Raw genomic sequence first — 70,485 nt, 5'->3', positions numbered from 1 at the left:
CTTTCCTTCAGAGATATAGCATAATATCCTAAACCCAAAAGCAGAACTCAGAAAGAAGTGGTCAAAATAATCGCAATTCTGTACAATGTCTTTAATCAGGCATACCAAAGCCTTTGGTTTATCTCTTATTTTAGCAACAGCGACAGTGTGCAATTCCAGACTTACTCAGACGGACCTTGCCCTGCATATATGCCGACTCAATCTTGCACCGTATCTTGTTCTGATATTTGCCGCACAGCAAAATTGGAAGCACAGGAATGTAAATGGGAGAAAAGTGAAAGGGAGCAAGGACAAGCTGGTGGATGAACGCTCCAGCTTCAGCCCTTGAGAGACACAATACTGGGAAGACTCCTGTATGTGTTTAAGGGACCCCACAACAGCAACTCTGGTACATCCTTATGTTGGCTCCTCTTGTCTCACTCTCCCTCAGCCATTTGTGCTTCTTAGAATCACTTCCTGGGTAAACTATTTGAACACAATTCTTTCTCTAAGGCTCTGCTTTTGGAAAAACCCAAGTCGCAGTGTTCATCATTTATTTACTGAGAGTCAACTGTATTTTTAAAAGCTTCTCCTTCCCTTGGAAAAGGTATTTATATTTAATCAAATGAAAGATACATTATCTACATCTATCTATCTCTCCATATCATTTATTTATATATATCCACACACACATTTGTCATCATCTTTATTGTGGCAGTGGTGAATTATTAGGCATTTGATTTATAAGAACTTACGAGAATTTTCATTTTTATCCCATAACAATAGATGACTATGGGAGTTTTTCTAATGAATTATTTTGCTTTTGATTTCTTTTTTTTTTTTTTTTTTGAGAGAGAGAGAGGTAAAAAAAAAAAGACTAAAAAGATATCTGCCCATTTTAATCATCTTCTATTTCTAGAGTCACTTCTACCTGTGTGCCGGAATCCACAGCAATAACAAATGTAATAATAAGAGAAAAACATCATGCTAAAAATGGGAGTTAAGGTGAGAGATTAAAGAACAAAATCAATATATCAAATATTGAAAGTTGATATTCCTGGTAGACACTAAACCCCTATAAAGATGAACAGTGTGTGGTGACAAATCTAATTAACACATATGGAAACACATCCTATTCATTTCAGTGCTGTTGTGATATCCAAGGTGAGAATGTTGTCAAAAGGGAGTTGTTTTCAAGTTTGTATTTCTCTATTAGATTTTTTGCAGAACACAACATGAATTTTCGCAAAAAATAGATCAGCTTCCCTTTCAATTCATATTCCTGGAGTGTCTTAGCAGGAATGGTGTCTGTTTTCATAGCAAGACCAATTTCTACTTTATGAATCACTTGTCTACGTTGTGAACCCTGCTAAACTGTGAAAGAAGAATTACTTGTGGACAGAAAATGTTGAACTGTAAATTATTTTGCTTTCCGTTTACCTAAATTCAGAGTTCCAAATCCTTAGTTTTACATCTTATTGTACTATTCCTGTCTCTATTTTGACAAATGATACAAACTATAACTGTGTTACAGTAACACTAAATTAGCAGCTGTGGACAAATACAAATGTGTGCACGCACACACACATACACTCAAATATTTGTAAATCAGTAGTCACTGGCTTTGCTTTATCTTAGAAGCATTAGGTAGTATAACACAAAATAATGAAAACATCTATACTCTTGAAAAAACTAAAAAATGTTTAGAAGCAGGCAAATTAACTAGGACATCTACCAAATTCTTAAATGCTCATGCTTTTGCACCAATATTGCACTTAGCTGTCTTTATAGTCTAAATCTAAAATTATCCTACAATGATATACTTTCTACAAAATCCTGTAATCCATCAACAGTCCTAAAACTGCATATTGCATTAACAATTACTATTCAATATTTTAAATGTTCGTTTCAGTACTATACGTTCAAGCAAGCATATGAGTGAGAGGAGTAACAGCTTTACATTCATGCTGAATGTGAACGAGTTTGCTAAATGGACTTTCTGAGGCAGGTGTTCCTGAACAAGGAATATCTTTCAGAGACTTTCAGCTGCTCTCAGCACTGGGGATATATCACAATGTAAGCAATAGCTCTTTTCTTTCCCGTTCCCTCTAAATATGGAAACAACTTCCTTCTTCTTAGCTTCCATTGCTTGAATAGATGAAACAGAAAAAGACAATTGCCTTCAAGCCATTTCACTTCTGTCTCTGCTCTGTGAATCTTAACTAGCACTTGTTACTATCAGTTTTACTTAATTTTTTTTTTCATTTTAGCCAGTCTAGTAGGGGTGGCATTGCGGTTTTAATCTGCATGTTTCTAGTGACTCATTTTGGCATCATGTCACGTGTTTACTTGCCAACTGCAAAATTTTTGATAGTGTTCATACAAAATGTTGGCTCATTTTTCTATTGGTTTTCTTATGGCTTACTTCTGAAATTTCTTTATATATTTTGAGTATAAGTAATTTTTTAAATATATAATTTCAAATATATTCTGATGTTCAGCTTGATTTTATTCTCAATGTTATCAAAGAGCAAAAAGTTTAGGCTTACACAAAGTTCAATTTCTACATTTTTTTCTTTTGTATCTAAGAACCTGTTACCTAACATAAGTTTATAATTTTATTCCCCTAAGCTTTCAATAAAACTTTTGTAGTTTTACATTCCATGTTATATATGCAATCTTGTTTTGCATATGATTATGCAAAAATATGTCATTGTTTCAGCACCATTTCATTATAAGACTACTCTTTTCTCTTTTCAAGTTGAAGTACATTTGAAGTTTTTTTTTTCCTTCCCCTCCCCCTTCATGGGTGATGGGCATTGGGGAGCGCATTTGTTGGGATGAGCACTGGGTGTTGTATGTGAGTGATGAATCACCGGGTTCTATTCCTGGAGCCAATACTGCAGGGTATGTTGGCTAACTTGTGTTTAAATAAATAAACTTAAAATTTTTAAAAAAATTTTTTTTTCCAACGTTTATTTATTTTTGGGACAGAGAGAGACAGAGCATGAACGGGGGAGGGGCAGAGAGAGAGGGAGACACAGAATCGGAAACAGGCTCCAGGCTCTGAGCCATCAGCCCAGAGCCCGACGCGGGGCTCGAACTCACGGACCGCGAGATCGTGACCTGACTGAAGTCGGACGCTTAACCGACTGCGCTACCCAGGCGCCCCTATAAACTTAAAATTTTAAAAAAAGTCTAAAATGGGAAGCCTAGACATTCATCCTCATGAGGCTGCAATGCAGGTCTTCATTACCCCAGCTTAAGTAATGTCAAAAAAGGCCAACTAAGAAACCAAGACTTATCACCATCCGGAGATAACAAGATCTTTCCTCCCACCATGCTGCAGTGTCATGGGAAACATGTAGGTAGCCTAGATATCTACCCCAAATGTGCAGAAAACTTTCCCTGCTGGGGTGATATCAGAGGAGGTCTAGTGGATAGTTATAACTTCCAGAATTACCTGGTAACAAATAACAAGTAAGTCTAACCACAGTGACATTAGGCACCACGTAAAGAATTGAGACTTCTACCCCAGCCAAGCAATTATGAGGGGCCCCCACCTTGGTGTCATATAATGACACCTGACAAGAATGAATTAGTCTTCCCTCCCCTGCCAGAGTAAAATCAAAGAAAGCTAGTTAAAATGAAGATTTAAAGAACGTCATAATATAAAAATGTCCAACTTTCCATAGAAAACCACTTATCGTACCAATAGTCGGGAAAATCTCAAACTTAAAAATTTTAAAAGACAATCCATTAACGCCAACACCAAGAGGGCAGAGATGCCAGAATTATCCAATAGGTATTTAAAATCAGTCATACTGAAAATGTCTCAGTGTGCAATTAAGAACATGGTTGAAACAAATTTTAAAAAAGGGGGAGAATGGTCTGGGCAAAAAAAAAAAAAAGTTCCAAATAGAAATATAAATAAAAGGCAATCAAATGAAAACTTTATAACTGAAATATACCATATCCAAAATAAAAAGCTTTGTGGACGGGCACAATATCAGATAGAAAGAAGAAAAAAAATCAGTAAAAATGAAACAAAGTTACACACTATGAACAAGGGAGATAAAATGGACTTTAATAAAAGAACAGAGCAGAGACTCATGGAGACATAAGAAAAGATTTAATACTTATGTTATCAGAGTTCCAGAAGCAGAGGGGAAAGAGGTTGCGACTGCAAAAGTACTTGGATATAATGACTAAGAACTTCAAAATTTTGTCAAAAGACATTAAACTACAAATTCAAGAAGCTAAAAGAACTACAGTTTAAACACAAAGTAATCTACGACAAAATGCATCATAATTAACTACTTAACTAATGACAAAAAAAAAAATTATGACAGCAGCCAGAGAAAAATGCCACCACATCTATAGCAGAAATGCTATTTGATTGACACATTTCTTTTTCACCAGAAACCATGGAGGCCAGAGGCAGCAGCACAATACTTTTGAGTTGCTAAAAGAAAGGAATTGTCAATCCAGAATCTTATATCTAGTGAAAATACACTCTGGGAATGAAGGGAAGTCAATAAATTCTCAGATGAAGGAAAATATTATCAGCATATTTGCCCTAAAAACATTCTTTTATGTAAGAAATGGCTTAAGAAAGTTCTTAGGGAGGGGCGCCTGGGTGGCTCAGTTGGTTAAGCATCTAACTCTTGATTTTAGCTCAGGTCTTAATCTCAGTATTGTGAGTTCAAGCCCTGCACTGAACTTGATACTGGGTGTGAAGTCTACTTAAAAAAAAAAAAAAAAAAAAAAAGAGAATCGGAGAAGAAGAAAAAATTCTTAGGTAGTAAAGAAACAATAAGAGAAGTGATGTTGGGACATAAGAATAAAAGAACATAAACATGGTAAGCAAAAATTAGAGACTGTTAAATTTTCCTTTTCCTTTTGAAGTTTGTACATTATAGTTGGCATTTAAAGCAAAAATATAGGGGCGCCTGGGTGGCGCAGTCGGTTAAGCGTCCGACTTCAGCCAGGTCACGATCTCGCGGTCCGTGAGTTCGAGCCCCGCGTCAGGGTCTGGGCTGATGGCTCGGAGCCTGGAGCCTGTTTCCGATTCTGTGTCTCCCTCTCTCTCTGCCCCTCCCCCGTTCATGCTCTGTCTCTCTCTGTCCCAAAATAAATAATAAATAAACGTTGAAAAAAAAATTAAAAAAAAATAAAGCAAAAATATATTACTGACTAATGCAGTTCTAAATATTTGTGGAGAAACTATTTGATTATTATAAACTGGAAAGGGTAAAGAAATATAAAGGAAGGGAAAGTTTTTTTGTGTGTGAAGTACAATTGAAAAACAATGTTATATTAGTTTCACATGTACAAAATAGTGATTCAACAAATCTGTTATTTTATGCTCATCACAAGTGTAGCTACCATCTGTTAACATTCAATGCTTTAACACCATTGACTATGTTCTCTATGCTCTGCCTTTTATCCTCATGACTTATTTATTCCAAACTGGAAGCTGGTATCTCCAACTCTCCTTCACCGAGTTTGCCTATCTTCCTACCCCCTCCCCTCTGGCAACTATCAGTTCTCTGTATTTATGGGTCTGATTCTGCTTTTTTGTTGGTTAGTTTTGTTTTTTATATTCCACAGACAAGTTAAATAATATGATATTTGTCTTTCTCTGTCTTATTTCACTTAACATAATAACCTCTAGTTTCATCCATGTTGTTGGAAATGGCAAGATCTCATCCTTTTCTACAGATGAATGATATTCCATAGTATAATTATTTGTGTATACACACAAAACACACACACACACACACACACACACACACATATATATATACTACATGTTTATCCATCCATCTGTTAATGAACACTTGGTCTGTGTCCATATCTTGGCTGTTGTAAATAATGCAATAAAACATAGGGGTGCACATATATTTTTGAATTAATGTTTTTATTTTCTTTGGGTAAATACCTAGTAGTGGAATTACTGGATATATGCTATTTCTATTTCTGTTTTTTAGAGAAACCTCCATACTATTCTCCATGGTGGCTGCATCAATTTATGTACTTAACAGCACTGTACAAGGGTATTTTTTTCCATATCCTCCCCAATACTTTCTTTCTCTCTTTCTTTCTTTCTTTCTTTTTCTTTCTTTCTTTTCTTTCTTTTCTTTTCCTTTCTTTCTCTCTCTGTCTCTTTCGCTCTCCTTCCTTCCTTCCTTCCTTCAGCCATCTGACAGCCATGAGGTGATATATCAATATGGTTTTGATTTGCGTTTCCCTGATTATTAGGGATATTGGGTATTTGTCAGCCATCTATATGTCTTCTTTGGAATATGTCTATTCAGGTCCTCTGCCCACTTTTTAACTGGATTTTTTTTTTTACGTTAAGTTGTATAAGTTCTTTATGTATTTTGGATATGTATCCCTTTTCAGATATAGCCTTTGCAATTATTTTCTCCCAGTCAGTAGGTTTGCTTGTTTGTTTGTTGTTTGTTGTTTTTGTGGAAAAGGTTTTCATTTTGGTATAGTTCCAATAGTTTATATTTGCTTTTGTTTTCCTTAACAAAGGAGACATATCTAGAAACTTGTTACTGAAGGCAGTGTCATAGAAATTACTGCCTATGTTTTATTCCACAAGTTTTACGGTTTCAGGTTTCATATTAAGATTCTTTAATCCATTATTATTTTATTTTTGTGGATAGCATTAAAGGATGTTCAAGTTTCATTCTTTTGCTTATAGCTGTCAAGTTTTACCAGCTACATTTATCAAAGAGACTGTTGTTTTTCCTATTGTACATTCTTACCTCCTTTGTCATAGATTAATTGACCATATAGGTGTGTGTGTGAGTTTTATTTCTGGGGTCTCAATTCTGTTCTACTGTTTGTGTCATGTTTTTTTGAAGGTACCATACTGTTTTAATTACTATAGTTTTGCAATAGAACTTGAAATCTGGAATGGTGATAGCTCCAGCTTTCTTGCATTTATTGGCTATTTGGGTTTTTTTTTTGATTCCACAAAAATTTTGGAATTTTTCTGTTTTAGTTCTTAGAAAAATGATGTTGGTATTTTGATAGAGATTGCATTGAATTTGTGGATTGCTTTGGGTAGCATAGGCATTGTAAAAATATTAATTCTTCTAATTAATAAGCATAGGATATATTTCCATTTGTGTCATCTTTAATTTCTTCATCAGTGTATTATGATTTTCAGAGTACAGGTCTTTTACCTGCTTAGTTAAGTTCATCCCCAGGTATTTTATTCTTTCTGGTGTCATCGTAAATGCAATTGTTTTCTTAATTTGTCTTTCTGCTACTTTGTTATCAGTATATAGAAATGCACCCAATTTTTGTGTATTAATTTTATATCCTTTGGGAAGGTAAAGATTATATTCCACTTGAACCCCATTTTCTAAATATCATGAACTTCAGAAGATACATATAAGCTGTGAGATATGTAATTTTAGACTACTGAATGGGGATTTAGACTACTTTGCAATTTATACTAATTTGCAAATACCAAATCAAACAACAACAACAACAATGACATATAAAATAAGTTATCCTGAACACTTTGTGATGGTTAATTTTATGTGTCAACTTGCCTGGGCCAAGAAAGCTAGATATTTAAGCAAATGTTATTCTGGATGTTTCTGTGAAAGTTTTTGTTTTGTTTTGTTTTTAATTGGTTAATATTTAAATCAGTGGACTTTGAGTAAAACAGATTACCTTGCATTATGTGGGTCAGCCTTATCCAATCAATTTCAAGCCTTAATAGAACAAGGACTGACCTCCTCCTAGCCAGAAGTAATTCTGCTAGCTGACTGCTTTTGTGCTGGAACTGTAATTCTTCACTGAGTCTCCAGCCCATCTGCCTATCCTATCAGCCTTTATAACTTGCCAAGCCTCCATAATTGCTGAGCTTATTTATTAAAATAAATATCTATACATATAATATATACACATGTGTATACACATATGTATCTATATCTACATCTATCTATACATACACAGAAACACACACACACATCCTTTTATTTCTGTTTCTCTGGAAAACCTAACACACTATTCAAATTTTATTCCTAAAAGTCCTAAAGTGTTCAATTATACATTTGGATTTGTATACTATTCCTTTCAGTTATATCAGGTTTGCATTGTGTATGTTGTAGCTTTGTTGTTTGGTGAATACACATTTAGAAATGCTATCTTCTTGGTTGATTGACCCTTTTATCATTATAAAGTGATATGTATTAATGCGTTTTACCCACTTAATACTTGATCTCCTTCCTACCTAATACTGAATCTCAGAGAAGTCAGAATATCCAAAGGATCCATTTTTGTGGCACCTACTCCTATACACTGTACCCAAGGCTATAAAACAAACCCCCAAGTTTAAAATACAGGCATACTTCAGAGATACTGGGAGCAGATACCAGACCACCACAATATAGCAAATATCACAATAAGGAGAGTCAGGGGTGCCTGGGTGGCTCAGTTGGTTGAGCATCCAACTCTTGATTTCCACTCAGGTCATGATCCCAATGTTGTGAGTTTGAGCCCTGCATCAGACTCTGTGTTGAACATGGAGTCTGCTTGGATCCTTTTTCTCTCCCTCTGTCTTGCTCCCATACTCACTCTCTCTCTCTCTAAAATTAAAAATAAATGTTAAATAATGAGAGCCAAATCATTTTTTTTGGTTTTCCAAGGCATATGAAAGTTATATTTACATCATATTGTAGTCTATTAAGTGTATAATAGCCTTATGTCAGAAAAAACAATGTGCATACCTTAATTGAAAAAGGCTTTATTGCTAAAAAATGCTAACCATGCATGTCTTGACTCATTGTTGATGGCTGCTGACTGATCAGAGTGGTGAATGCTGAAGGTTGGGGTGGCTGTAGCAATTTCCTCAAGACAACAATGAACTTTTCTGCATCAATTTATTCTTCTTTTTGTTGATAATTTCTCTGTGGCATATGATGATAGCATTTTAACCACTGTGGTATTCATAGTATTTTACCACTGTAGAACCTCTTTCAAAATTGGAATCAGTGCTCTCCAAACTGTCTGCTATTTTAAGTTTATGTAATATTTGATGCCCTTTGCTGTTATTTCAAAAATCTACACAGCATGTTTACCAGGAGTAGATTCCATCTCAAGAAACCACTTTCTTTGCTCATCCATAAGGAGCAATTCCTCATCCATTCAATGGCAATTTAGCCATATCTTCAGGCTCCACTTATTTTTTTTTCTTTTAAGTTTATTTTTTGATAGAGATAGAGAGCAAGTGAGGGAGGGGAAGAGACAGAGGGGGAGACTGAGAATCCCACACTGCCTCTGTGCTGTCAGTGAAGAGTTTGATACAGGGTTTGAACCTACAAACTGTGAGATCATGACTGAGCTGAAACCAAGAGTTGGATGCTTAACCTACTGAAGCACCAGGGCACCCCTTCAGGTTCCACTTCTAATTCTAGTTTTCTTTCTGTTTCACCACATCTGCAGTTTCTTCCTCCACTGAAGTCTTGAACCCCTCAAAATCATCCAGAAGAGCTGGAATCAACTCCTTCAAAACTCCTGTTGATAATATCTTGGCTTTTTCCCATGAATCACAAATGTCTTTCATGACACTTAGAATGGTAAATCCTTTCCAGAAGTTTTTCAATTTATTTTGCCCAGGTTCATCAGAGAAATCACAATCTGTGGCAGCTATAATCTTATAAAATCTATTTCTTAAATAATGAAACTTTCAAGTCAAAATTACTCCTTGATCCATGTGACTACAGAATAGATGTTGTGTTGGCAAGCATAAAAACAACATTCATTTCATCATACATCTCCATCGGAGTTCTTGGGTAACCAGGTACATTGTCGATGAGTGGTGATATTTGAAAGGCATCTTTCTTTCTGAGCGGCAGGTCTCAACAGTGAGCTTGAAATATTCAGTAAACCATGTTGTAAACAGATGCTCTCTCATCCAGACTTTGTCATTCCATTTACAGAGCATAAGCAGGGTAGGTTTAGCATAATTCTTAAGAGTCCTGGGATTTTTCAGAATGGTGAATGGGCACTGGCTTCAACTTAAAGTCCCCAGCTGCATTAGTTCCTAACAAGAGAGTCAGTCTGTCCTTTGAAACTTTGATGGCAAGTATTGACTTCTCCTCTCTAGCTATGAAAAGTCCTAACAGGCATCTTCTTCCAATCTAAGACTGTTTTGTGTACATTGAAAATCCACTGTTGAGTGTAGCTGCCTTCATGAATTATCTTAGCTAGGTCTTCTGGACACTTCGCTGCAGCTTCTACATCAGCACTTGTTGCTTCAGCTTGTACTTTTATATTATGGACACAGCCTTTCCTAAACTTTGTGAACTATCCTCTACTAGCTTCAAACTTTTCTGCTGACACTGCCTCACTTCTTTTCAGCCTTCTTAGAATTGAAGAGAGTTAGGATCTGTTCTGGAGTAGGCTTTGGTTTAAGGAAATGCTGTAGCTGGTTTGATCTATTCCAACTGGTGAAACTTTCTCAGCAATAAAGCTGTTTCATTTTCTTATCATTCACGTGTTCAGTGCAAAGCCCTTTTAATTTTCTCTGAGAATTTTTCCTTTGCATTCACTGCTTGGCTGAGTGTTTAGCATAAGAAGTCTATCTCAGCTTTCAACATACCTTTGTCACTAAGCTTAATTATTTCTAGTTTTTGACTTAAAGTGAAAGACATGTGACTCTTCATCTTGCTTAAAAACTTATAGACCATTGTAGGGTTATTAATTGGCCTAATTTGAATATGTTGTGTCTTAGGGAGTGGGAAGGCCTGAGGAGAAAAGGAGAGACGTATGTGATTTCCTCTTATCTTCTTCATAGCATACAGACCATTCATTTCTAGTCTCCATAGTAAGAGATAAAGGGTTTGTTTTTGTTTTCTTTTCCTGGTAATGCTTCTTTTTGTATTGACTATGCAATTATGCAGTTCTGAGATTCAGGCTGTCAGGCATCAGATATGGGATAAAAAAAAAAAAAAGACAAATGAAACAAAACAAAAAACCTAAAATAGGGAAATCACCACTGTATTGGTTGTGTTTTGAATTTTGGTTTTTCTTCAAAGTTTCCTGAAATTATTTACTTTTCAGTGTCTGTAGATAGTTGCTTATATATTCTTCTCAGTGTTTTGCTGTTGTAATCATTGGGAAAGTTAGGGTGGAATGTGCTTACCTATCTTAGGTGGATCTGGATGTCTGTACTCTAACTTTTACATTAACAAATTGTCTCATTTCAATACAAACACATAGTAGTAGCTATAGCTATATATCCTCATGTCACATTTGCATGGGGCTACCCATAGTTAAGATGAAACCTATATTTAAAGTGAAAAAGAAAAAAAAATAACAGTAGGAACTATTTCCTTTCTCTAATTATATTTCTGAAAGACCCTTATTTTAGTATTATTAATATTTTAGTCAATAATATTAGCATTCTGGATTTATATGTATTAACTAGTGTGGTAGTTAACATGAAAAAGTGAACATTATTAATCTCTTTTCTTTTTTCGTGTCTATTGATGCTTGGCAGCCGGCTTTTAGTTTTATTTCCTATTCTTTACTAAGCACTGTATTGAGAATAATTAATTTTTGATTCAGGCAATAATTTTTTTCTCTGAGACATTCAAACCTTGTTTACTTTGTTAAAATAGTAAAGTAAAAATGCAGTGTTTTAGCCTATGAATAAGCAATCAGTCACAAAATGCCTTTCTAATTAAATTCAGTATTTCTCCTGACTCTCAAGTTATTGCACATCAAGTTAAATCAGTAGAAGAGAACACCTAATGAATCCATAGATAGATACGTGTCCATTTAGCTGCTTGTTTGGTCACTAATGTAACCTACTTCTCAACACATTTTAGTATTGTCAGAATTATTAAATCTCACTTGAAGTTATTGGTTTTGAAAGTAATGAATTTTGAGTATAAATTCTTGCTGTGAATGTTTTATGTACTTTTTGAGATTTAGGGGCAAATTATTTAATATATGTAATTTGCATATGGGCCTTATTAATCAAAAAGGAAAGAACTATTTTATTACTAACCTTATTACTGATAACCTGCAAAATATTTATTTACTTGTTCAACTTTAGAATCCACATAAAACAATTTCAAGATTGTTAACCCACTACCCTGTTAAAAGCATATATATATATATATATATATATATATATATATATATATATATTAACTAGATAACAAGGTTGATGATGAACTCTCTTTTTGTCTTCAGCCTTGCAGTATGAAATGAAAATAGTCTGTTTCAAAATTACTTAGGTTAGTTATCTGCTGCACCTCCATTATGCTATGCAATATGCATTTGCAATATGCTATTGCAGTAACGTTAAATTAATTCGTGATATCATGCATTTTGACTGTTTTTTCCCTACACATATCCTGGTTAATTTTTTTTTATTAGCATACATTAAAATTCACACTTTATAGTGTAGACTTCTATGGGTTTTGAAAAAGACATGGAGCCATGCATGTACTACCACAATCATTTTAAGATCTATCCCGTTAGACTGAAATGTTCATGTTGTCTGTAGGTAGCACATACCTTTGACTAATACCACCCTTAGCAAATGCTGAGATATATGTCATCCCTGTAGTTTTACCTTTGCCATATTTCATATAAGTTAAATCATACAATATATAAGCTTTTGGATCTGGCTACTTTGACTTAGTAAAAGGCATTTTAGATGCAACATATGTTGTTTTGTGAAACAGTGGCATGTTTCATTGCATTGCTGAGAAGTATTCCATTCTGTGTAGGTGCCATGGTGTGTAAGTTTACTAGTTGATGGATACCTGGATCATTTCCAGTTTGGAGTGACCATCAGTAAGTTCTGCTCTAAACATTTATATTAAGATTTTCATGTGAATATGTTTTTATTAATCTTGGGTAACATTGTGTTAGGGGAATTGCTAGGTTATATGGTATCTGTATGAGTAACTTTTTTTTTAAATGCCTTTTAGGAGTTGAATTGTATCCCTAAAATGATAAATTGAAACCCTAACTCTCAGTACCTCAGAATGTAATTGTACATGAAAATAAGTTTGTTTTAGAGTTAATCAAGTTAAAATGGGGTTATTAGGGTAGACACCAACCCAACGAATGTATTATTATAAAGAGTAGAAATTTGGACAGAGATACACAAGAAAAATGCCATGTGAAGAAGAAAGCAGAGATTGGAGTGATAGATCTATAATCCAAATAATGCCATGGATTGTGTGCAATCACCAGAACCTTGGAGAGAGGCATGGAATAGATTCTCCTCAGAGCCCTCAAAAGGAACCAACCCTTACAATAATTGGATTACTGACTTTTAACCTCCAGAACTGTAAGAATAAATTTATGTTGTCTTGAACCATGAAGTTGGTAGTACTTTGTTATAGCAGGTTAGAAAATTAATATACTACCCGGCTATTTTCCAAAAGAGTATGCCAATTTGTAGTCATACAAGAAATATATTACAATTTCAGATACTTTCCATCACCAACAGCACTTAGTATTGCCTTTTATTATTCTAGTAGGTATACAGATGTATCTCACAGTGTATTTAATTTGAATTTACCAAATAATTGATCATCCCTTCATATGATTATTTACCACCTGCATACTTTTTGAAGTATCTGTCTGAATTTCCTGCACATTTTTATAAAGATTTTTCAAACAGTTTTAGGGACACCTGAGTGGCTCAGTCAGTTAAGCACCTGGCTCTTGATTGTAGCTCAGGCCACCATTGCACGGTTCATGAGTTCAAGCCCCACAGTGGGCTCTGTACTCCCAGTACTGAGCCTGATTGGGATTCTCTCTCTCCCTATCTCTCTGTTCCTCCCCGTCTTGTGCCCTATCTCTCTCGCATAAAATAAATAAATAAACTTAAAAAAAAATTTAAAGAAAAAAAGAATTAAATTAAAAATGTAGATTTACTGAAAAATCAAAGATGGTAATATAGTTTTTATACATTCTCTGCCTAATTTCCCCTATTATTAATACCTTAAATTAGTATGTTATTTCTATTATAATTAATGATGCAATATTCATTCATGATTATTACCTAGATTCCACCCCCTATTCAGATTACCTTAATTTTTACCTATTGGTTTGTTTGTTTTTTTTTTTTTCAGCGTTTATTTTTATTTTTGGGACAGAGAGAGACAGAGCATGAACGGGGGAGGAGCAGAGAGAGAGGGAGACACAGAATCGGAAACAGGCTCCAGGCTCTGAGCCATCCGCCCAGAGCCCGACGCGGGGCTCGAACTCACGGACCGCGAGATCGTGACCTGGCTGAAGTCGGACGCTTAACCGACTGCGCCACCCAGGCGCCCCCCCTATTGGTTTTTTTTTTTTTTTTTTTATGTTCTAAGATCCCATCTAGGATACTGCATTATATTTAGTAGTTATATCTGCTTAAGCGCCTCTTGTTTGCAAAAGTTTCTCAGACTTTCCTTATTTCTGATGACCTTGATAGTTATAAAAAGTATATCTCTGGTATCTTATAGAATGTCCCAAAATTGGGAATTGTACGATGTTTTTCTCATATTGAAATCGAGGTTGTAGATTTTGTGAGGAAGAACACATAGGTGAAAGTGTCATTTTCTCACAACATATCAAGGGTACATACTATTAATATGGCTTATCATGGTTGAGGTTCACCTTGGTCACCTAACTGAGGCTGTGTTGGTTAAATATTTCCACTGCAAACTAGTCTTCCCTTCTCTTCTATACTATACAAATAGTCCCAGCTTTGACCACTGAGAGCTGCTTCAGTTGGCTCCTGTGTCCCTTTGATATATCTCTGTCATTGCATTTGTGTGTGTTTTTAGCACTTTCTTACACTCTGGAATTACACAACTTTCCAGATTCATCTTGTATATTTCTCCCCCATTCTTAGAACAAGGAATTTATCCCAGGATCCCATTTCTTTTTACTGAAGGTTGTTTTTACTCCTATCATAATAAATCAGAAGCTGATCACTAGTTGTCCTTGTTGCTATTGTAGTGTCATTTCATCTAGGGTCAGTTGAGAGAGAAAGGAAGTATATATGTGTATACTAACCTGTGTGGATGCATCTATCCGTGTTTCTGTGTGTAACCATCTGTATCTATATTAAGCTAAATATGAGTTCATTTCTTATGTTTCTAATTCTAATCCGTTATCACATGGATCATTAAAGACTTTCCACCCCCACCCCACAGTTTGTTTGTCTGTTAACTACCACTCCAACAGTAAGTAAACTAGCTCCCACTATTGCCTTTAGATTTACTTATTCAATTCCAGTATATATGTATAGCAGTTTCAGAATTTTTAACCTGTACCCTACAGGAAACAAATTTGTCAACCAGAGTACAATGCTTATGTGCAATTCCTTTTGTATTCAGTTTTATAGACCATGCTTATTTCCAAAGATTTTTAGGTTAGAGCATTTTCTCCCAGCCCCATCAGAGGTTTTTTTTTTCATACATTTGTAACGCAGGTAGATTCCTTAGACATAGCATGCTTTTTTTCATACGATCCTCTGACCTCCTAAATGACATTTGTTGTTGTTGTATTGGCATACATAATGGTTCATTCACTGTGCTGCAAAACTGTATGAATTTTGACAAAAGCATAGTGTGATGTATCTATTGTTACATTATTATGTAGAATAGTTTCATAACCCAGAAACAAAAACAAAACAAAACAAAAAACTATGCTTTGCCTAGTCACTCCTCCTCCTGAACCACTGGAACTCACTAATATTCTCATTGTGCCTGTAGTCCTGCCTTTTCTGGATTGTATATAATTGAAATAATAAAATACCTAGCTCCATTAGACTGCTATCTTAAATTTAGTAATATACATTTAAGATTCGTCCATATCTTTTCATGGCTTGATAGATCATATCTTTCCATCACTGAGTAACAATCTATTGTACATATACCATATACCTTTTTTTTAAAATTCATACAGGGGTATCTTAGTTGCTTCCAATTTGGGCAGTTATGAATCAAGTCGCTCTAAATATTGATGTGCATATTTTTGTGTATACATGTTTTTAAATCAGTTGAGTAAACACCTAGGATTATGATACCTCCTAGGATTGTATAATAAGACTATTTTTAGCTTTGTAAGAAACTTCTAGTTGCCAAAAGTGGCTGTACCCTTTGTATTCCCCTCAGCAATTAATAAGAATTCTTGTAGATATGTATCCCCACCAATAATTGGTATTACTAGCTTTTTAGAGTTTCAGGCATTCTAATAGGTATGCTGTGGTATGTCATTGTGATTTCTATTTTTTTAATGTGTTACTAATGTTACATTTTGAGAATTCTCTATATATACTGGATATGTTTTTCAGAAATATGATCTACAATTTTTTTCTCCAAGTCTACACCACTTTTTTAAAAGTTCTTAGCTGTGTCTTTACCAAAGAAAATTTGTTTATTTCCTATTTATCATATAGTTGTTTTCTCTTAATGGTTATTTTTTGGTGTTGTATATAAAACCAAACTATTTGCCCAATTCAAAATTAGGCAGAGTTTATACTATGTTTTCTTCCAGAAGCAGTGTAGTTTTAGATTTTTAGATTTTATAACAGATTGTCTATTTTAAGTACATTCCATGACATGTGATATAAAGATCAAGATTCATTGATTTCTCCAATGAATACCTGTTCCACTCTCTTTTATCCAGTGAGTTGCTTAGCACATTTATCAAAAATCAGTTAACTATATTTGTGTTGATCTATTTTCTATTATGTAATAGATATGTAATCAAAACAGAATGGTAGTGGCACAAAATAAACACCTTTATATTATTTCACTAATACCACACTGTTTAGATTATTATAACAATTATAACAAGTCTGAAAAGTTGGAAGTATGAATCCTCAAAATTTGTTCTTTTCCAAAAGTTTTAGGGAGTCTTATCCCTCGCATTACATATAAATTTTATGTTAACCTGTCAATATATGCCAAGAATATCTGCTGAGGTATTTTTGAGATTGCTATGAATGAATCAATTTAAGTAGAAGTGACATCTTAAGAATATTGAGTCTTCTAGTACATAAACATAATTTGTCTCTCCATTTGTTTAGGAATTCTAAATTTCTTTCAAGGGAATTTTAGTTTTCAGCATACAGATTCTGTACATGTTTTATTAGAATTATATCTAAGTAGTTCCTTTTGGTGCTGTAGTAATCTTTGGTATCTTTGTTTTAAAAATTCAGTTCATTGCAGCTATACAAAAATACAATTACTTTATGTTGACATTGCATCATGGGATATTGTTAAACTTGCTTTCCAAATTTAGTTCTTTTGAAGGTTCTTTGATACTTTCTACAGAGGCAATTATGTTGCAAGTTAATAGAGATAGTTTTTGTATCTTCCTTTCCAATCTGAATATAATTTCTTTAAAAAAAATTTTTTTTAATGTTTATTCATTTTAGAGAGGGGGGAAGGGACAGAGACAAAGGGAGACACAGAAACCAAAGCAGGCTCCAGGCTCTGAGCTATCAGCACAGAGCCCAATGAGAGGCCCGAGCTCACAAACTGCGAGATCATGACCTGAGCCAAAGTGGGACACTTAACTGACTGAGCCACCCAGGTGCCCCTGAATATAATTTATTTATTTTTCTTGCCTTACTGCAATGCCTAGAACTTGTGGTACGATGTTAAATAGGAATGGTGTCAGAAGACATCTTATATTCATGTAACCAACTTTAAGAGAAAGAAATCCATATTTTCTCATTATGTATGAGGTTAGCTTTTATAGATATCCTTTATTTACTAAGGGAATTTCTACCCTTAGTTTGTTCAGTTTTATTATGAACAAATGGTGAGTTATACAAAACATTTATTCTACATTTGCTTTAGTAAGTTAATATGGTAATTTTCATTAATTTTTTATTGAAGTATATAATTAACATACAGTATTATATTAGTTTTAGGTGTACAATATAATGATTCAATAATATTATATGTTACTCTTTGCTCATCAAGATAAGTGTACACTTAATCTCTTTTATATTGCCCCTCACTTCACCTCCCTTTTTCTGGCGACCAGCAATTTGTTCTGTATTTAAATGTCTCTTTTTTTTTGTTTGTTTCATTTTTTCTTTCTTTTTCTTATTTCATAGATTCCACATGTGAGTGAAATCAAATGGTATTTGTTTTTCTCTGACATTTTTTATTTAACATTATGCCTTCCAGGTCTGTCCATGTTGTCACAAATGGCAAGATCTCATTATTTTTAATGACTAAGTCATATTCTATTGTACGTATATGCCACACTTTTTTTATCCATTTATCTGCTGGTGGATGCTTGGATTGCTTCCATATCTTGGCTATAGATCATTCTGCAATAAACATAAGTGTTCATATATCTTTTTTATTTTTTATTTTTTTTTATTTTTTTATGCTTATTTCTGAGACAGAGACAGAGCATGAGTGGGGGAGGGCCAGAGAGAGAGGGAGACGCAGAATCTGAAGCAGGCTCCAGGCTGAGCTGTCAGCACAGAGCCCAGCGCGGGGCTCGAACTCACAAACCATGAGATCATGACCTGAGCCGAAGTCGGTCGCTCAACCGACTGAGACACCCAGGAGCTCCATTGTTCATATATCTTTTTAAATTAACATTTTCATTTTCTTTGTGTAAATACCCAGTAGTGGAATTACTGGGTCATATAGTAATCCTAGTTTTAATTTTTTCAGCAAACTCCATACTGCACCAATTTGTATTCCCACCAACAGTGCACAGGAGTTCCTTTTTCCCCACCTTCTTGCCAACGCTTGTTAATTCTTGTCTTTTTTGTTTTAGCTATTCTGACAGGTGTGAGGTAATATCTCATTATGGTTTTTATTTGTACTTGTCTGATAATGAATAGTGTTGTTGAACATCTTCTCATGAGCCTATTGGACATCTGTATGTCTTCTTTGGGAGAAAAATGTCTATTATTTAATTGGATTATATGTGGGATGTTTTGGTGTTCAGTTATATATTCTTTATATTTTTTGGATATGAGCCTTTTATTAGATATATCATTGAAAATATCTTGTCTCATTCAATACATTGCCTTTTTGTTTTGTTGTTGGTTTCCTTTGCTGTGCAAAAGCTTTTTATTTTGGTGCAAGTTTTTTGGTCCTGAGAGCTTGATTTTGTTTCCTTTGCCTAAAGAGCCACATCTAGAAAAGTACTTTTATGGCTAATGTCAAAGAAATTACAGCCTATGTTTTCTTCTGGGAATTTTATGGTTTCAGGAATTATATTAGGTCTTTAGTTCATTTTGAGTTTATTTTTGTATATAGTGTTAGAAAGTGATCCAGTTTCATTCTTTTGCATGTAGCTGCCCAGTTTTCTCAGAACCATTTGTTTGTTCTGTTTTCCCCATTGTATGTTCTTGGCTCCTTTGTTGCAGATTAATTGACTATATAAGTGCAGGTTTATTCCTTGGCTCTATTCTGTTCCACTGATATAGGTGTCGTTTTTGTGCCACTACCATTCTGTTTTGATTACTACAGCTTTGTAGTATATCTTAAATTTTGGGATTGTCATCTCTCCAGCTTCATTCTTCTTTCTCAAGATTGCTTTGGCTATTCAGGCAACTTGTGATTCCATACACATTTAAGATGATTCTAGTTCTGTGAAAAATGTTGTTGGTACTTGATACAGATTACATTAAATCTGTAGTTTGCTTCCAATCCATGAGCATGAAATCCTTCCATTTGTTTATGTCATCTTCAATTTCTTTCATCAATGTTTTATATTTATTGGAATACATGTCTTTCACCTCCTTGGTTATGTTTACTCCTGAGTATCTTCTTCTTTTCATGCAATTGTAAATTGGGATTGTTTTCTTAATTTCTCTTTCTGCTGCTTCATTATTAGTGTATAGAAATACAACAGACTTCTGTACGTTGATTTTGAATCCTGCAACTTTACTAAATTTGTTTATCAGTTCTAGCAGTTCTCGGGTAGAGTCTCTTGGATTTTCTATATATAGAATTATGTCATCTTCAATAGTAAAAGTTTTATTTCTTCCTTACAGATTTGGATGCCTTTTATTTATTTTTCTTGTCTGATCGCGGTAGCATCATATAGATATGAATCTTGCCTTTTTATCCATTCAGTCACACTATATCTTTTGATTGGAGCATTTAGTCCTATTACATTTAAAGTAGGGGTGCCTTGGTGGTTCAGTCGGTTAAGCGTCCAACTTTGGCCCAGGTCATGATTTCACGGTGCATGGGTTTGAGCTCCATGTCAGGCTCTGCGCTAGAAGCTCAGATCCTGGAGCCTGCTTTGGATTCTGTGTCTCCCTTTCTCTCTGCCTCTCCCCCCAGCTTGTACATGCTCTCTATCTCTTAAAAATGAATTAACATTAAAAAAATATTTTTAAAGTAGTTATTGATATGCATGTATTTACTATCATTTTGTTACTTGTTTTATTGTTGCTTTTGTAGTTTTCTGTTCTTTTCTTCTTTCTTTGTTCCCTTTGGTTTGATGGCTTTCTTTAGTGTTAATGCCTGGATTCCTTTCTCTTTATTTGCTGTATATCTATTAAATAGGCTTTTTGATTTGTGATTACCAGTAAGTTCATATATAACATGCACATAACAGTCTATATTAAGTTGACGGTCACTTAAGTTTGAACTCATTCTAAAAGCATTAAATTTTTATCTCCACCACGTTTTGCGCATATGATGACATACTTTATATCCTTTAATTTTGTGAATCCCTCAACTGATTTTTATATTAATGACTGATTTCACTGGTTTTGTGCTTTAACCTCTACACTGGTTTTATAAACAATTAATCTACTACTTTTATTATATGTTTGCATTTACCTTTGAATGGTTTTTTTACTTTCATTATTTCCTTACTCCTGATTATGGTTTGTTTTTTGTTTCTTTGTTTGTTTTCTACTCAAAAACTTCTCTTTAACTTTCTTGTAAGGCTGGTTTAGTCGTGAACTACCTTACTTTTGTTTGTCTCAGAAACTCTTTATCTCTCCTTCTAATCTGAATGATAACCTTGCTGGGTTTAGTATTCTGGTTACAAATGTGTTTCCTTTTCAGTGTTTCAAATATATCCTGCCACTTCCTGTTGGTCTGCAAAGTTTCTGCTGAATAATCAAATGATAACGTTATGGGGTTTCCCTTGTATGTAAATCTTTTCTTTTTTCTTGGTATTTTAAAAATTATCTCTTTTATCACTATTTTTAGCCATTTTAATTATTATATGTCTTGGTATGGCTCTCCTTGAGTTGATTTCATTGGGTCCCTCTGTTGGGAGATCTGGATTTATGTTTCTTTCCCCAGATTCAGAAAGTTTTCAGCTATTATTTCTTCAAATAAGTCTTCTGCTTTCTTTTCTCTCTCTTCTCTTTCTAAGATCCCCATAATGTGAATATTATTATGCTTGATGCCACCTAGTTCCCTTGACATATTCTCTGATTTTATTATTCTTTTTTTCTTTCTTCTCTTCAGCTTGATTGCTTTCCATGACTCTGTCTTCCAAGTTGCTTATCTGTTCTTCCACCTCCTCTAATCTGCTATTGATTTCCTCTAGTGTATTTATTGTTATTATTATTTCAGTTATTGAGTTCTTCATCTTTGACTTTTTTTTTGTATATTTTCAGTCTTTTTGTTGATGGTCTCATTGAGATACTCCATTCTGTTCTCAAGTCCAATAAGTACCTTTATAACTGTTACTTTGAATTCTTTACTAAGCATAGTGCTTATCTCCATTTCATTTCACTCTTTTGATTTTTTTTTCTTTTTCTTTAATTTGGTACATATTTCTCTGATGCCTCATTTTATCCAACTCTCTGTTTGTTTCTATGTATTTGGAAAGCCAGCCACATCTTCTGTGTCTTGAAAGTAGTCACCTTTAGAAAGAAGAGGTTCTATGGTATCCTGTAGCAGAAGGCTCCCTGTGCAAAAGCAGGAGCTTCAAGAATGTCTACTGTGTGGCTTGTGTGTACCCCACTGTTGTGTCTAGGCCACATGTTTGCCCTCAGTCTGGTAGACTGCAATTGCCCTTTGCCTGTTGTAGGTGCATAGGCAGGTTTTGGCCCCTGTGCCGTTAAGCAGTCAGTCTGGGCTTGCTACAGGCTTGTACTTGGGTGGTATCAGTAGTCAGACTAGATGCCTGCCCTCAGCCTATCTGCTGGGGCTGCAGTCACACCTAATGCAGAGGCTCTCTCTGCATTGTTCCTTGAGAGAGTTTTGTTGGAGAGTACAGCCTGCAGGCAGACCAGATGCCTGCCCCAGTCCCTCTTTTGGTGCCACAGTCAAACTGATTAGCAGGGCTCTGTATCTGTGCTGCTGGGTATAAGGGTTCAGCTTCTGGGATTTCAGGTGCACTGGTACATGTGGTTATCTTTTCCTTCCTAGGGCAGGAGTCACTTTGGAGTGGCACCATTTCCTGTTGGAACTTCTTGCAGCATGTGATGTGGCAAGAGCTGCATTGGAAGGACTTCTCTGTAGTGGGGTGTGTTGGATGGATCCACAGGAGAATATGGAAGACAGGGCTAGCAGTGTTAGCAAAATAGGGGGAGAGTGGCCCACTGGTTCCTGTAAGTGTCCTGTTATGTAGGCTGCTGAGAACGGGGAGACAAATGATGCCTTCAAGCTCTTTTGTTCCTGGAGAAATTTCCTAAAGATTGCTGCTCCTTCCATGCATGTTCCAAGACTAGTAAATAGATCTCTCTGTATACCCCAGTGTTTTTCAAACTGTTGCTTCTATGCTGTAGCTCAGCTGGGGTAACTGTTATGATGGCTCTTTAAAGACAGGCTCAGTTTTCTAGTGCCCTCTGGCTTTCCCAGAGCCAAGCCCCAGGGTTTGTAAGAACATACAAAGCTAAGCCTTACTGGCCTTCAAAGCCAAATCTCATGGGGATTCATTTTCCTAATGCGAGTCCCCCATGCCTGAGAGGTGTGGTGTGGGGTCTGATTCTCTTGCTTCTTCATGTTAGAGGTGTCCCTCCTGTTTGTCATTAGTCTCACCAGAGACTGTTGGTTCCCAACTGCGTCTCCACCCATCCTATGTTTTTCAATATGGCTTCCTTTCCAGAATTAACTGTGGAAAATCTGTTCTCCCAGTCCCCAGATAGCTCTCAGAGTTAGTTGCATAGTTGCACTGAGGTGACTGTAATCTTGGTCTGTCTGCAGGAGGAGGTGAGCTCAGGCCTTCCTATTCCATCATCTTTCCAGACGTCTCCTCACTGCTTAATTTTTGAACTTTGAAAGAACCTTGAATTGCTAGAATAAACAGTACTTGATTGTATTTTTTAATCTTTTTTATATGTTACTCGATTTGATTTGATATTTTGTTTAGCATTTTTGTATTTATGATTATGAGGCAAAGTGTATAAGCACTTCTTAAGTTTTCCCTGGTTTTGGAATTAGAGTAATTCTGGTTTAATAAATCATTTAATTGTATCCATTTTATAGAAGGATTGTATAAATTGGTATGATTTCTTCATTAAACATTTGTTAGAATTCACTAAATATCTAGGCATGGACTGTGTTTTGGTTTTGGTTATTTTTGGAAGGTTTTCAGTGTGTACTTAATTACTTTAATAGATATAGTACTATATCTAGTGTTAGGTTGTGTATTTCAAGAAATTTGCGTACTTATTTACTTTTTGAATTTATGGATATAGAGTGGTTGGTAATATTAATTGATTAGCCTTTATTATCTGTGAGATCTGTGGCAATATTCCCTTTTTGTTTATGATAATAGTAATTTATGTCTTCCTTCTTTTTTTATTCTTCTTTGTCACTTTGGCTAGAGTTTTCTCAGTTTTATTGGTGTTTCAAAGAGCCAGCTTCTGGTTTCATTTTTTTCCTATTGTTTTCTATTTTCAATGTAATTCATTTATCATATTTCTATTTTTTGGGCCTTTCTCATTCTCTAGACTAAGCCTTGGGTACTACAACTTTTCCTTTAAACCTTGCTTTAGCTGAATTTTATTTCTTGTTTATTCAGTTTTATTCAATGCAAAACATTATTAATTTACTCTGAGAGTATCATTTTGGGCCATGAGTTATTCAAGATTTTATTGTCTCATTTTCAAATACAGAGATTATTAAACTTATCTTTCTATTATTGATTTCTAGTTTAATTCAATCATGGGCTGAGAAATACTGCATATAATTTCTCTCCTTTTAATGGTATACAGAAGTTTGTCTTATGTAGTATAAAAAAAGTCTTGGTGAAGGTTTAATATACATTGTTAGGGGAATGTTTGAGATCATTAGGTCAAATTAATTGATAGTGTTCCTCAGGTTTTCTATATCTGTACAAATGTTATTTCTCCCAGTTGTATCAACTTATGAAAAAGAAGTGTGTTAAATTCTCCTAGAGTTGTTTCTATTCTGTAGTTTTACTTATTTTTGGCTTAATGGATTTTGAGTCTTACTAATCAAGTAATCATGTAAACATGTAGGGTTGTTGTATCTTGTTGGAAAATTGACCTTTTTATACCTATATAATTCTCTTTTCTTGTTGATAATATTCTGTGTTTTGAAATGTATCTTTACTTATGGGTATTGTTTACACGCTAAAGCTTTTCTTTCTTTTACTAACTTTTTAATATCTTTATATTTAAAACGGTGATTTAAAAAAAAATTAATGTTTATTTTTGAGAGAGAGAGACAGACTGTGAGCGGGGAAGAGTCAGAGAGAGAGGGAGACACAGAATCTGAAGCAGGCTCCAGGCTCTGAGCTGTCAGTACAGAGCCCAACACGGGGCTTGAACTCACAAACTTCGAGATCATGACCTGAGCCGAAGTCAGACGCTTAATTGACTGAGCCACCCAGGTACCCCTAAAATGGGCTGTTCCTATTTTAATCAATCTGACAATTTCTGCCTTTCAATTAATGTCTTTAGGCCATGCACATTAAAACTGATACTGATATGGTTGTATTCTGTTTTCTATTTGTTCCATCTCCTTTTTGTTTATATCTTTTTTATTTGCCCCCTTTCAATTTAATTCAGCATTTTCCTTTCCATTTAATATTCTCTATTGGCATGTTATATTTATATATTTTAAAATTCCTTTTTAGTGGTTGCCTCAGGGTTTACTATATATTTCTTTAATTACTTACTCACAGTTTACCTTTGAATTACATTATACCACTTCATATATAGTGCAAGCACATTATAGTAGCACATTCTCTATTTCTCCTCCTTCCACCCTTGAGCTAGTGTTGCCATGTATTTCACTTAGCCTATGATATGAACACAGTGTCAGATGTTTTAAAATTTGGCTTTGATTAGTTACTGATCTGTTAGCATATTTAAGGTTAAAAATTATTTTATCTTAATATCATTATGTGAATCCAGGGTTCTGTTATATTCCTTCTGCCTTTAGTAGTTCTTGTAGTGTAAATCTTTTGCTAAAAATCTGTCAGATTTTGTCTGAAGAAGTGAATATTATTCACTTTTATATTGAGAGATATATTTTTATGGGTATAGAATTCTGGTGTATATATATTTATCAATTTTGAGATGTATCCAATGTTTTTGCCTTAAGCTTTCTGGAAAGAATTCTGCTCTTTGTTTTTTTGTTTTGTTTTGTTTTGTTTCTTTCCTTCTTTTGCTTGCTTGGTGTTGTCAGAGCTTATTAGGTAAATTTTGGTGCCTGTTGCCTGCTATTAATTTTGCAGAAGTGTCAGTCATTACTTTACTTCTTCAAATAATGCTTCTGTTCTATTTTCTTTCTCTCCTCCTTCTGGGACTTCAGTTACACGTTTGTTAGTTTAAGTCCCATAGCTTTCAGAGGATCCATTTAGATTACTTAGAATTGTTTTCCTGTTTGTTTTTGAGTTTAAGTATTAACTTCAAGTGGAGAGATTCTTTCCTTGGCTTAACTGAGTCTACTGATGAACCTGCCAAAGGCATTCTTCATTATTGTTTTCGCATTTTTATTCCTGCCATTTCTATTTGGTTCTTTCTTATCATTTTTAATCCCCCTGTTGAAGTTACTCATCTTGTCTCAGGTATTCTTTATCATTTTTGATAGCGCCATCAACATTTTAAAAATAATTTTTAATTCTGTTTCAGAAGAAAATGCTAATGTATACATCATATCTGAGTCTGGTCCTTTTGACTGTTGTATGTGTTATCAGTGCAGTGCTTTTTCTCTGCCTTTTCTTATGTATTTCAATTTATTGTTCAGTAGTGAAGAATGAAATAAATAAGTTTATGGTCAAAATGATCACAGCTTCCCATGCTAAAAATCTTTATTTGGGGGTTTGAGTTAATCTTGTTAGGAGTTGACCCGAGCTTGAAGTTTCTTGTTCTGTTTTTCTTGTTGTTCATTTCAGTGGCCATTGGAATCTTCCATAACTGCTTTATGTTGAGGGTGAGAGCTGATTTGATGGAGAGTTTTTCTCAGTGTCTGTTTCTTACTCACTCTTAGGCTTTTCCTTTGCAGTGTGCTTCCCTCTTACTTCTTACTAGATACTTGCTAGCCTTATGGCAATGGGTGTGGGTCAAGGAGTAACATCATTATCAATTTTTTGGGTGAAGACTCAGTATTAGGCAGACTGTGCTCTTGGGTCTCATGGATGTGACCTTCTCAGTATTCCTTCCATTCTCCTAGCTGTAGTTTTGGCCTAAAATTATTTCTGCTCTTCCTTAAGAATAAAGGTTTATCTGTGTTCCATTCTTCTAGCTGCAGTGGATTTCCATCATGGGTTGCCCTGAAGGCAATAGTTCTTGTTATTACACCTACTGTAGATTAATGCTTTAATTTGTAGCATATTAGAGTATAAGAATTACTGATGAAGTCTCATGTCCACTATACTTGCTTTCCTAGCCCATGCCAGCACCATGATGGTGTCATTTGGATGATTACCTGGTGAATTAAAAACAAGGCTTGAAAATTCATATGAACTCTCTTGCATATAAACATGCCTCTTACCACACACTATTACCAGCCCACACTCTACCTATTTGTTGTTTTGTTGTTAACTGAATTTTTATTACTTTTGTTTAGCTATATATTCCTCAGGTTCACCTTCCCTTGTAGAAATCTCTCTCGCTTTAGGTATGGGCTAGTTGGTTGCCCTGTGACCTCAACCATTTTGATGAGTTAAAAAAAAAAAAAAGTGTACACACATTTTAGCCAGCTCTAAGTTTTAGAGAAATACTATTTTCTGAATTTTTAAAAATAATAAATTGAGCAAAAATTGGTCATCACTGAATGGTACAGAGTAGATATCAGTGTATATCAGTAGCTGTGGTTGGCTCTAAGTTTTAGGAGAAAGGCTTCTTATATCATAATTGTAAGCATGTGTCAAGGAAAGACAAGAATGGATGGAACTAATTCTACATTATGCTTCTCACCAAAGTTATTGATAATTTATATATTGTTGCTTGGCAAGTTAGATTTCATCTAGAAAAGGCCTCTTTCCAGTGGGTAGGATCTAGAATTTTGGTGTGATGGCAGAAGCTATTTGGGAAACATAATTATACTGCTTAAGACATTAACAAAAATGTGTTTTATGAGATATTGTTTTAGGTGGAAGTAAGTCGTTTGCCAGGCCGGGAAACAACAGAGTACAGATCTTAGATGAAGGGAGTTATGGGGAATGGCAGTAGCAAGAGCTGAAAATCAAAATACCAGATTGTCTGAGTTTTACTGCATAAATTTAATGGGGTCCTGGCCTACAAAACCAGAATTAAGGGATACATCTGGTTATAAAAACTAGGAAAGCATAGGAAGGATTAAGAGAAAATCATACTCTTATTTTGGTACATTGGTACCCCTTACTACATGGGTTTAAAACAACAGTCAAAGTTCAGATCTTTGTTTCTGGTGATTATATATATACACACACACATATACATATATACATATATACATATATGTTTACACACATATAAATACATATATACATATATGTATATACATTTATACATATAAATACATGCTTTTTTTTTCAGTTCCGGGGGAAGCACCCTATTTTAATATCCCTACCACAAAACAGTTTAGATTTTAAAAGAATATTAAAACCTCAGTGTGTAGGGGTTTTTGAAATGAGAGTTCATTTGCTTCCTTTTGGAGGCTGTTATTTATAATTCAATACAGTTCCTTTACAGTTGTCTTTCTGGATTATTCCACAAAGCTATTGTGAAGATACAGTACCATCCCTTGTCTTCTACTCATGAGTATAGAATTTCACTGAAATGTTCTGAACTTATCTCCAAGTAGTTTCATCAGATAAGTTTCCAGTCTATTCTTTATTTACAGTTTCTTGTCCCATATTCTCTCTTCTGAATGTTTTGTCTTTTTTTTAGAAACAAATATAATGCTGGAGCAAATATAATTGAATGGCAAGTTACTATTTCATGACTCTGATGCTTCCTTAAAAAGAGGTAGGAGTGGAAAGGAGGGAGATCAAGATGGGCACATGGTACAGGTTACATTTCAAGTTTGCTTCCCAAAGTTAACTTTGCATATGATGACCCACTCTCACTACACAAATGTCTGGACCAGGGGAGCCTGGGTGGTTCAGTCAGTTGAGCATCCGACTCTTGATTTTGGCTCAGGTCATTATCTCACCATTCGTGAGTTCAAGCCCCACATCAGGCTCTATGCTGACAGTGCAGAGTCTGCTTGGGATTCTCTCCCTGTCTCTCTCTTTCTCTCTCTCTTCCTCCTCCACTTGTGCTCTCTCTCTCAAAATAAATAAATAAACTTAAAAAAACAATGTCTGGACCAAACTGGGTAACCAAGATCATTATGGATTCTATAAAGAAAAATAAAATACAACAAATAACATTAACATGTGAAACATTTTAAATGTAATGTCTTAGTTCAATTTAAAATTATTGATTTTTGCTTCAAATACAGTTAAACATATACAAAATATGTAAAATATATATAGCATATGACATGTCAAATATGCATTTTAAGGTAATTTTTGCCAGAAGTTAAACGTGTAGAGTTTATTTTGGCTCAAAATTAAAAAGGTTTTTCTTTAGTCGGGCATACCTGTGTACTACAACTGCTAGGTAATAAGGAAATTGAATGAATGCGCTGATAACTCTGTAAATTATTTTAAGGTTCATGAGAGCATGAAATTTAGTCATGACCTGTTCTTCTTTTCCCTTACATTACAAAAATGAAAGCTCAACAAGAATGTGTGGCTCCCTTTTATAAATTTGAAATCTACTTGTGTTTCAGAGAGACTGCTAGCTATTTTCAGGTGGGGAGAATGATTGTCTGAAATCTATTTAAATGTATTTGTGATTCCAGGAACATAAATTAAATTATACATAACATATAGGCCAAACACACACACACACACACACACACACACACACACACACACACACACACAGGATCCACTGCTTCTTTTTAAACCTACTGTCTCTAAATAAACATGGTTTTCTACTTTGCTTTAGATATTTACGACTACCTTTAAAATAAAATGTTAACATTTCTCTTGCATCCAGGTTTCTTTCACAATTTGTGAGTTACTTTTAAATGTAAAATATTTGCTGATAAAGAAATAATTTAATAGCATGAGACAGTTTAATTGAATGGCCCTTACAGTCATGATACATCTAAATAGGCATTCCATCATCACACTCCACTGTCTCAGATTTATAAAGTTAGTTATTTTTTCATCATCAGTAAAATATGTGGATGACACTACCTGTTTCAGAGTTGCCGTGAGGATTAAATGAATTTCTGTTATTTCCAAAACCTTTATTATTCTGATCACCATGTTGTAAAAACACACTGCTTAGAATTGAGTATAATACTTGAGTCATGGGTGATTAACAAAAATCATTAATACACACTGTTTTTGCAATTAGATCTTGTATTAATGGGTCTTAGAATATGCTAGACATTTTAACAGGTGTCTAACATTGTTGGCTTGTTCAGCTTAGAGTAAATTAAACTTCAAACCTGAGTGAAATGCAGGTTTCAGATGATAGAGCCATATATATTCTTTACTTCCCAACAACAGGTTATTTGCTAGAATTGCAGTTATACAAATTGCTATAGGGAACAATTTTGTTCTCCAAATTTAATCAGGTAAAGCCGTAAACATATCAAAGTGCAGAAACTGCTGTCATTTTAATATGATTTGTTTACTATAATTTTTCATGTACATGTAAGCATAATTGGGAAATATGTCTATATTCCCTATGAACAGCAATCTGTTATCAAAATATAAGGATATACAGAGATTGTTTTTAATGCAATAGATAGTACACAAAGTTTTCTACAATTACTGGAGGTGGGGCTTATCTATAAAAACTTCGCTAAAATTTTTCAAACAAAATTGAGAATTTCTTAGTATAAGACTAGGGAAGAAAGAAAACAGAAACAATAGTCGAAGTAAAAAAAAATAGACTTGCAATTCCAATTTTTAAAATTTTTTACACTGTTAAAAGACAGAAAAAACAAAACAATAGGGAAATGTGATAGGGAAACATTACTGCATTCATAATTGCAATTGTAGAGAGAATTCCACTAGAAAAGCCTACACATTTGTCTTATTTACCATTGTATAAATAATGTATAGTAGATTAACATATAATAGATACTAAGAATATTTAGAGAGAATATAAATAAACTAAAAAGTGAATAATGAATGGATGAATGGTGAATGGAAAGTTCCACCTATTTTGTGAAAACTTATCTTTTATAAAATTTTCTAATGTTCACTTATTTTGAGAAAGAGAGAGAGAGTGAGAGAAGGGAGAGGACAGAGAGAGGAAGAAAGAGAGAATCCCAAGCAGACTCTACACTTGAACACACAAACCACGAGGTCATGACCTGAGCCAAAATCGAGTCAGAGGCTTAACCAACTGAGCCACCCAGCCACCCCAAAAATAAATGTTTAAAATTGAGATATAACTTACGTATATTGAAATCTGAAGATCTTATGTGTATATTTAAATGAGTTCTGACGATCGTAAAATCTATATACTCATCATTTAAGACAAAGTATAGGATATTTTTGGTGCAGTACAGGGTTGCCATGACAGAGCTGCAGCAGCTCTGGGGGCAGGAGGAGGTATGCTCTGTGGTGAAGAGTCTGGGGAGAGACAAAGTCCAGAAGATACAAGGCCTCATGTTCCAGGGCAGCACCAGCTGTTGTGAGGACAGTAGGGCTTCCACTGCAGCCGATGCCCCAGTACATTGAGCATTGCCATGCGCCTCTGGTGACCAGTGCATTGGATAAGTTCCAGGACCACCTGGCCCTGTGTACCATGCATTGCAATGACGAAGCCAAAGATTCAATAGATTCAGGAAGTAAAGAGCGTCAGGTCAAATGGAAGCTGGAGAGCTGAGTGACTAAGTGTGTGGATGACCACATGTACCGCATCCCTACCATGACCGAGAAGATGAAGGCGTCTCGCCTGTCTATTGGGAAATAGAAGTCTTTGCAATTGGCCATCAGAGCTGACAGCAGGGATCTATTTAAAATGTGAAATAGGAGTTTTGGACTTTTAAGTGAAGTTTGATGCAGCAAGTTTGAGGCATGTGCCACTTGCCTCTGAACCCTGGTTCCTTTGTTTCAACCTTAGAAAGCGAAACCGAAAAAACTTCTGCTAAAATTTGGGTCAGACATAGCACAGGAGAGGTTTTGATGGCCTCAGTTTCACATGCTTGTCTTGGCACTAGGGATCTCCCTTGCACCAAGCCTGAGCCCTCCAAGGTACCAGATTCTTCTTAGTATATGGGCACCAACAAGCTGGCAGGTTCCTCTAAACTGCCTATAATCTGGTGGAGTGTGAGTAGAGGTGTTTCCATTTGTTGCCAACCTTCTGTTTATCAGAAGGACCTCTAAGTCAATTTCCATAAACTGTAGAACAAAATCCACAAGGTCACTAATTTAGCAAGGGAAAAAATGGTTTCTGGGTCTTTGTTTTGCTTGGTTTTGTTTTATATAGAAGATCATGAAGTTGATTAAAGATGTGGAGCTGGGAGAGGTAGTTTGGATAAGAGCTTGAACAATTCCTTGTGGATATCTGTTTCTGGCCATCAAGATGTTAATATGCATTTCTTGAAATACGCATTACATCTTTCAGCCAGGAGACCCTGTAAAAACATGAGAGGCGATGTTACACAGGTTATGGGAAACCTACCTTCCCTCTGGTTGCCATGATGGGCCCTGAGGCTAACTGCAGCAGAGCAACAGGACAATCTTGCAATAACACGCTCCCTTGAAGGGAAAGAGGGTTTTGATTACACTACATGCCAGTATCCAGGAGTAAACATTGAGGGAGAAACTGTTGCCTTCTTAATTAAGAGAGTTATTAAGTACTAAATTTGGAAAATCCAGAATGGAATAAAAGCCTTAAACTCATTATTGCTTACTTAGCCCCCTGAAACAACAGAGCTCTCCTGAGACACTCCCTTGGCAACAAGAAGGTCAAAGGAGAAAAAGTAAGCAGCTCAGGGGTGAGCTGTGATTCCTTTAACGGAAAAGAAGAGAAACTCCCTTGTTACCAAATGCCACTTTTGCTTGGCCCTTCTGTAGCAGTTTGCGGGCTGTCCCAGCTCTAGCACCCTATCATTTGAGAAAGACCTTCTTGTCTTTCTTGTAACTTATTACTTGAAATGACAATATAGCCTGTATTGGGTGTTTCAAAGCTGTGATATGTTTCCTAGTGGTTTGGTTTTTTAAAATAAAGTTTAGTTTTTCATCCAAAAAACAAAGGGGGTATGGAATACTTCTTTCACCTCCTTACCTGTTCCATGCCCCAAAGAAAACCACTCTTATTTCTACCATCAGCAATTATCATTGCCAGGTCATGGACTTTCTATAAATAAAACCAGAAAGTGACTACTCCTTTGCTTGGCTTCTTTTGCACCTGCATTTTGGAGACAAAATAATATTTATTTGGAGATAAAATTTATTTGGAGATTTATTTGGAGATAAAATAAAAATACGTGCTTAAAAGTCTGAAATATAGGGGCGCCTGGGTGGCGCAGTCGGTTAAGCGTCCGACTTCAGCCAGGTCACGATCTCGCGGTCCGTGAGTTCGAGCCCCGCGTCGGGCTCTGGGCTGATGGCTCAGAGCCTGGAGCCTGTTTCCGATTCTGTGTCTCCCTCTCTCTCTGCCCCTCCCCCGTTCATGCTCTGTCTCTCTCTGTCCCAAAAATGAATAAACGTTGAAAAAAAAAAAATTTTAAAAGTCTGAAATATATAGGAAACAAAACAGGATATTCTCTCTTCCCACACAATAACGTGAGAGACCCTCCTCTCCTTTTGTTTCCTTTCTGCCTGATACTTGCTGGAAAAATCACCAGGGAAAAATTCTAGGAACCCTGAAGGATGGTATGGAGAGAACCCCACTTTTCATGACTTTAGACTTACGTAAACAAGGCATGTGTCTTTGTTTTGTGAAACCCTTGAGATTTTGGAGTTGTTACTGCTGTTGGCATGCCCTAATATAAGCAGAAAGTAGATGTCTTATTTACTGCCATTGTAAAAGCAAAACACAAATTAAAAATAAGAAACTTAATTCTCTCTGTTGAAAATAAGGGAAGAGACTGCCTTTCCTTAGAGCATTTACTTTAGAAAACTTGACAGTAGTGAATTCTTATCTGCCTTCTTGAAATATTTGCAAATCTTTTTAAAAGCTAAAACTGCCACTTGCTGGCTTTATGACCCAGAAATGTCTCTTTCAACAAGCAGGGAACCATCGCCTTGAAATGTAATCATCAACAAAGACAGGGCCTCAATCTTCCAATTTCTGGGGGAGAATAGGAGCCTAATTTTTGTAGCGCCTTTTGCCAAGTTGCAGAACTACCTTTTTCCAAGTTGCAGAAGATGCTGGCAAGTCTTCTTACTTGAAGACTGGTTATTGTTTCTCTTGAGAACATGTATGTAAATGGTGTTCGTCTGTGTGGCTCTTTGAACGGGTGAGAGATCTTTCTGGTTTTGCAAACTTTTAGCAAATTATCTGTGATGCACATCACATTCTGGTTTAATGCTTATGCAATAATGAAGTTGTTTTATCTCTCTTTTATCTTTGTGCAGAGGTTTTTGAGAAGATTTTGTTTTTAATTATATTTCCCCAACAATTCTGGTAATGAAGACAGTATGTTTGGAAGTTCCTGAACTGAGCAATGCAGCTGAAGGTCTGTGGCCACACAATAGTCAGGTAAGTGGCCATGAATTATAGAAAAGTTTCCCCTCCAGCTCTCCACTCTTTTGGAATACTAGGTAAACCACCACACTCTCTCAGTTCAAGATTTTACTATTGAATAGCATGGGTAATACAGGTTCTAAAACACCATTCAGATCATATTGTTGGAAAATATGAAAATGCAAGAATATTGCCTCTAGCTCTTCCTCTTAAAAAGCTGATATCTTTCTTCATATTTTGAATGGATATATAAGAATCTGGTTCTTTAATGGCATAAGAACAGTTCTTTTGATTTGGATAAATTAATGTATTTTCCGGGATTCTTGGGTTTCATCCCAAATAAATTAATTATGGGTATTTTGGGGGATATAATTCTAAGAAGAAAATGAAATATGATTTGGATAACCAGAGCAAAATATTGAAGAAAAAAAAGAGAGGAAATGTGAGACTTAAAAGCACTTCCCCTTTATCAGAGCTTTCCTTCTTTCTCTACTGTTCCTGTTTTCTCCATTCTCCCTGTATCTCTTTGTCCTTCCTTGCCTCAACTGACTCCTTGAAGAAGGTGATGATTTTTTGAACAAGCAGTTCCCTCATTAGTGGATTTCCTTGAAAAAAAAAAGGAATAAGGGCACAATTTCTTGACTGGTTAATGAATCACCCGCTCAGTTTGATGACACAGGTTTGTGTATCTTATACCTTAGACCTGAGTCGTTTTCATATTTTAGTCTAGATTCCACTTTCAAGCGTCTCTTCTCATCCATGCACTCTGTAGCTAGGAAAGCACACTTAATGGTGAGATGTAATTGGGGGATAATGGAGAATATAGTGAAAACCTATGACCCCCTGTATAACCAGTAGAATGGAGAGTAGCTACACCAGTCACTTGGAAAAAGGCAGGCAAGCAAGCTATTAAGTGGATGAATGCCAGCATGGCAAGGGAAATAAAAATGCCCCATAATTTACATTTTTCTTGTCTCAGTGCTAGAAAAACAAGCCCTTCCTATTTGGACTGACAGAAAAGCTGATAGCATTGAGTATCCAGAACTTCCATTCTTTCACATTCACTCAGTATGTGTTTTTAGGTCTGAGGTGAGTCTCTTGCAGGCAGCATAATCATGAGTCATGTTTTTTAACCCATTCTGGCACTCCTTGTCTTTTGATTGGAGCATTTAGACCATTTACATTTAAAATAATTATTGATAGGTGTGAAATTAATGTCATTTTGTTAATGTTTTATAGTTGTTTTTGTAGTTCTCTGTTTCTTTTTCTCTTGCTCTCTTTCCTTGTGATTGATGACTTTCTTAAGTATTATCCTTGGTTTTCTTTCTCTTTATTTTTTGTGTATTTATTATAAGTGTTGGGTTTGTGGTTAACATAGGGTTTATCTATAGCATCCTAAGTACATAGCAATCTATATTAAGTTGATAGTCACTTCAGTTCAAACACATTTTAAAAGAATTATTTTTTTTTTACTTCCACATCCATATTGCATGTATATGTTGTCATATTTTATATATTTTTGTTCATAATTTTCTTCTAAGTATAGTCTTTTCCCTGTAAAGAAGTCCCTTTCACATTTCTTATAAGGCCTGTTTATAGGTGATAAACACTCTTAACTTCTGTTTGTGAAACTTTTTATCTATCAATTCTGAGTAGTTAACAACATTATCAGCAGAATATTCTTGATTGTAGGTTTTTTCCTACCAGAACTTTGAGTAAATCATGCCATTCCCTTCTGGCCTGCAAAGATTCTGCTGAAACATCAGCTGATATCTGTATGGAATTTCCCTTACATAACTTCTTTTTCTCTCTTGCTCCTTCTAAAATTCTCTCTTTATCTTTAATCTTTGACATTTTACTTATTATGTGTGTGGTGTGGACCTCCTTGGGTTCATCTTATTTGGAAATCTCTGTGCTACCTGAACCTGGATATCAGTTTCCTTTCCCAGATTAGGAAAGTCTTCAGTTATTTCTTTAATAGGTTTTCTCCCTCTTTTTATCTTCTTCTGGGACCCCTATAACATGAATGTTTGTTTGCATGAGGTTCTCCAAAAAGGACTTTAACCTATCCTCATTTTTTAAAATGTTTTTAATGTTTATTTTTGAGAGAGAGAGAGTGCACAGGGGGAGGAGCAGAGAGAAAGGGAGACACAGAATCCGAAGCAGGCTCCAGTCTCTGAGCAGTCAGCACAGAGCCCGATGTGGGGCTTGAACTCACAAACCACTAGATCATGACCTGAGCTGAACGGGACTGAGCTACCCAGGTACCCAACTTATCCTCATTTTTTAAAATCCATTGTTCTTTTTGCTGTTGATCTTGGGTGCTTTCCATCACCCTGTCTTCTAGACAGTCAACCCATTCATCTGCATCCATTAACCTCTTATTTATTCCCTCTAATGTATTTTTGATTTCAGTTATTGTACTCTTCAACTCTGATTTGTTCTTATCTATATTTTGTATCTCTTATTGAAGTTCTAAGTCCATCCACTTTTTTCTCCAGTCTGATGGGCATCTTTATGATCACCACTTGAAAGTCTTTATCAGGTATATTGTTTATCTCTGTTTCATTTAGTCCTTTTTCTGAGGTTTTGTCTTGTTGTTTCATTTGGAGCATATTCCTCTATCTCCTCACTTTGCTTGACCTCCTGTGTTTGTTTCTATGAATTAGACAGAATAGTTACCTCTCCCAAGCCTTGGGAGCGATACTGTGTATGGTCTCCTGCTTTGTAGACTGTGTGTGCCTGGTAACTGCAGCTGTCTAGTTTGAGCTGTGGCTGGCATGGACTGGGGGTCCTAGGGGATCTGTACTGGGGGCTAACTTAGTTGGATGGCCAGAGCTAAAGTGGGCATGGGTGGGGGTGGTCCTTGGGCTCTCCACACAGAGGCCACATGGCAGGACAGCTAAGGCTGAAGTGGGTACAACCCAGGGAGTACAAAGTCTCTTTGTAAAGAGGATGCCCTGGAAGTATAGCTAACACTGAAGTGGGCATGGGCCATGGCAGTCCCTGGGCTCTCTGCGCAAAGGGCATCCTGTCAGGATGGCTGACGCTGAAAAAGGTGCAAGTTGGGGAGGTCGGGGGCTCTATGCCCAGAGAGCTGTATGCACAGAGGGCATCCTGGCAGGATAGTTGAAATTGCAGTGGGCATATGCCAGGGTGTCCCAGGGCTTTCCACACAGAGTGCACCTTGGCAGAACTGCGGAAGACAAACCGGGTGTAAGCTGGGGTGTCACAGGGTGCTCAGTACAGGAGGTGACGTGGCAGAGGAACTGGAGTTAAGGCCAGCACGGGCAGCGTATTCCAGGACGCAGGGTGGGGCAGCTGGAGCTGAGGCAAGGTGCTGACGAGGGGGGTGCCCAGACCCTGCTGCTGCTGTCCATGCCATCAAGGTCAGAGGGAACAGAATCTATGGGGCTCACCAGCCCCTCCCGCATAGAGCCCCAGCAACTCCCCCACCATTTGGCAGAGTTCTAGGGCTACTTCCTTCATATTCTAGTTGCTTTTTTTAAACCACGGATTTTTTTTTTTCTCTGTCCCAGGGCTTCTGGGGCTCGTATGGACTAGGAGCCTGGGCTTGCTGAGGCAGCAGGCCAGCTATGGTGTCCAGACCCTATTCCTGTCTGTGCAATCAAGGTGGAGGGGGAATGTAAACTGTGGCACTTGCCAGCCCCTTCAACCCAGAGAGAATTCCAATAGCTTTCCCACCATTTGTCAGGGTTTTAGAGCTGGTTCCTTTATACTCCAGTTGCTTTTTTTAAACTGTGGCTTTTTTTTCCCCATGCCTCGGAGCAAACAGATCTGTTTAGAGTCACTCTGTGTTATCCTTCCCCACTGTATAGCTTGCAGCATCAGGGTGGGCATTCCCTTTGCTACCGTGACTTTATCTCTTTGCCATACTCTATGTGGTCTCTCCACCTTTTGTTGTCAGCCCTCAGTTCTTCAGGAATAATTGCTTTATAAATAGGTGTAGATTTAGTGTGTCCATGGAGGGGGCGACTTGAGGGGCTTCCTATGTCACCGTTTGGGACCAGAACCCACAATTTCAATATTATTGTGTCTCAGGGAATAGGGAGACTTAAGGAAAGGGAAAGATAGGGGGAAACAAATGGTTGCTGGAACCGGCTGACAACACACATTTATTAAGTTTGCAGGCTTTGGGGTTTATGGTGCCCCCAAACAATTATAATAGTAAGATCACAGATCACCATAACAAATACAATAATACATTTGAAAGCTCATGAGAATTATCAAAATATGATACAGAAACACAAAATAAGCAAATACTATTGAAAAATAATATCGATAGACTTAGTGCAGAGTTGCTGTAAACCTTCAATTTGTTTAAAAAAAAAAAAAGAAAAGGTATCTGAAAAACACATAAAGCCAAGTGCAATAATATGAGGTATGCTTGAATAGCTTACTGAATAAAAGTAAACATTGAGACCATGTGACATGCATGTGTATGCAAGAGTGCAGAGAACAAAAGGCCCTTCTATATGTAAAAATACCCATAATGTAAGTGGAAAGAATAATAGAATAAGAATATTAACGTGTTTCAATCATCAATGTAATACTGATGCACTTATACACTATCAATGATTTTAGTTACTACATATTTAGTAATGTGATTAATCTTATAAAGATTTCTTTTTATAATGAAGTCTAAGGACATTACCTTAAATCAAGTAATGGAATTTAATATCCAGAATATTACAAAATGACCTTATGGCCTTACTAGAGTGATGAACTGAAAGTGACACAACATTATTTTTATAGTACTCTTGACACATTGTGTTTAATCTGAACAAAAAGATAACGATCAAGCAAATTCAAATAGGTGAAGAGAATTAGGAGGAACAAATTTCCAGTTATGGAATACATAAAGAATAGGGAGGGGCGCCTGGGTGGCGTAGTCGGTTAAGCGTCCGACTTCAGCCAGGTCACGATCTCGCGGTCCGTGAGTTCGAGCCCCGCGTCAGGCTCTGGGCTGATGGCTCAGAGCCTGGAGCCTGTTTCCGATTCTGTGTCTCCTTCTCTCTCTGCCCCTCCCCTGCTCGTGCTCTGTCTCTCTCTGTCCCAAAAATAAATAAACGTTGAAAAAACAAAAAAAATTAAAAAAAAAGAATAGGGAAATTAGTCAATTATGTTATGATGACATTGCATGGTGACAGATGATAACTATACTTATCACTGTGAGCATTTTGTAATGTGTATAATTATCAATTATTATGTTGTACACCTGAAACTAATATAATACTGTATGTTAAATACAATAAAAAATTGCTAAAAAAATTTTTAAGTTGTGAGACATATTAAAAACACGCACATAAACCTGAGTTCTTTAAGGTGTCAATGATAGAAAAGACAAAAAAGCAAGTACATAGCTCTATTTTAAAGGAATAAAGAGAAGAGATTAAGGGCTATTCCAAAAAGATTAAGGAGGTCAAAGGAAAAAAAGAAAAATTACAAATAAATGTCATGCACGATCCTTAGTTGGATTGAAAAACAAACAATCATAATAAGGTATTAAATATATTATTGAGTCAACAGAAAAAAAATAACTGGTTATTAGATAATTTTATTGTTTTAAATGAAGGTCCTTTAGCATAATATATTTAAGTAGAAGAATGTGTTTCTTTTTTGAAATACATATTACATTAACTGAGTGACATCACAACGTTTATAATATTTTCCCTTTTAATCATTCATTTCCTTTGATCCCTTTTCCTGAATATTTCATTTTCTCACAACTTTTCAAATTTTCTTTTTTAAAAAAAGTATGTCATAGTATACAATACTTTATGAAGTATCCAATGTCATATTAATTTCAGATATATGACATATTGATTAAAGATTTATATATATTACTCAGTGCTTACCATGGTAAGCCTAGTCACCATCTGTCATCATATTATTATTAGTCACATTATTAAAATATTGTTGGCCATATTTCCTATATAGCACTTTCAATTCCACAATCTATTTATTTTATAATTGGAAGTTTGTACCTCTTAATGCCTTTTATCTATTGTGCTATCCCCTTCTGCAATGTGCCCTCAGGAAATCACAAACTTGATCTCTGTATTTGGGTCTGTTTTTAGATTCTTCACGTAAGTAAAATCCTATGTTGTTTGTCTTTCCCTAATTTTATGCAGGTCCATCATGTTGCAAATGGCAAGATCTCAATAAACATAGGAATGCGTGTACCTTTTTAAATTAGTGTTTTTGTTTTCTTTGGATAAATATCCAGTAGCAGGATTACTGGATTGAATGGTAATTCTGGTTTTTTGTTTTGTTTTGTTTTGGAGAAACCTCCACATTCTGAAGTAGTTGCCTCAATTTGCATTCCCAATAAAAGTGCACAGGGGTTCCTTTTTCTCCACATCTTTTTGCTAATGCTTGTTATTTCTTGTCTTTTTGCTTCTAGCCTTTCTGACAGGTGTGAGGTGATATCTCATCATTTATATCTCATCATGATATATCATCATTTCCCTGATGCTTAGTAATGTTGAGCATCTTTTCATGTGTCTGTTGGTCATCTGTGTTCCTTTGAAAAATGTCTGTTCAGGTCCTCTTCCCATTATTAAAGCAGATTTTGTGTGTTTATTTATTATTTATTTTTGGTGTTGAGTTTTATAAATTCTTTAATTTTTTTAATGTTTATTTTTGAGAGAGGCAGAGCGTCAGTGGGGGAGGGGCGGAGAGAGGGGGAGACACAGAATTTGAAGCAGGCTCCAGGCTCTGAGCTGTCAGCACAGAGCCTGACGTGGGGCGTGAACCAACAAACCATGAGATCATGACCTGAGCTGAAGTTGGAAGCTTAACTAACTGAGCCACCCAGGCACCTGGAGTTTATAAATTCTTTATGTGTTATATGTATGAATCCTTTATTGTACATATCATTTGAAAATATCTACTCCCATTCAGTAGATTGCCTTTTTGTTTCATTGATTGTTACCTTCATTGTGAAAAACCTTTTTGTTGTAGCGCACTCCCAATAGTATATTTTTGCTTTTGTTTCCCTTGTTTGAGGAGATGTCTCCATGAGTATGTTGCTAAGACTGATGTCCAGTTACAAGACTGATATGTTTTCTTGTAAAAGTCTTATGGTTTCAGGTATCAAATTTAGGTCTTTCATTCTTTTTGAGTTTATTTTTATGTATGGTATAAGAAAGCAGTCCAGACAATTTTTTTTGCATGTAGCTATCTCATTTTCTTTAGCACCATTTAAGGAGACTGTCTTTTACCCATGGTATATTCTTGCCACTTTTGCTGCAGATTAATTGACCATATAAGTGTGGCTTTATTTATGGGCTTGCTCTCCTGTTCGATTGATTTTTGTGTCTATATTTGTGCCAGTACAAAATGATCCTTTTTTGAATACTACAGCTTTGTAGTATAGCTTGAAACCTGAAATTTTGATGCCTCTGGCTTTGTTCTTTTTTTCTCAAGATTGCTTTGACTTTTCAAGGTGTTTTGTGGTTCCATGAAAATTTTAGGATTCTGTCTTTTAGTGCTGTGTAAAATTCCATTGGTATTTTGACACGGGTTGCATTGAATTTGTAAATTGCTTTGGGTACTGTAGACAGTTTAACAATACTATTTTTTTCCATCTGTTAGCATGGTATATCTTTCCGTTTATTTGTGTCCTCTTCAGTGTATTTCATCAATTTCATGGTTTTGAGAGTTTAGGTTTTTGACCTCAATTAAATTTATTCTTAGGTATTTTATTCTTTTGGTAAGTGGGATTTCCTTATTTTCTGTTTCTGCTATTTCATTGTTAGTGTATAAAAATGCAACATATTTTATAATGGTAACTTTCCATCCTGAACCTTTATTTATCAGTTCCAATAGTTTTTTTTGGTGGAGTTATATATATATAGTATCATGTGATCTGCAAACAGTAACAATTTTACTTCTTCCTAGTTAATTTGGATGCCTTTAATTTTTCGTTCTTGTCTGATTCCCGTGGCTACAACTTCCACTATTCTGTTGAATAATAGTGGGAAGAGTGGACATTCTTGTTCCCAATCTTAGAAAAAAAGCTTTCAGTTTTTAACCATTGAGTATGATGTTAGGTATGGGGTTTTCATATATGGCCTTTATTACGTTCAAGTATTTTTTGTCTAAATTCACTTTGTCAGAGTTCTTATCATAAATAGATGATACATTTGAACATATTTGTTAATTTATATGAACATTTTGTCAAAAAAGTTTGCATCTGTTGAAATTTTTTTTAATTTTTCTCTTGTTAATTTGATGGAACATATTAATTGATTTGCAAATATTGAACCACACTTGCTTCCCTGTAATAAATCTTCTTGATGATGGTGAATGATTTTTTTAATGTATTGTTGAATAGTTTGTTAATATTATGTTGAAGATTTTGCATCTGTGTTCATCAGATATATTAGATATATTCTTGTACTGTCTTTGGTAACAGGATAATGCTGGTCTTGTAGAATGAATTTATAAGTTTCCTTTCCCCTTATATATTTTATTATTTATTTATTTTTATTTAAGTAATCTCTATACCCAATGTGGGGTTCACACTCATGACCCTGAAATCAAGAGTTGTATGATCAACCAACCAAGCCAGTCAGGCATCCCTCTTATATTTTTTGGAATAGTTCAAGAAGAAGAGGTATTAATTCTTCTTTAAATATTTGGTAGAATTCACTAATAAACCCATCCATTCCTGGACTTTTGTTTGTTAGGAGTTTATTACTGATACAATTTTGTTACTAGTAATCAGTCTGTTCAAATTTTCTAATTCTTCTGATTTAGTTAACAGAGATTGTGTGTTTCTTAGGGAATATATCCATTTATTCTAGGTTGTCCAATATGTTGGCATATAATTTTTCATAATTATACTGTATTTTGATGTCAGGTGTTATTTCTCTTTCTTCATTTTGATATGTATTGAGTCCTCTCTTTGTCTTGTTTACTCTGTCTAAAGGTTTATCAATTTTGTTTATATTTTCAAAAGACCAACTCTTGGTTTCAGTAATCTTTTTTTTGTCTCTTTTTCTGCCCTAATCTTTATTATTTTTCTCTCTCTCCTAGTTTTTGGTTTTGTTTATTCTTGTTTTTCTAGATCTTTTAGGTGTAAAGGTAGGTTGTTTGAGATTTTTCTTGTTCCTTGAGGTAGGCCTTTATTGTTGTAAGCTTCCCTCTTAGAAGTACTTTTGCTATGTCTCAAAGATTTTTGACTACTGTGTTTTCATTTTCACTTGCCTCAATGTATTTTTTTATGTGTTCTTTGATTCCTTGGTTGACCCATTGATTGTTTAGCTATCACAAGGGGTTTTTCCAGTTTTTTTTTCCTTGTAATTGATTTTTAGTTTCATACCATTATATGGATGAAAAAGATGTTTGATACAATATCAATCCTCTTAAATTTATTGAGACTTGATTTGTGGCCCTGTATGTGATCTATCCTGGAGAATGTTCCATGTGAACTTGAATATGTATTTGGCCATTTTGAGGTAGAATGTTTTATACATATCTGTTAAGTCCATGTAGTCTAATGTGTTGTTCAAAAACACTTACTGTATGATCTTTTGTCTGGATCTTCTATCCACTACTGTTATCATACTACTGTCAATTTCTCCCTTTATGTCTGTTAATAATTGCTTATGTATTTGGGTGCTTCTATGTTGGGTGCACAGATATTTACCATTGTTATATATCCTTTTGTTGGATTGATCCTTTTATGGTTATGTGGTCCCCTACTTTGGCTTTTATTACAGACTCTGTTTTAAAATCTACTTTTTTTCCTAATATCAGTATTGCTAGCCTGGTCTTTTTTTTTTTATCACTTATAATTTTATGATCTGTTTTTTCATCCTTTTGCTTTCACTTTGTGTCTTTAGGTCTTCTAAGTACAATATAAATGGGTCTTGTTTTTTTAACCCAACAAGTCACCCTAAATCTTTTTTTTTTTTTAAGGAATTAAACTCTTTAAAATTTTTTAAATTTATTTTGAGAGAGAGAATACCAAGCTGACAGCACAGAGCCCAATGTGGGGCTCAAACTCATGAACTGTGAGATCATGACCTAAGCCTAAATCAAGAGTCGGACGCTCAACCAACTGAGTCACCCCCACTTTGTGTCTTTTGATTGGAGCATTCAGGCCATTTACATTTACAATAATTAATAGTTATGTACTTAATTGCCATTTTGTTCATAGTTTTATGGTTATTTTTGCACTTCTTCTCTGTTCCTTGCACCCTTCCCTTGTGGTTTGATGGCTTTCTTTAATGCCTAAAGTCCTTTTTTTTTTTTCCTTTTTTTTATGTGTTTGGGTTTATCTATTGTAGTTTTGAAATTTGTGGTTACTAGAAGTCTTTTTTATGTTAATGGTGATTTAAGTTTGAAAACATTCTAAAAATGTTAATGGTGATTTAAGTTTGAAAACATTCTAAAAATACTAAATTTTAACTCCTTCCTTCACATTTTGTGTATATCATATTTTAGACCTTTTTATTTTACATATCTCTTGACTAACATTTGCAGATGTAATTGATTTTACTACTTTTGTATTTAAACAAAAGTATACTATACTGGCTTTATAAATGATTAATCTAGCACCTTTACTGTATGTTTACTTTCACCTGTGAAACAGTTTCCTTTCGTAATTTTCTGCTAGTTCTAGTCTTTTCCACTTAAAGGATTCCCTTTATTCTAAGACTGGTTGAGTGGTGATGGACTCTTTTGACTTCAGTTTGGGAAACTCATTTATTTTTCTATTCTGAATGATAATCTTATCAGGTGGTGTATTCTGGGTCATGGGTTTTATTCTGTAAGTACTTTGCAGGCCACAAGGGAGTGGCATGATATATTCAAAGTTTCTGCAAAATCAGTCAATAGCCTTCTTGGGTTTCTCTCAGGTGTAACTGTTCTCGTGTGCTGCTTTTGAAAGTCTCTATCATTACTTTTTGCCAGTTTGTTTATGTGGATTTCCTTTGGGTTCATCTTGGTAGGGGCTCTCCTTGCTTCCTGGACCTAGATGTCTGTCTCCTTCCTGTTTAAATGAGTTTCCTGCCCCTTTTCTCTCTTTTTCTTTTTGGACCCCAGTAATGTGAGTTTCATATGCTCGATAATGTCACTGATTTCCCTTAATCTGTTCTCATTTTTAATTATTCTTTTCTCTTTTTGCTGTTCAGCTTGGTTACTTTCCATTACCCTGTTCTAATACTCTAATCTGCTATTGATTCCCCTTACTGTATATTTTTATTCTACTTATTGGATGTTTCAGCTCTGACTGGTTCTTTTTAATATTTTTAAATCTTTGTTGAAGTTCTGAGTTTATCCACTCTTTTTTCTTAGTTCAGTGAGTATCGTATGACCATGAATTTAAATTCTTTATCAAGCTTTTGCTATAAATTTTGTCTTGTTCTTTCATTTGGGACATATTCCTCTGTCTCCTCATTTTGTTTAATTCTCTGTTTCTAGGTATTAGGTAGGTCAGCTATGTCTCCTGGTGTTGAAAGTCATACCCTTTTGTAAGAGAGTTTCTGTGGTGTCCTGTAGCACAATCCCCCTTAGTCTCCAGAATCAGACATTCCTGGCTTATTCCTGTGTGGACTGCATGTGCCCTACTATTATGGCTGAGCTGTGATTGCCTTCAGCCCAGCTGACTGCAATGAGCTGCTTTGCCTGCTGAGGGCACATTGGGCAGGGTTTGATTCCCACTTTGTTGAGCTGAGGCCGTGTGTGTTTTGGTCACCCTAGGTGTCTGCATTTAGCCTCCTGCCTCAGCTGCTGGAGGATCAAAGAGCGGGGCTTGCTTCCAGTGTGGCTGAAAGGCTTTCATGGGTGAGTATGGCCTAGATGTCTTCAGTTAGTTTCTCTGCCATAGCTGGCTGTGCCGAAAGCAAGCTATGCCCTGCGATGTACCTGAGCTAAGAGGCTGGGTTGCTGGGACTATGGATACACTAGTGTGTGAGGTTAGTTCCCCACATCCTGCAGAGGCACCAGTCCCTTCCAGGTTTGCCTGCAGGGTGTGGCAAAACAGGAACCACTTTGGAAGGACACCTGTTGATGTGGGCGGGTTGGATGTGGTGGGTCCTTAGGAGAACACAGTACTTACAGGGTAGGTAGAGAGTGTTAGTGCTGGCTCCTGCAGGCATCCACCTCTCTAGTTTGGTGGAGGGAAAGAGAAATAGCACCCACCAGCACTTTTGGTCCCTGATAAATCTTCTGAAGATCCCTGCCCCTCCAGCGCCTGAAATTAGCCGATAAATCTCCTTTACATATACCTAGGTACTTTTCGAACTGCTACTTCTGTACTTGTCTTGGTGGGGTTATTTATTATGCTGGCTCTTTAAGGCAGGTGCTCAGTTTTCTATTGTCCTCTGCCTCTCCCAGCTTTAAGCCCACTGATTTGTTAAGTTCCCAAAGTTAAGCCCCACAAGTTTTTACAGCTAAATGTATGGGTACTCACCTTCCCAGTGCAGGTCTCCACAGGAGTTACCTGACACTGGATCTTATCCTTTGTTTCTCCATGCTTGTGATGTCCCTCCCATTTGTGGTTAGTTCCACCAGGGATTTGGTTTCCAATCAAGTCTCTGTCCCACCTCCCCCTTCCAATGTGGTCTCCTCTCTAGGATTAATTGTGGAAGGTCTGTTCTGTCTTCGGGTCATTTTTTAGAGTTAATTGTATAGATGTAGCTGTTACCTTAATGTATCTATGGGATGAAGAGAGCTCAGGGTCTTCCTACGCTTCCATCTTCCTTAAATTCATCATCCTGTTTACAATTTCAAAAGATTTAACCAAAAAGAAGTATATACCTATAATTAGAGCTATATTTAGAAAGAAAGACGATAAAATTACTGTAGTCAATATTAAGAACAGATTCACAAAGGGAAAGGTATACAGGGGGGTGCTGATTTTAATGTTTTCCTCTTTTCTGGAAATTCTTTTTAATTTAAATCAAAAGTTGGGAAGACGACTAAACCAAAGAACAAAAAATAAGAGGCAAAGATTATAATTAAGTTTTGATTATTTTCTTAACTGGGAAATGATAGAGTCCCTTGACTTATTTTTATAACCTTGGGAAATTATAAAATACAGGCTATTATTTATCTTTCAGGTATGTTTGCTACAAAGTACATTTTAATTGATTTGAAATATGTATAGACTTCCAAAGGAATAAAAGTACAAGAGCATCTGTGCCCAGGTAATTGGAATATTTCTTTTAGGGTTCTTTTTTTTTTTTTTATTTTTTTTAATTTTTTTTTTTCAACGTTTATTTATTTTTGGGACAGAGAGAGACAGAGCATGAACGGGGGAGGGGCAGAGAGAGAGGGAGACACAGAATCGGAAACAGGCTCCAGGCTCTGAGCCATCAGCCCAGAGCCTGACGCAGGGCTCGAACTCACGGACCGCGAGATCGTGACCTGGCTGAAGTCGGACGCTTAACCGACTGCGCCACCCAGGCGCCCCTAGGGTTCTTTTTAAGTAAATAGTTATGTAATTAAGAAGAAAAAAATTGCTACTTACCTGAGAGCGACATCATCTTTAATCTCTATAATCTTGCCTGAATAGAGAAGTATGTGTTTTATAAACTGGTATTATGAAAGAACTTGGTTTTTTCCTTTCAGTTTTTCTATTATATATTTACTCAGCTTGAATAAATGCTAATGTTTATTTTTGGAAAAATGAGTTGTGGGAAATTTATGGAAATAATTCAATAAAATTATGTAACTTTAATAATTTACCATAGTCTGGAAGAAAATTTATATGATTAAGATGAAATTGTCATTCATCATAGTATTATTAAGTATACATTCTTAGGGGAAAACAAAATTCCACAATAAAATTTGGCTTTTTCATATGTACGTTCTCTATGCATATTAACTCATATAGGCTGTATATGTAATCTTGTTGAGTCTTATTTTTTCATTGTAAAATTAATATATTTCATCATACATTAATAAGAATTAAAAAAAGAATAGTTTATTGGTCAATACATGATAGACTACAATCAATAGGTTTCTTAATGTTATAAAAGTCATGTTTTGCTTTCTTATATAAGGATTTCTAAAATATTAATGCTACTGTGTGATTATCTTCACTTTGTGTATGCAGGTATGTGTAGCTTTCATCACAAGAACAAATGGCAAACACTTTAAAATTATTCTTAGTTATTTTTTTATTCTTCCTAAGGATGAGGATATGTTCATATTAATGAATAAGCACAATTAAAGCAGAGATTAAAATATCTTTTTAACAAAGATAGTTTGTCTCTAAATTACTACTGCTTATTAAAATAATTTGACATATCTTTGGAGACTCAATATTGTACATGATAAGTTTTCATGAAGAATGTGTGAATTACTATGAAGACTGAATATATTAATCAAGAGATAAATTGCAATAACCTAAATATATAAATTTGCCGTTAAGAATTTGGAAAATTGGCTTAAAGTGCTTAAAAGTTGCTATACTTATAAGATAATCCAACCCAGCACAACGAAGAGAGGCTGAATGTGAATTTTGGGTTGAGTAGACCTTAAATATAGTGAGGAGGGCTGTTTCTGTGAACATATTCCTTAGTGTAGTATGTGCATGTGTTGAGAGAAGAAGTACAATGCATTGGTAATTAGTAAAAGGAGGCAGTCAAAAAGATGGAATTCTAGCTATTTTTACTAAGGAATCAGTCCTACATCTAGCCAAGCAGAGGTTTTGAGATCTTGATCCGAGGCACATGTAACAAATTTAAAGAGATGATCAGTTGTACTAGTGTATACACATTCTCCCTCCTGCTCCAAAATGGTTTGAGATCAAACTGCTACACAGCAGAATGGAATATATAGAGTTCAAACATAGATGTACATTAAAAATATTTTATATTTAAAATATATCTAATTGAAATATACATACCTATTTCTATGTGCTTATATAATGATACATAAACATATATGTACATATGATTTCACTCAAACAGCAATCAAAGTGAGGTCTTAGACATTATTAGTATTTTTTTTAATATAACCAAAACAACCTGAGGGAAACTAGGGAGAAGTACCAATCGAGTACATAAGTAGGTATGTTTACTATGTATGTGCATGTGCACATATTTATTGTTGCTGATTATGTTATTTAGGCAGACTCCTGTTCCTTCTCTGTGACCTGACCCCCAGTGCTTATACCTCTTCTGCTCTAAGCTTCCTTTGGCATAGGAAGGTGGCTAATAAGATGTGTCAGTCATAGGGTATAGTTTCCAGAAAAGCTCCCAACAGTGATATTACAAGGTTGGCAGTTTAGGGGAGCAGAATTTGCCTCCCTAAAATGTTTCTTTAGCATAAGGATTCTTTTAGGCTGGTTACTTTTTAAGAAACTGCAAACACAGGAGGAGCTCCGAAAATCAAGTAAAAGTTACGCTTTTGCAAGAGAACATTTACATGTATAAAGCAAATTTATTTGTAAGGGTATCTCTCACTGTGCCAAGAATATGGGGATAACTCTAAATCTCTAGAAATTTATGAATGGTGAAGACAGCAACTTAAATCTGCATTAAAAAACTTATTTTTGTTTATTGTGATTTTCTTGGTAACTGGCTCTCTACTCCCAACAACCTCTTAGGTGTCTAGCCAAAAATGATGCGATATTAAAGGTGATGGCTTTGACCATGTCAGAGGTGCTCAGTTTTTCTGGGTCTCTCTGATATACACATACTCCTTAACTTTTGTTTTTCTCCTGCCTATCTGCCTTATATCAATCTAATTATTAGATCAAAGAACCTAGAAGGGAAGAAAGAATTTTTCTGCCCCTGAGGATGATAACCATGAAGGGACAAACTTCACTAGTTGGATACTGCTCACTTCATGGCTGCTGGCAGCTGAGAGATTCTATGACCACTGACAAAAGCTAGCAGAAGGTGAGAATTCTTACCATGTCAGGTCTTCTGGATCTCTGCCTTCAGGGTCTGGTGGAATTGAGAGTGGTAAGAGTCCTTTTCTTTGTCTAAATTTAGATTAGCAGAAGAAAATATTTATGGGATTATTTCCTTGGGTATAGTGACTTTGGTAAAAGTTTGTTATGAGTACTCATTTTCTATTGATCTTTTTCCCCCAAGAGGTGGTTATTATTTTCTTTTGTTTCTGTCATCTTGTTCCATATCTTGAGAGTGTGACCTCTCTGGTCTCTACCAACCGGAAGAGGTCTGCAGTGGCACACGTCTGGTGGACAGCCAAATAGGTTCTGTTAACAACCTAGGCTTGCAATTGGTCACTTATTGTCTTCCTGACTGTGCCAGCTCTCAGGGGAGTTTATCATAAGGGATCCTGGCCCATAAGGGACCTTTGTCATCTCAACTTTTGTTATTTTGTTAGGCTAGAAAAGTCCAATTTAGTTCTGGCCAGTGTCAGATGTTAGCAGATCTGTGACTGGAGGCGTCTCATGGGAAACCAGAGACATTATTTGCACTATACCATTCTTACCACCTGTCACAATAAAGTATTTTCTTTCTTAGACTATCTCTGGGACTAAACTTTCTGTACCTTGTGAGGACTGCATCTTTTAATCCTTTCTTTGGGATGCCTCTTGCATCCATGGGTAAGACATAAAAGTTTTATTGGTTTGAGTTACTATTAAGATTAATAGATCCTACTCATCAATGGCCAGAAAGTAGATACTCTGAATTTTAAAAACTTCTAGATTAAAAAAAAAAAAAGTTTTATAGAGCTCTCATCCTTAACAGTTGTCTGACTGGTGCCTATGGACAAGTCCAAATTAAAAATTAGACACAAAGAGAAGTGAAATGGTTAGCCTTAGAGACCCCTTTAACAAAATAAAAGGATACAAATTAAACTCAAAATAAAAATTAAACTCTATATCCAATGTAAATTCCCCCTTCTTGAATTCCAAGGAATTAAACATGCCGCCTTCTGGTACACACACCTGATTTATAAGAACTTCAGTCGAGAAAGCTGTAAATACCTACAAAAATGGCAGAATCATTCTAAGTTTGTTTTGTGTCCTGGCAACTTGACTTGATAACTGTCAGACTGGGGGGTTCCAAACTAAGGCCAGACAGAAGTGTTAATTGCAACCTATTTGTGGCTAGATATGTCCAAACAGAAAATGTAGGTTAAATTTCATTTTGACTAGGATTCTCCCAAACTGCCACCAGCCCTCAGGGGAATTACAACCTAGAATTACAATGGCCATTATGAGGAATATGTCCCAACTACATAAGATTATTTTAAGAAGTGAATTAAAGGCAAGTGCTTTCAAATCAAACAAACAAGATGGAATACATATTTAATTGGTATGCAGATGCCTCCAAACATTTTCAGAATACCAAAATAGCTTCGTTGAAGGATTTGTTATAAGAGGCTAATTAAAAAATTAAAGTTATGAGCGGTATGAAAAACAAAAGAGTATAAAATTGATGTAATTTCTAGTGTTCCCTTTTTTATTTGAGGACTCTTTCTAGTAATCCTTTGTCTATTCAGTGTGGAAAGGAAATTCAAACAATTAAACAGATACCTTTCAAAATTAAACCATCCAGGGCTACTGGTGGTAGTTCTCTTCAGATATCTTTCACTCCTTGGTCAAAGGCCAAAGTAAGGGCCATAGTTAAAGAATTTCTTAAACTCAGGGAGGATTCTCAAAAGGTTTTGTAAGTGGATTACCTCCTGAGATTAGTGGATAGACAAAAAGCCAGAAAATAAAATGAGAAGCCACAGGACTGAATGAACTCTTGACCATGGTTGATATTCAGAGCCTGATAGGAATTTTTTTTTAAGGCTTCATTCCTAAGCTAAATGTGCACAAAGGGTAAGAACAAACTCCCATGTAGGTTGATGGGTGTGATAGTCCTTTGATATCATTTAGGTGCCAACCCAACTTTTTGAAAAATTGAGTACAGTCATCCTTGTTTTACAAAGCTAGTTTTTGCAAAACTAGAGGTGTGACTGCAGAAACAATTCAAAGTTTACTAATCCCTAAACCTTTCCTATTTATCTCAAAAGGTTTACAAATATTGGCCTTAGGAAACCAAAGTCCTTCCTTCTTGGAGGAACTTATTTTAACCTGTGCTTTTGAGATGTAAATGTTCTACAAACTTCAGGGAGGTAATTCTTATCACAGTGAAAACAAAAAAGAGACTTTTTTTTTTTTCAACGTTTATTTATTTTTGGGACAGAGAGAGACAGAGCACGAATGGGGGAGGGGCAGAGAGAGAGGGAGACACAGAACCGGAAACAGGCTCCAGGCTCTGAGCCATCAGCCCAGAGCCCGACGCGGGGCTCCAACTCACGGACCGCGAGATCGTGACCTGGCTGAAGTCGGACGCTTAACCGACTGCGCCACCCAGGCGCCCCCAAAAAAGAGACTTTGATTTAAAATTTAGGTGAATAAAAAAATTCGTGTATTTTCCAAAAATATCAGTAAAAAAAAAAAAAGAAAAATGTTTACCCATCTGAGCAGATAAACTTAACACATTCTGTCTAGTGAATTTTATATTAATTGTACCTGTATAATAGCTAGAATTTTAGGATTTCTCTTTGCATATATATATGTTTATGCGTGCCTATATATGTAAATTGTAAATGTGTGGTATGTATCTACACCTGGATGGTATTGCCAAAATTAATTTGGCTTAAAATTAAGTGGTTAAAAATGAAGTATTCTTAAAATTCTGAAAAATATTACAACTAAACCACTGTTTTTCAAGTTTACATCATCTGGGGCAATCATGGGTAAATAATGCCTAGTTGAAGCCTGCCATTGTAGTTAAAATAGATCGATCTTCAGAGTTATCTTCCTTTCTGGTTTACTAATCAAATTCATGTTTGTTACAAAAACTGTCAGCAAGAAAATAGCTTAGGATGATAGTTGGTTTTATTCAATGTTTCATGAAGTTTTCATGACTAATCTAAACATAATTATTAAGAACAAGTGAGTTAAATAGGTACAACTAAGATACAAATTTGTAAATGATTTTTCAGCAATATTTATGTCCACTTAAATAGTTTACCAAAACCTTTTCAGTAATGTAAAACCTCAGAGGTTTGCTAAGTTAAATTAGATGATGGGTAGTCATTAAGTAGCTAGATCATTTCCAAATAACATAAAAGCTGAAACATTAAATACTGAACGTAGGTTTTTCTACTTTTAGCTTTTTATTACAGAGAGACTAAAAGATATTTGGATATGTTAGTGCTACATTGGAAAATCAAAAAATACATGTTTCTAGAAATAATAAAATGTATTCATGAATTTGCTAATTTAGAGATTGCTGGTTTAACATTTCACAATTGCTTATTCTTAGTTTTCACTAGAAATTAAAGTTTCTAAGAGTTAAGAATTCTATTTAAAATTTTTTCTTTTATAATTTTTTTAAAAATATAATTAACAGACAGTATTCTATTGGTTTCAGATGTACAATCTAATGATTCAACTATTTAATCCTCTATTTCATCCCCTCCACCTCTCTTCTGGCAACCAGTTTATTCTCTGCATTTAAGAGTCTTTTATTTATTTATTTATTTTTTGTCTCTTGTTTGTTCATTTATTTCTTAAATTCCATATATGAGTGAAATCATATGGTATTTGTCTTTTCTAACAACCCCAATAAGTGTGATTCCTGGAAATAATAAGGGAAACAACACTGTAGGCAAGGAAAACACATGTTTTTGGTTAAAAAAACATAGGCTGGAGATGAAAGTGTAGGAAGATCCTGAACTCACCTCTCCCACAAACACACTGATTCTACAATTTTACATACAGCAGTTCCTCCTGAAGAACTGAGGGCTGGTGAAACAGCTTCTGCACACTAAAGTGTAGAGAGACCACATAGGGAATGGCAGGAGAGATTGAGACATGGTAACAATGGAAATCCCACTCTCAATACTGCAAAATGCATTAGGAAGGGATAGCACTAAGAGAACCATGCACATATCTCCCCACACTGGGGCACAGAAAAAAAAAAAAAGCCACAGTTTAAAAGGCAAATAAAATATAAATGAAGGAAACTCATTTACTAACCCTAGAGCATCTGCCAAATGATGGTGGAATGACTAGAACTCTCTCCACAGTCAGAAATGCTAGCAAGTGCTAAGTTTATGTTCCTCCTCCACTTTCATAGTACATACTTGAGCAGGGTCCAAGCACTCTATCCATCTTTTATACTGGTGAGCCCCAGGCCCCTAGCCAACACCAGCTCAAGCTCTCCCACCAAGGCAGCCACAACACAGTCCACTGGGAATAACACTGGCCTGTCCACTACAGCTCTAGCTATCTTGTCAAGGCAGCAGCAGCTCAAAGCACCCTGGGATACCTGGGGCCCATACCTGCTTTAGCTCCAAGCTTCTCAACAGTTTACCCCTTGTGCACAGTGCCCCAGGACCCCTCTGGCCCACACCCACTTCTGCTCCAGACATCATGCCAGTGAACCCCCTGCACAGAAAACCCTAGATTGTGCACACTTTAGCTTCAGTCAACCCCCCAGGGTAGCCCTGGCATGGAGTCCCCTGGAAACCCCAACCTCTGTTCATTATAGCTCCAGCCAACTTGCCAAACCTGCAAGTCTCATGTAATCTACACAGGGAATATTCCTACACAAGGGATAGTAGATGTTTTGTCTATTTCGCATAAACAGAAATTGAATCAAAAACAGAGGAGCATGCACCAAACGAAAGAACAAGACAAAATAGAGTTAAGCACTCTACCTGATAAAGAATTCAAACTAATGGTCATAAAGATGCTCACCAGACTTAGTAGATAAACTTACTAACAACTTTGATAAAGAGAGAGAAAGTGTAAAAAAAGAACCAGAGTTGAAGCATACAATACCTGAAATTAAAAATACACTGGAAGCAATCCACAGCAGATTAGAAAATACAGAAAAAATGGATTGATCTGGAAGACAAGGTAATAGAAAGCACCCAAGCTGAACAGCAAAAAGAAATAGAATTTTCAAAGTAAGACTACATTAAGAGACCTCTGGGATACTCAAACATACTAATATTTGCATTATTAGGGTCCCAGAAAGATAAGAGAGAAATAAAGGAGAAGAAGAATTCACTAACCTGGCAAAGGAAATGAACATCCATGTCTAGGAAGCACAGACTGCCACAAACAAAATGAACCTAGGGTCGTCCACACCACAACACAAAATAATTAAAATGGCAAAAATGAAACATAAAGGGAGAATCTTAAAAGCAGCAAGATGAAAGTAATTACTTACAAGGAATACCCCATAACATTAGCAGCTGATTTTTTAGAAGAAATTTGTAGGCCAAAAGGAAGTGGCAGGATATATTCAAAATGCTAAAAGGAAAAAAAAAATATACAATCAAGAAGACTCTTATTATTTAGAATGAGAGATAAAGAGTTCCCTAGTAAAATAAAAGTTAAAGGAGTTTCCACCACTACACTGGCCTTACAAGAAATGTTAAAGGATTTTCTTTAATTTGAAAAGAAAAGAACATAACTGGAAGTAAGAAGATTTTACAAGAAAAATATTTGGTTGGTTAAAGAAACATACAGTAAGTGTAGTAGATCAGTAACTTGGTAGAATAAAGGTTAAAGACAAAAGTAGCAAAATATATCTAAAATATTAGTTAAGGGATTCACATCATAGGGGCACCTGGGTGGCTCAGTTGGTGAAGCAGCAGACTTGATTTCAGCTCAGGTCATGATCTCACAATTCATGAAATCAAGCCCTATGCCAGGCTCCACACCTAGTATGGAGCCTGCTAGGAATTCTCTCTCTCCTCCTTCTTCTCTCTCTCTCCCTCTGCACCTCCCCAGGTCACTCACATTCTCTCTCTGTCTCTCAAAAAAAAAAAAATACAACATCATATACATAAAATGGATGAGAGAGTAAAAATGTAGTGCTTTTAGAATGTGTACAAATCCAAGCAACTATCAATTTAATATTCACTGGTATATACACAGGATGATATATATGAAATTCATGGTAACTACAAACCAAAAACCTGTAAAAGATACAGAAAAAATATAAAGAGACAGGAATCCAAGCATAACACTAAAAGTCATAAATCACAAGGGTAGAGAGCAAGAGAAGAAAAAAGGAACAGAGGACAACTATGAAAACTAGCAGAAAACAGTTAACAATGACATACCTAGCAATAACTACTTTAAATGTAAGTGGTATTAATGCTACAATCAAAAAACAGAGTGAATGGAAAACAAGACCAATCTGTAAGTTGTCTGCAAGGGAACTGACTTCTGACCAAAAGATACATACAGACTGAAAGTGAAAGGACAGAGAAACAACCAACAAAACTAAAAGGCAGTCTACAGAATGGGAGAAGATATTTGTAAGTAACATATATATGATAAAGGATTAGTGTACAAAATCTATAAAGAATTTATCACACTCAATACCCAAAAATCAAATAACCCAGTGAAGAAATGGGCAGAAGACATGAATAGACACTTTCCCAAAGAAAACATCCAGATGGCTAACAGACACATGAAAAGATGCTCAACATCACTTATTAGGGAAATACAAATCAAAACTACACTGAGATATCACCTCACACCTGTCAGAATGGCAAAAATTAACAACACAAGAAACAACAGGTATTGGCAAGAATGAGGAGAAAGGGGAACATTCTTGCAGTATTGGCAGGAATACAAACTGGTGCAGCCACTCTGGAGAATACTATGTAGGTTCCTCAAGAAACAGAAATTAGAACTACCCTACGATTTGGCAATTGCACTACTAGGTATTTACCCAAGGGATCCAAAAATGCAGATTTGAAGGGGTACATGCACCCCAATGTTTATAGCAGCATAGTCAACAATAGCCAAACTATGGAGAGAACCTAAATGTTCATTGACTGACGAATGGATAAAGAAGAGATAGAATGGAAAATTAACCATTAACAAAATGAAATCTTGCCATTTTCAATGATGTGGACAGAGCTAGAATTTATTATGCTAAGTGAAATAAGTCAATCAGAGAAAGACAAATACCATATGATTTCACTCACATCTGGAATTTAAGAAACAACACAGATGAACATATGTGAATGGGGGTAGAGAAAAGAGGGAAACTGATAGAGAACAAACTATGGGTTGATGGAGACAGGTGGGTGGGAGATGGGTACATGGGTATTAAGGAGACCACTTGTGATGAGCACTGGGCGTTGTATGTAAGTGATGAACCAGTGAATTCTACTCCTGGAATCAATATTGTACAGTATATTAACTGATTTCTTTCTTTAAAGTGAAAGGACAGGGGCGCCTGGGTGGCGCAGTCGGTTAAGCGTCCGACTTCAGCCAGGTCACGATCTCGCAGTCTGTGAGTTCGAGCCCCGCGTCGGGCTCTGGGCTGATGGCTCAGAGCCTGTTTCTGATTCTGTGTCTCCCTCTCTCTCTGCCCCTCCCCCGTTCATACTCTGTCTCTCTCTGTCCCAAAAATAAATAAACGTTGAAAAAAAAAATAAATAAATAAAGTGAAAGGACAGAAAAAAATATTCTATCCAAATGGTAATTAGAAAAAAAAAAAAGGCTAGAGTTGTAATACTCATATCAGACAAACAGACTTTAAAACAAAAACTATAACACAAGACAAAGATCATCATATAGCAATAAAAGGATCAGCCAAATAAGAGATTATAATAATTGTAAGTATCTATATACCTAATGTAAAAGCACCTAAATATATAAAGCAAACATTAACAGATAAAGGAAAATTTGACAGTAATACAAAAATAGTAGGGGACTCTACATCTCACTTAATACCAGTGAATACATGCCAATACAGAAAATCAATAAGAAAAGAATGACTTTGACACATTCAGAACTTTCCATCCCCAAACAGGAGAATATACATTCTTTTCAAGTGCACACAACATATTCTCCAAGATAGATCACATGTTAGAGCACAAAATAAGGCTCAATAAATTTGATAAGATTGGATTATAGCAAGCAGCTTTTCTGACCACAACAGAATATAACTAGAAATAATTGCAAGAAGGAAACTGAACAACCTGCTACTACACAACCAATGGGTCAATGAAGAACTCGAAGAGGAAATAATGCCTTGAGACAAATGATAATAAAAACACATGGTCCAAGTTATTTGAGATATACCAAAAGGATTTTTTTTAAGTTTATTTATTTTGAGAGCATGCAGAGGAGGGCCAGAGAGGAGAGGGAGAATCCCAAGCAGGCTCTGCGCAGTGAGCAGAGCCCAATGTGGGGCTAGAACCCAAGAAACCAGAGATCATGACCTGAGCTGAAATCAAATACCCATCCAGGGATGCCTCTGCTGGGTATCTACCCAAAGAAAATAAACACTAATTTCAAAAGATTTGTTTATTGCAGCATTATTTCCAATAGCCAAGATACGGAAACTACCTAAGCATACAGTGATACATGAATGGATAAAGAAATGTCATATGTGTGTATTTGTGTGTATACACACATGTACATACACAAATATTACTCAACTATAAAAAATGATCCATGTTATGAATGGCAAGATTTCAATCTAGGCAGTGCTAACTGAAATAAGTCAGAGGAAGACAAATATAATATGATTTCACTTATATTTGGAAGTTAAAAAAAGAAAACCAGAATAAACAAATTTTAAAAAGACAGAGTGGCTGGTTGGCTCAGTAGGTTAAGTGTCCAACTTTGGTTGAGGTCATGATCTTGCAGTTTGTGAGTTCGAATCCTGTGTCAGACTCTATGCTAAAAGCTCAGAGCCTGGAGCCTGCTTTGGATTTTGTGTCTCCCTCTCTCTCTACCCCTCCTCAACTCACATTTTTTCTCTCTCTCTCTCAAAAATAAACAAACATTGAAATAAAGGGAAAAAAAAGACTTATACAGAGAATAAACAGGTGATTGCCAGAGGGAAAATTTGTGAGGAAATAGACAAAATAATTGAAGGAAAATAGGAGGTAACTTCTAGATTTAAAATAAGTAAAAATAAATAAATAAAAATAAGTCAGAGGGGTGAAAAGTATAGCACAGGAATATAGTCAATAATGTTGTAATAACATTTATGGGGATAGGTGTTAATTACACTTACCATGGTGAGCATTGCCTAATGTATAGAATTGTTGAATCACTATGTCAGATGCCAAAAAGTAATGTAAGATTGTATATCAATTATACTTTAATTTAAAGAACCTAAAAAAATGTATGAGGTATGCATACGTGTTTTTGTTAAGGAAGAAAACAAGTAATTTTGTCTTGATTGTTCAGAATGGAAAAGAGAGGGAGAGGAGAGAGAATTTTACCTTGTATAATCAAACAGGCTCAAATTGAATTAATATTAAAGTCTATTAAAATAAGTTTTAATATTAGTAATGTGCTATGTAAAAGTAAAAGTTAATTTTCTTTCATTTGCTGAAAGGACAAAATCTTTTTGGGCCATTTGTCTGCTCCTAAAAAGCAAAGATTGTTTGTTTTATCAGAATAAAACAAATTTATTTTTTTATATTTTATTTTATTTTTATTTTATATTTTATTTATTATCAGAATAAAACAAATTTATCTTTGCTTCATGTTATCTGTATCAACAGATCATTGATTACTTAAATAAACCTATTCCTTTTGATATTAAAATAGCTAAGTTTTGCTCAGAACTATATAACCTTCTATATTTGCCTATGAAGTCTTTAATTATCAGTTTGGTTAAACAGATAAATAACCGTTGTTTCACAGTGACCTATGCTCCTATTTAGTCGTGTCCAAAATCTTTTGATATCTTTGAGAAACTTCCCCAAATTAAATTTATTAAATGAAGTCTTAAAAAAAAAAGTTTATTTTGAGAGAGAAAGCACATGCATGCATTTGAGAGCAGGGGAGGGGCAGAGAGAGAGTCCCAAGCAGTTTTGTGCTATCTGCTCAGAACCCAACATGTGACTTGATCCCACAAACCATGAGACTATGACCTGAGCCAAAATCAAGTTGGGTACTCAACTGACTAAGTCACCCAGGCACCCCTATATGAAGTATTTTTGACCTGAAAGATACTGTAGGAAATTCCAGAGGGTCCCTGGAACATCACAAAAGATTTGCTAACCTAATTAAGCTTATTTTATATGTTAAAATTATGGAAAAAAATTATTGTCTAGTAAGTGATGATAAGCCATCATATATTTACCCATAAAATATAACCTGTTATTAATATAAGTGTTGTAACTATATAACTATAATATAGTTGTTATAATGTGTTCTAGATATTCTAATAAATTCCTAAAGTTCTGCTATGCCCTGGTATGATGTTATCAGTCATAATTCTAGTTGTCTTAAAATGTATATCGCAGAAATAACCAAATATCTTTGTCAATTGCATTGTAATGAACTTGCTTTGCATCTGAGCTTTAAGTCTGTCATTTACAGGCAGTTGTTGTTTTATCTGATGGTTTTGAAAAAGTGTTTACAACAAAAGTTTTTCATATATAAGGAGACTCATGGAAAGTACTCTAGACTACAGGTTTCTGATAATTTTCAGATCATAAAACTGAAGGGAGTAAGAACTTCCAGAACTAACAGAAAAACGAGACTCAAGCAAAACAAAATCAGTAACAAAGGACTAAATGAGCTAATGAGAATGATTATAGTGTTTGCGATTTTTTTGTGTTGCCAATTTTTTAATATTTTGTTTTGCCAGATTTGGAGAAACTTTTTCTGTTAAGCTATGACTTACAGCAATTTGATAAAAATATACCTCTGAAAACAAATTGAAACATTTGTCTTTTCCACCCTACCTGATTCCTTTAAATCCAGAAACTTTCAGTGAGTTCTTATATTTTCATGGCAATACATTTGTTTGCCTATGTTCAATAAGAATCTGTTTTTCTTGTTTATAATCTTGTTTTTCTTGGATACAGTCAGAAACACTGGTTATGTTACAGAAGCTTTGCCTGGAATGTCATATTTGAGAGAGGTATGTATAGACTCAGAGGACAAAACAACTTTAAGGACTATGCTTAATATTACAAAGCCACTAAAACCCCTTGGGAAGACAGAGTGGTACCTTGCCTACAGGGTTTCCAGCAGCCTTCCTAGGTGACTTAGGATGGACATTTCCTGGGAGGTGCAGGAACCTCTAGATATTCTGGGAGCCTCAAGAAGAGAGGAATTCACCCACATCTAACGGTATTACAGGCAAGTCTGATGGCAAATCTTTGGCTTGGCTTCTCGTCCTTGAGAGGATTTTAGAAGTTCAATCTGATCCTCCTTATAAAGTTTCTGTAATGCAGATCTTAAAAGAGCTTATATAATTGATTGCTATTCTTGATGTGCTTGTGTAAATAAGCCAAGTTTAATTGGCTAGACTTACTCCACAAACAAATCAGCTTTAAGTTGGCTATCTTTGCTGAAAATAAGAGTATTTTTCGAAGGAAAAATTATGTTTTGGTAACACACCTTTGTCAATATTAAATTCTAGATCTCATTGTTTTTGAGGGTTTGTTGTTTGCCTATAAACTGGATACTGAAATTTTCTGGTTTCCTCAAATATCTGGCTATGACACTCCAAAGTAACATTCCAATTTTCTCCCATTCTTTTGACTTGGAATCTTTGAGAACTAAAATTGCCCCTTTTTCTCAATGCCCTGCAGACTGAAGCTAGATGACTATATAACCTTCAGAAAAATCACAGCAGCTCATGTTTAGACAAATCATGTCTGTTGCTATGTGAACCACTTAGAGTTTACCTGAATACCTGATGACATTATCAGAGAAGTTCAGACTGCAAAAGCTACTTTAACTCCTACATCTAGAAATGTCTCAACTGGCTGCCCTCAAGATTCAAAATGGATTTACAGTAAAACCTTGGTTTGCAAGCGTAATTTATTCTGGAAACATGCTTGTAATACAAAGTACTTGTATATCAAAGTGAATTTCAAGAACCATTGGCTCAGTTGTGATCATGGGATGTTCGGTGTCATGTACTACTCGTAATGTAAGACATTGCTCCTTTGTCAAGTTAAAATTTATTAGAAATGTTTGCTCGTCTTGTGGAAAACTCCCAGAACACGTTACTCGCAATCCAAGCTTTTACTGTATATTATATTCTAATCATTAACCTTTAATTGTTTTTGTTTCCATAGAAATGCCTTACTAAATACCTTTTTTTTTTTTTTACCTGCAATATAGGCATACCTTGAAAAGCCCACCTGAAAGACCTGATCCTTAAATGAAACACAACTCTTTAAAATGACCTATTCTCAGGTCTGAGAGACTGGCTCACTGAGGTATGGAGCAAATCTATCAACTTAGCTTCTTCATTGTGAAACTTCTAAGCTTTCAAAGCAAGACTGTAGGGGAACAAAACTTGCTGTGCAGAATGTCTTTCTTTTTAAATTTTTTTAAAAAAGTTTATTTATTTTGAGAGAGAGAGAAAGAGAATCTCAAGCAGGCTCCATGCTGCCAGAATCCGCAAACCGTGAGATTATGACCTGAACCGGAAGAGTCATGAAAGAATCTGACACTTAACTGATGGAGCCACCCAGGCACCCCTAAAATATGTCTGTTTTGCATAAGGATTTTTTTATGCTGATTGTTTTAAAAAAACTGAAAATAGAATTTACTCTTTCGTAAGAGACATTTACATGTATGAGGCAAATCGACATTCATAAAGGTGTCTCCCTCACTGTACCAGAAAGATGGGAAGGACTCTAAATCTCTAGAAACTCTTACCAAGAAGACCATTTCAGTCTGCATTACACCATTTTCCTTATTTAATGTGCTTTCCAGGTAACATCCCATAACTGACTCCCCACCTGAAACATCTTCTTTTGCCTGTAGCTGGAGATGGTATTTGAGGTGAGAGCTTTGGGCATTTCAGAGTTAATCCATTTTCTGGGTCTGTCCCATGTATATATGTTACCAAACTTTTATTTTTCTCCTGCTCATCTGCCATGTATCAATTTAATTATTAGATCATCCAAAGAACAGAAGAACAGAAGAATGGAAAATTTTCTGTCCCTATGCAGATATGCAAGTTACACATCTCTTTTTGCTACTTATGCAACCTAGAACTCACGGCAGAAGCGATAGCTTCTTGGAGCCAAGAGAATAAAAAGACATCAGCATTATCAGCTTAAGCTATGTACCCTCTCTAAGCAACTTTATTTGTAAAGATGCTAGTAAATAAAAATACGCAAGTTGCAAAGAAAGTCTAAACATGTATTCTTTTTTTTTTTTTTCAAAGTCTATTTATTGTAGCAATCCCTGCACCCAGTGTGGGACTTGAACTCACGACCTCGAGATCAAGAGCCGCATGCTCTACTGACTGAGCCGGCTAGGCACCCTGAAAAATATATTCTAATATGAAAAATATGGAAAGAATATCACTGGGAAAAATAGATGTTCAATGCCAACACTAAGGAAAAATTCAAATAGAAGACAAACTACCCGTCATATAGTGCAAAATAAGGGATAAAAAAATCAGGGTAAAAGACTGCCTTTGGGACATACCTATTATAGATAAAAGACTTAAACATTCTAATATTAAACAATTTTATTCATATGGGTCTTCTCTAAAGGTCCTGCCACACAATGCCCAGAGATGTAAGTGCAAATGTGTTCACTTCATACTGCAAGTAATGGTTTAAAAAAAAAAAAAAAAAAAAAGAGGAATGACCAGAAACACTAACACCTAACTGCTCATTTGGGGAAATGGATAAATAAATTGAGTTATTCAAAAAATGGAATGCTTTACAAAACATTAGAATGATATACTAGGTCTCCATGAAATAGGGAAGCCGAAAGGACTCCAGTTGAGAAAATCTTTATTTCTGCTGTTTTTCTGCAAGGTCCCATTTCTGGATAAGCCAAAAAACTATATTCCCACCTCAAGGGGAAAACAAAAAAATTAATCATTCTCTGAGTTTTGTCCTACACCCCAAACACCTGATAACATCTAAGAGCCAGATCCCAAACATGTTCCAGAATGTCAGCTCTGAACAATCCTCTGCTGACGCTGGCATCAGCCCTCCTTACCTTCAGTGATTTATGCAATAATACCTATTGTTCACCTGACACTCACCTTTGATAGATTACCCTAGATTCCTACTCTAGATTCCTGGAGGCACATGGACCCTACACCCCTTTCCAGGATAAATTCCTAACCGCACGTGACAGGGAAACTCACTCTCCTTTCCTTTGAGTCTCCCAGACACTCCGTCTGAGTTTCTCTGACACACTATTCAATAAACTGTTTTTAATTTCTCCGGCTCATGTTTGATTTCTATGCTGCATGAAGCCAAGGACCTTACTGGCTAGTCCTACAGGACCCTCCTCCATATCCTTGGACCCAGCCTACCTGCATCATCCATATGTCCAATATGGAAAAAATGCAAAAGCACAATACTGAGTTAAAAAAGTAAATTGCAAGATGTCCCCTTTAAGATAGCATTTATGTTAGATTTTTTTAAAAGGATTTATTTTTAAGAGAGAGCAAGTGGGGGAGGAGCAGAGATGGCGGGAGACAGAAGATCTGTTGAAGCAGGGCTCAAAACTCACGAGCAGTGAGATCATGACCTGAGTTGAAGTCAGACACTCAACCGGCTGAGCCAACCAGGTGTCCCACATTTATGTTAGATTTTAAACACATGCACCCATGTGCATTCTTTTCCAATGTTTACTATATGTGTAAAGCTCTGTAAAAATGAAAATGCAAACATATATGTGCTTGCATGCACACATAACGTGTTTACACAAATAGTAAAAAAATAAAAAATAAAACACTCATGGGCATAAGATATTCCAAACTCAGAACAGTGTTTGTATCACAGGAGGGAGGGATAGTGAGTTGTTATATAATTTTGCAAATAGCTCAAGGCCTGTCTAGGTATATATTATACTTTTTTTAACGTTTATTTTTGAGAGGGAGAGAAACAGAGTGTGAGTCGGGAGGGGCAGAAAGAGAAGGAGACACAGAATCTGAAGCAGGCTCCAGGCTCTGAGCTGTCAGCACAGAGTCCGACCCGGGGCTTGAACTCATGAACAGTGAGATCATGACCTGAGCCGAAGTCAGACAGTGAACTGACTGAGCCACTCAGATGCCCCTATTCTTTAATATATGTTTTATGTTAAAAATATATTTTGCAAAATAAATATTTTACATAGAGCCATTTCAAATGCAGAGTACTTTTGTCAGTTTAATGACAGCTATAGGTATATAACCTTTCTGTTATGTTAAAACTTCTATAGTTATACATATTCAATATTTTATATTTTGCATTAAAAAAAGCCAAGATCAGAGATTAACAGAAATGGTGACTAACAGAAATAGTCTACCTGATATAGAAGCAACTTAAATTTTCGTTTATCAGACAAGTTGATGTGAGCAGTATGATATTGTGATTTAAAAATGACCTTGAGTGATGTTTTAATATAATATGGCCAACTATCCACTGAGAAATTGTCCCTAGGGAAGCAATTCCCAGTTCAGAATACCAATGAATAATGCTTTGGCAGAAAAATTGCCAATCTTGGCATTTAAGTCTTTGGAAATTATGATATTGGCTAATGAAGTCTTAAGAGTATATAACATTCAGACAACTGTCAAATTGGTTCCAGGCCTTGAGGGATCTGAATGTTCATTAGCAGGAGGATCATATATTAACACATACCCAGTTATTCATTTCAGGACACTGAATTAGGTTGAGAAAAAGAAAAAAAAAAGTTCCTATTGAAGATACGGTGATGTTCAAGGTCATGTGAATGTGACTAGCCTATAGCTCCCTAAATCATTTTGCCAGATGACTGGATGAGAAAATGGCTTACAGCCTTGCAAGATATAAATTTCTCTTCTAAAACTCCCATCCTCTTTATGAAAATAGCATGCTTTTAAAAACTTTTTAGAAAATAAAGATATGTAGATTAGTTCCATTAGCTTTCCCTGTTTCTGGAAACAAAATAGAAAGTAATGGAAACTGTATTCTAAAATATCTTAAAAGGAAAAATCAAGACCCTCATGTGCCTACCAGGATTTAAAATTAATGCATTCCTATTTACTGTGTTGCTAACACCGACAGGTTATAACAGGCCTAATTTCTCTAGTTGGCACTCATAACACACCGAATTCCTAAACAATCTATTTGAGATAAAAAAAGAAAATTTCAGTCTCAGAATTTCTATATTCTCCTACTTTCTATCTTAAATTCTTTGCTTGTTTTTGTCATAGCAATTATCACAATTAGTAAATTATTTTTGGTTTATTATGTTATGATTTATGTTTTTGTTTTTACTCACCTCTAGAAAGAATTCACTATTCAGAGGCCATATATCATGTATCTTGGTTTTGCATTTGTATCCCCAGTCCTTAGCATGATATCCAACAGTAATAAACCTTATTAAATATCTGATTTCAGAATGACTGTGAATGAATCAAGTAGGACAGAAGTTGTTACTGTAATTAATGGTAATACGGCCATGCAAAAGAGAATACATAAGAGACAATCTGGCAAAAAAAATCCTAAGGTTAAAAATAAAGCAAAACGCTAAAAAACTTGCAAATAGCACCAATAGTAAGAAGAGTGGGAATACAAACGTGTTCACTGTTGGCAGTTCTATAGAACCAGACTCCGTTTAAAGGAGATTACTAGGCAATACTTTTTTAAATAAGAATAAAGCAGAGAAACTAATTAATTGTAAAATTTGAGCATTTGAAACAATACCAAATATGGTCCAAGGAAAAGAACCAGGAATAAATTCTTGGCCCTCTACCATAATATTGATCATAATAACAACAACATTGCTATCACAGTAAGTGATAATTATTAAATTTCATTTTGGCTTGTTATTGCTCTTAGCAATTACTCTGGTACCTGGCACCGCCTCACTTTTTAGCTTAGCCGAGATCCTGACAAGTAGGTACGCACAGAAGTGTGAAGTAAATACTGAATAAGTAATAACATATAGATTAAACAATAATACATTGAGTATTGTTACAGAGAAACGAATATACAAGTTATTCCACAGAAAACCACAGGCCCAAAACATTGTCACTTAGACCGAGTTCTCAAACTGAGGCTTAATACCTAATCTAACCTCCCCAGAAATGTTTTAACCAGTCAGAAATTTTCCAAAAAGTGCCAATGAGTTGGTTAAGTGGGCCCTCGCCAGCCCCCAGAGAAAGATGGAGTAATATGCATAATAGGACACCTTGCTTTTCCTCCAAGGGAAAACCACCTTGCCTGAAACAATTCTTTTCCTTTAACAGCTGTCTTGGCCCATTTTCCTTCTACAAAAACCTTTCATTGTATACACTTCCTTGGAGCCTCACTCTACGTGCTAGATGGGAGGCTGTCAATGCATCAATCATTTAATAAAGTCAATTAGATCTTTATAATTTATGCAGTTGAATTTCTGTTATTTAACTGATTTGGTAGCAGTGATGGAATCTGACGTGAACTTCCAGCAGCATTGAGAAAGGGACACTGAGAAATGCGGGCGTGGTGTTTGAGAAGGCAGTTAGTTAGACTTTAATAGGATGCCTGGAGACCAACAAAGGGGGAGTCAAGATCCATTATGAGGAAAGTTAACAACCTGCCTTGGCAGCATTCCACAAACAAGGCCACAAGAAGCCACATCGAATCAGACAGGCCCAAAACAAAGGTCGGAGACCCTGACCAAGTAAGGAAAAAGGATGCAAAACCCTGCTCCCAAAGAAATCCCCTCCCCAAATAATAAATATTCCACCTAGTTAACAACTGTTAATAAAACCCCAAGCACAGCTCTCCCTTGAAGTTGCCTGCTCTCCTATCTGGAGAGTTTACTCTTTTTTTAATAAGCTCTTCACTTGTGCTATTCAACCATTATGTGATCTGTCCTTGAATTCTTTTTTAATTTTTTTAATGTTTATGTATTTTTTTTTAATTTTTTTTTCAACGTTTATTTATTTTTGGGACAGAGAGAGACAGAACATGAACGGGGGAGGGGCAGAGAGAGAGGGAGACACAGAATCGGAAACAGGCTCCAGGCTCTGAGCCATCAGCCCAGAGCCTGACGCGGGGCTCGAACTCACGGACCGCGAGATCGTGACCTGGCTGAAGTCGGACACTTAACCGACTGCGCCACCCAGGCGCCCCAATGTTTATGTATTTTTGAGAAAGAGAGAGAGAGACAGAGCATGAGCAGGGGAGGGGCAGAGAGAGAGGGAGACACAGAATCTGAAGCAGGCTCCAGGCTCTGAGCTATCAGCAGAGCCTGATGCGGGGCTCGAATGCACTATGGGATCGTGACCTGAGCTAAGTTGGACACAACCGCCTGAGACACCCAGGTGCCCCAGCCTTGAGTTCTTTTCTTGGAACCAGATTAGACGTCCCTGGAGGCAGGCTGGGTAGAGGACACAGGGCCAGTCAACTCAGCAACAAGGGTAGCCATGACCCCTTTGAATTCACTGTATTTCTTGCCATTTCTGAGGGCCATAGGTAAGCGCCTCTCAGTTGTGAGCTTTGCTCTTTTTGTGTGTGTTCGAGCTCCTGATCTAACTGGATTTCCTTTATAAGGCAGGTCAACTTGAGCCGGCAGGTGGTTATGCCTGAAGCCTGAGTAAATTGCCATGTTTGCCTGGAGCCCAAACGAGCTGGCAGTTCTGCCCTAAGCCTAGTTGAAATGGAAGTTTTGCCTAGAGCCCAAGTGAGCTGACAGAAGGGTCTGCCCAGAGTCAAGCCCCTAGCCTTTCAGACCACAATTCCTCAGGTGGAGGAAGATTTTGGAAAAGAATCAGTAAGATTCTATTGGGATTGGTGATTATTCACACAGTGCCTCCTCGTGGTCAGGACACCGTACTACGAGTACATTAAGGTGCCCGTGGTTGTAGTCTTATTTTGTGTAGATAAAGGCGATTGCTAGTGGGGATGTCAGAGGCCAGAAAGCTGCAAAAATTGCTGGGCATGGTTTGAGCACTGACAGGCACTGTTCACCACTTCAAGAGGACTCCCGTAAGTTGTTTACAGAACTGATTAGATTTATACTAGGTCACCTACCTAGAAAACTGTCATGCAATGAGGTACACTGTAAAACACACAATCCCCAAACTATGGAATATGCCTATCCCTCATAGGTATTAGTTCAGCTCCGAGAACTAACGGATTTCTTAAATTCTGAAGAGTCAGATGTACTGCCTTCTGGCATACCTGCTTATTTTATGTCTAAGACTATAGTTCTGGAAGTTACAGATACCTAGCAAGATAAAAAAAAATACTAAAAATAACCTAGAATTACAGTGGCTATTATGGGGAATGTTCCAATTAGACAAGATTGTTCATTTAAGAAGTGCACTTGAAAGTAAAGATTCCCGAATTAAACAAATGGAATCGGTTGCCTATTGTAATTGGTATGCAGAAGGTTCCCAAAGGCTTCAAGATTCCAAACTAGCCTCATTGGAAGATTCATTACAAAAAACTAATGGAAAAATAAAAACACAAGAGGAACTTAAAAGACGACAGAACTGATGTGACTCCTACTGCTCCCCTCTACTTTTCTTTACCTGAGTTCTCATAGTCTACTAATTTTCTGTCTGAACTACTGAACTACCTTTCCACTTGGAAGAGACAATTAAACAGTTACCTCTTAGATAAAATTGCCTGAATTTGGAGGCAACCCTCCTGAGATATCTTTTACTTTTTGGTGGGAGACTGAACTAAGGGCCATAATTAAAGAATTTCCTACATGAAGGGAGGATCCCCAAAGGTTTTTTTGAAGAGTTTAAAACCCTTATCAGGTCCTATAACTCTGGGCTGCCACATCTTTCTCAACTCGTGTACATGGTGGTAGGATTTGGTGAGGTACAAAAAATGGATGTGGGAGGTAGAATGGCATAATCCTGAGAATGATCATTGAGGTCCTCAGTCTCTAGTTCTCCTATGGATCGGAAAAAGCAAACAAACAAAAACAAAACAAAACAAAACAAAACAAAACAAACAAACAAACAAAAACCTTGCAAAATAGCAGCTAATCTTTTAAAAAACCATTCCTAGGGCCTTTCCTGCCCATACTGATTGGTCTATTGTTTAAACATGCAAAAGAATGGAATATGAAAGACTTTAAAGCCCATTTGGAGGCATTCTTTCTGTGGTATTCCAGCTTCCATGCAATAAAAGAGATCACTCAACATGCCCTAGCTGCCCTGCTTGTAAATGGATTACCCCCAGAGATGAGTGGGTTAATAAAAAGGCAAAAAATAGGATGGGAGGGCAAGGCCTGACCAAGCTCATAGCTATAGTTGAGTATTATGAAAGGACCTTGGAGCAAGACTATAAGCAAAACTCTACCAAACTGTTGGCTTTACGGCTACAACAGGTCCAAGACCAGAGACCTAAAATAACATCTGGGACCCCACATTTCTAAGGGTCCACCTTCAAAATGATGGCCAGAAGATCAATGTCTAATTCATAACGAACTGGAGCACTGGAAA

The 70,485-nt window shown here is 35.9% G+C and overlaps 1 pseudogene; it reads left to right on the top strand.

The window, feature by feature from the left end:
• Positions 1-30,972: 30,972 nt before the first annotated feature.
• LOC124526191 (protein FAM136A-like) lies at positions 30,973-31,384 on the top strand (annotated as a pseudogene).
• Positions 31,385-70,485: the final 39,101 nt, after the last annotated feature.

Source organism: Lynx rufus, unplaced genomic scaffold (assembly GCF_022079265.1).
Source record: "Lynx rufus isolate CCGP_SWC_20201006 ecotype Redwood Valley unplaced genomic scaffold, mLynRuf1.p SCAF_5, whole genome shotgun sequence".
Classification (NCBI taxonomy): domain Eukaryota; kingdom Metazoa; phylum Chordata; class Mammalia; order Carnivora; family Felidae; genus Lynx; species Lynx rufus.
This window is presented reverse-complemented; position numbering and strand designations above follow the sequence as displayed.